This window comes from Akebia trifoliata, chromosome 16 (genome assembly GCF_017979445.1).
Source record: "Akebia trifoliata isolate Shusen 1 chromosome 16, ASM1797944v1, whole genome shotgun sequence".
Classification (NCBI taxonomy): Eukaryota; Viridiplantae; Streptophyta; class Magnoliopsida; order Ranunculales; family Lardizabalaceae; genus Akebia; species Akebia trifoliata.
The window spans coordinates 9,445,807-9,517,895 of record NC_141390.1 but is presented as its reverse complement, the minus strand read 5'-3'; the positions used below and the strand labels follow the sequence as shown (position 1 = coordinate 9,517,895).

At 33.1% G+C, this 72,089-nt stretch overlaps 3 protein-coding genes across 3 annotated transcripts; 1 reads left to right on the top strand and 2 right to left on the bottom strand.

The window, feature by feature from the left end:
• Positions 1–10,642: 10,642 nt before the first annotated feature.
• LOC147382530 (cysteine-rich repeat secretory protein 55-like) lies at positions 10,643–14,640 on the top strand. The gene is made up of 2 exons (XM_086428647.1): positions 10,643–11,010; positions 13,916–14,640. Exons 1-2 carry the CDS (start codon positions 10,664–10,666, stop codon positions 14,334–14,336), a joined length of 768 nt encoding a protein of 255 aa, XP_086284773.1. The 5' UTR covers positions 10,643–10,663; the 3' UTR covers positions 14,337–14,640.
• Positions 14,641–17,401: 2,761 nt separating this feature from the next.
• Positions 17,402–23,599, bottom strand: LOC147382529 (galactokinase-like). Its single transcript, XM_086429324.1, has 8 exons — positions 23,562–23,599; positions 21,570–21,609; positions 20,150–20,284; positions 19,643–19,777; positions 19,183–19,253; positions 18,689–18,782; positions 18,518–18,625; positions 17,402–17,539 (listed from the first exon to the last, which is right to left on the bottom strand). Exons 3-8 carry the CDS (start codon positions 20,258–20,260, stop codon positions 17,492–17,494), a joined length of 567 nt encoding a protein of 188 aa, XP_086285450.1. The 5' UTR covers positions 20,261–20,284; positions 21,570–21,609; positions 23,562–23,599; the 3' UTR covers positions 17,402–17,491.
• Positions 23,600–35,859: 12,260 nt separating this feature from the next.
• On the bottom strand, positions 35,860–43,300 carry LOC147382528 (asparagine--tRNA ligase, cytoplasmic 2-like). The gene is made up of 9 exons (XM_086428843.1): positions 42,581–43,300; positions 41,170–41,406; positions 39,737–39,942; positions 39,176–39,566; positions 38,297–38,482; positions 38,148–38,212; positions 37,222–37,351; positions 37,081–37,139; positions 35,860–36,298 (listed from the first exon to the last, which is right to left on the bottom strand). Exons 1-9 carry the CDS (start codon positions 42,977–42,979, stop codon positions 36,115–36,117), a joined length of 1,857 nt encoding a protein of 618 aa, XP_086284969.1. The 5' UTR covers positions 42,980–43,300; the 3' UTR covers positions 35,860–36,114.
• Between the last annotated feature and the right edge of the window lie 28,789 nt (positions 43,301–72,089).

The following is a 72,089-nucleotide window of genomic DNA, read 5'->3' as shown; positions in this document are numbered from 1 at the left end:
CCTCTCTCTTATCTTCATATTCTTCTCCTATCTCTAATTTTCACTTCTTTTTTTTTGTGTAGGTTTTGGAAGTTTATTTATATTAAAAATGTAAGTCGTGTAGGCATAGCCACAATGGGGTCTCTCTCATAATGAGGTGACCCTGTGATTTAAGCCAGAAAAAAAATCCCTTTAAGTTAGAGGGTAAAAAATTTTTCATCTCTACCATTTTTCTCTATTAGAATTTATAAAAATGAAAAATGACCATTTTTAAAGGTTACCACTTATGGTAAAAGGAATATGATATCTAACACCTTCCCTATCCCTTATAATATGAACCTTTTTACCTAGATCTTAGGTGGACTAACACTTTTATTTGTACAGGAGTCAATAGAAATAAAAATAAATTTTTGAAACTATTTTTCAGGTGTCCATTCATACTCTTTTCTAAAAATAAATAGTGACAATTCCAAATCAAAGTAGTAAAGATTTTTTGAAATGAAAATCCCATGTCTACAATTCTCACTATAGATTTTAGATTTTTATTTTTGATGAACTCATAGATTTTAGATTTTCATTTTGATATCATACTCATAGATTTTAGATTTTCATTTTGATATCAAACCCATGCACTTTTAGATTTTTTGATTTTGCGTGGATTTTTTCAAACCCATATATTTTCAAATTTTTTATTTTGTTTGAGTTTTATCAAACCCATATATAATTTAGGTTTTCGATTTTACTTGAATTTTATCAAATCCATATATTTTAGATTTTAGGTTTTGTTTGAAATTATCGATAACTTTGTTTGAATCATTAAGTAGCAAGATTATCAATTATTGTTAATTACCTTATTAACATTATTAGAATGTTTCTTGCTCATTAAGTTTTTATAATAATAAATTTATACTATAAAAAATTTGTGCAATATTGTTGTTGAAATATTTTGAAGAGTAACCTAAAAGTTTAGTAAATATTATTGGTCAATTAAGATATACATAAATTTTATTAATTTTGTAGTTGTCAAAATAACCTAAATTAGTAAAATTTATGAAATTTCTAATTGCATTAAATTTTGATCATCGAGGTGACATTAAAGAATAATAATATTTACGATTGTAGACTCAATTAGATAAATGTGATTAGACGAAATGAGAATTTCATTTAACTAATTGAAATCTGAATAAGGTAATATAATGTACATGAATTTAACAGAATTATGATTGGATACCTAAAGATAACAAAATTGACTGAATAAATTACGTAAATTATATTGGTCTTATAAAGTAACCTAATTAAATTATTATCGTAAAAAATAAGTGAATAATAAATATACTTAATTTAGTCCAATGGATAAATTTAAGTGATATTAATAAATTCATCATTATCAAATAAAACTCAATGCACTTATTAAAGCATTATCCTTATTTAATTTCAATTCTCAATTCATTACACTCTTATGCTTCTACCATCCTGATCCTTATAGGATCAAATTTTTTGAAATGGTATAATCATAGGTAATTCACTTTAGGTGTTTTGAATTTTGACCTAGCACTTATTTCTATGAAACCTATGAGCCTTACTGAGGATAGTATGGTAGAGCAAGATAATTTCCTTTATGTTTGGGAAAGATTAAATATGCTTAGTTTGATGTTTATGAGGATGACAATCGCTAACAACATCAAGATATCCCTACCTCTGATTGATAGTGCACAGGAGTTCTAAAAAGTGTGAAAGGAAAGTTTAAATCTGTTAATAAATCGCTTACGAGTACTTTAATGGTTGAGTTGACGACAATGAAATACAATGGGATGCAATGAATTCAAGATCATATCCTTAATATGATTGACAAGGTTGCCAAACTTAGAACATTAGGAATAAGCATGAATGATTCCTTCATAATACAATTTATTCTCAATTCTCTCATATCTTAGTTTAGTCCCTTTAAGATTCATTACAACACTAGTAAGGATAAGTGGAATATGAACGAACTGACTAATATGTGCATTCAAGTGAAAATGAGATTGACATAGAAAGGGAAATAGTCTATTTTTATGATGACTCAAGGAGTAACAAAGAAAGAAAACAAGTCAAAGAAATGAAAGAACTCATCACAAAAAGGTAAATGACTTAGGAATGCCATTCAATTTGAAAGAAAAAATATCAATAGTGTCAATTGCTGCTTTTGTGGCAAAGCTGGACACATAAAGAAATATGGGGCAAAACGCAAAACCTAGTTCGAAAAGAAAAGAATATTTTTATTTCTTTTGTATGTTATGAATTATACCTAGCTAAAATTCCTTTAAATATCTGATGAATTGATTTAGGAGCCACAACTCATATTTTAATTTTATACAAAGATTCCTTTCAAGTAAGAAATCAATACAAAGTGAAAAGTCCATCTTCATGGGAAATCGTTTTGAAGCATAAGTGTTAACTGTATGAACATATTATTTGATATTGGAGACTAGTCATCAGATGGATTTGGAAAGCACTTTTCATGTTCTTATTTTTTTTATTTGAATAAAATAAATTTGAATTATGATTATGCCCAATCTTTAGTTATTTGAATAATAGTTTGAAACATAGTTTGATAAATGAAAATTCCTCCATTTTGTGACACAAACTTCTAGGGTACATCTCTAGAGTTAGGATAGAGAGTTGGTAAAGGACATAGTTTTGAGCAATTTAGATTTCACAGATTTCTCAATATACGTAGATTGTATTAAAGATAAGTAAACCTAACATACCAAAAAAAGAGCTAGAAGAAGTAAAGAAGTTCTTGAGATCATATACACTGATATTTGTATATCATTTTTCACTACATGTCTTAAGTGAAAAATACTTCACCACCTTTAAATATGACTTCTCTAAGTATGGTTATGTCTATCTGATACATGAGACATTGCAGTCTGTAGATATCCTTTAGATATTTATAACAAAGGTAGAAAGATAGTTAAACAAGAATGTTAAAATAGTTAAATCATAAACAAGAAGTGAATATTATGATAGATTAAATTAATCAAACCAGAATCCTGGCCCCTTTGCTAAACTCTTAGAAAAATTAAGTATTTGTACGTAGTACACAATGTCTAACATGCCTCAATAGAATGGTGTGGCTGAAACATATAATCGTACACTTATGGATATGGTTAGAAATATGTTAATTCATTCAATAACTCCAAAATTCTTGTGGGGAGAAAAAGCATTAACAACCATTATGTATATCTTAAACAAGGTTCCTATTAAGGAAGTTCCCAAAACTCCTTTAAGTTATGGATAGGTTGAAAACCTACTTTAAGACATTTACATGTTCGAGGCTATCCAAAGGAAGCAATGATCCACAATTCATAAGAAAGGAATTAGATTCCAAGACCATTTTTGGATATTTCATTGGTTATCAAAAAAAGTTTAAAGGATGCAAATTTTATTGCCCTAACTATAGTATGAGAATAGTTGAAACAAAATGCTAGATTCTTAAAAAATGGTGAGATCAATGGGGGTGTAGAACCACGTAAAATAACTTTTGAATAAATAATAGTGGACATCCTACCACCTCTTAATTTTCAAAATATTGTTGATTCTCAGGTTTCTTAACAACCTAAAGAGAACGGACAACAATTAGAACAAATTGGTTCATCACTCCATTAAGACTCAACTATGATTAGAGATTCACCATCTCTTAGAGAAATGATACCTACCATTATAGATGATTACGTGGTGTATCTATAGAAATCTGATTATGATATTGGGATAAATAAAGATCTAGCTACATTTTCACAAGCAATGAAAAGTAATGATTCTTTTAAGTTGATGGATGCCATGAAAGAAGACTTCAAATTTATAGATCAGAATCACATTTGGTATCTCGTTTAATTACCTCCTACAAGTAAAAAAGTCAACTATAAAAGGGTCTTCAAAATCAAATGCAATGCAAAAGGCAATGTCAAATGATTTAAAACCAGATTTATAACAAACAATTTTACTAAAAAATAAAATATCGACTACACTGAAATTTTCTCTCCAGTTTCAAAGAACGACTCTTTAATAATCATTATGACATTTGGTGGCTCATTATGATTTGGAGTTACAAAAATTATGTGAAAATGACTTTCTTAAATGGGAGTTTGGATGAAAAAATCTACATGGACCAATCTAAAGGATTTACAGAAAAAAAAAAAAAAAATAGCCTGCAGACTTAAGAGATCCATCTACGGACTTAAACAAGCTTCAAGACAATGATATGTAAAGTTTCATAATATCATTATATCCTTTAGATCTAAGGAAAATACTATTGCTCAGTATATATATCTGAAGGTTAGGGGAAGTAAGTTTATTATGTTGGTCCTATACGTGGATGATATTTTATTAACTAGTAATGATTTTGGTTTGTTATATGAAACCAAAAATTATCTCACTAAGAATTTCAAGATGGTTGATATGGGTGAGACAACATATATCATTAGCATAGAAATCCTTAGGAATAAATCTAAAGGATTATTAGGATCATCTTAGAAATGATATATCAATCGAGTCTTGAAGAGATATAACATGTAGTCTTGTTCTATTAGTGATACGCTTATCGAGAAAAAAGATAAATTCAATGTGATGAAATATCAGCAGAATAATTTGAAAATGGAACAAATGAATGATATTCCATATGCCTCAACTATTGGGAGTTTGATGTATACTCAAACTAGTACCATATTGAATATCAATTTTACAGTTGGGATGTTAGGAAGATATTAAAATAACTAAGGATAAACCATTGAAAAATTGCAAAGAAGGTTATGAAATATTTACAAGGGATGAAGGACTATATGCTTACTTAAAAGTGAAAGTACCCTCGATCTATATATGTGGATCCATTTTTCTGGTGTTTGGGAGTCGTCACCTAGTTTTCTAATCGAAGAACTGAAACATGACTCAAAATAGATAAAGAAGTACTGATCTACAAAAAGAATGGGTCCAGGGATCATGTTACAGGATTGGAAGGTGTTAGGTACCAATCCTGTCCGACGAACGTCGGTCTCTACTTTCCTAAAAAAATTTACATTGCAAAAATAACAAGCTAAAAATCAAAACAAAAATATTACATTTGTTACCTGGGTGATTATGATAGTTGATTCCCTCAAAAACTAGCGGAGAGTGTTCCTCGTTTGAGTATTCCTACTTTCGTCTTCGTCACTAAATCCCCTTTCGATATCCAAGATAAGGTATTCTCCTCCCATATCTGAATATTTTCTAATTTTTATGGGTGTTTTGAGTGTTTTTGGGTATTTTTTTTAGGATTTCTGGGTGTTTTTAAGTAAAAAATGGGGTTTGGGTACGTAACACCCCGTGTTTTTAACTCGTATCTCGAAGAAATCAAATAGTGTTAATTCGAGAAATATTTTGAAAATATAACTTAGAGTAAATTACCCGGATTAGGCTATGTTCATTTTTGTTAAAAATCGACTTCGCCATTAGTTTCAAAATGATCGAAATATATACTTTAGCTTATAAGCAAGTTTGAATTCAAGTTCGGGTGGAAAAGTTAACCAATCCTCAAATTTCGTGTTGAACGGGACCCACTGACAGAATAGAGCTTCTGCCACCGACGAAATCAAGATAAAATTTTATACTGTCGGCAGGAGGCGTCGGTCCCACCGACATTATTGTGGTTCTGCTATCGACCATCTGCTGACAGAAACAGTTTTCTTCAGAACTGAGTTCTGACTTTTACCTTGACCTCCCCATTGCCTATACTTGATTTCCCACCATTCATTTCATTAAAAATATTAAAGTAAATGTCCTCTTTAATTTTTACTTTCCATTTACTTTAAGTTCTTTAATGAAATTAAGGTTTTACCCCCCATTTTGGAATAATGGGAATGGTTTCGAGATCCGAATCTCAAATGATCAAAATCCCAATTTTGATTTCAAGAACAAAACGTAGTTTTCGATGTTTTCGGCAAATTTTCAAAATGTAATAACTTTCACATTATTTTGAATTAGATTACAAAAATTATATGGTGTCGAATATCGTGATCGAGACTTTCATTTTAAAAAACCCATTTACAATTTCGAGAACTTTGAAAAATTAAATTTCCGACACTTAGCCAAATTTTCACCAGTTTTCATTATTTTTAACAACTTTGGTCCCGTGCGTTGCCGAGACCTCGTTTTGAATAAACATTAATAGTTTTCGATGGAAATACCAAAAATGACTTTGAAAGATTGAAAATGAATGGTTTGACTTGAAGAGACGAAAAGTGAGAATGTCGAGAGAAGAAAAAGGAAATGAATGGTAAAATGTCAGAATCACACCTAAGGGGTGATGTCTGCATTTTACATTGTATGTTGTATGTAGGTTGGTGAAAGAATATTCAGGTTATTAATGAAAGGACTGCATGTTTATTTACGATTATGTTAGTGCGTGCGCTGAGTACTGTTATTTATTTTTAGGCCGGGTGGCCACAGTTGCATGGTAGGAACTGGATATCTATTCTCAACCCTGTTCTGTTAATTTCTCTTTTGTTTTAAATAAAAAATCATATACATATGTAGCTATTTTGTGAGCTGTTAAAGGGTTTATAAACGCCTGAAGGGATAGTGCGTCACATCATCCGGAGGGTACACTATCCTGGGATGTACGGTAGGGACCACCAAGCTCATTCGTGGTATGGGACGCGTATGAGAGTAGAGTCACAACTGGAATCCGGGTCCATTCCTTTCTTATCTTTACCAGTGAACGTGTATTGTAAAGGTGGTCGTATATGAATGGAGTGTTATTTTGGGAATCACATGCACGCTTGATAGGCATAGAAGAAGACGATTGGTCAGTGATCACTAACAATCTAGTAGTAGTCGAGCGTTCTGACACATCGAAAAGAGACCCATTGCTTACGATCACTTCAAACGGCCCGCCTGAGCTGGATAAATGGTCACCAGTGTGGTAAGCGTAGCGATCGACCATAAAATCAGGAATTAAAAGTCAGATTTACGTGGTAACATCATGTCCCGACTGGGAGCGATCCAGTCGTGAATCCCAATGCTCAAATTCCATTGCTCCACCATTTGTACTATATATCTGTGTTATATTTCGAATTATAAATTGAAAAGTATGTCTATTATTTCAATGTTGTCAACTGTATTTGCATAAAATGAAAAATGTATAATGAGTATGGATGATTGATGTTATGTGTAATTTTTAAACTGTTTAGTTGCTCATCCTTGGCTATATGTATCAGTTATTCGTAGTCTCAATTGTAAAACTTGCATGTTTTGAAATAATGCAGTATGATTATTCTATCACGTTAGGTGAGGTATTTAGTAGGAATTGTTTGTGGACCTACTGAGTAACTATTGTTATTCACCCTTTCCTTCCATCTTTTTAGTTGTAGAGCCTGTGCTTGGGGAGGTGAGTGTTGAGTCATCGGTCGATGAGCATTTGGTTGGTCAGATCGACGACCAGTGTCCGTTACCCAGTGAGTATTGGGATTATTTCTCCTAGGATTTAGTTCGTCCCAGGAGGTGTACATAGTGTTTTGGGCCGAGTGATAGGGCTATGTTAGAGCGAGGAAAATTTTGTAATCCTGTATATTTTATTATTTTGCGTCACTCTGATCTCACCTTACGCCATTCGTCACTCATTCTCTTCCATACCTTGTATGTTTTTGTCACATGTTATATACAGGATTTGTTCGGTTATTATTTTATCAGGTTTGAGTTCCGTAGAACGCTAACATAAACAGAGGAGACCATGCCGAATTTCGAGGCGCCATCTAGTGCCTCGAGGTGGCCTTGGGATTTGTGGTAGCGTTTGGCGGGACGTCACAGGGTACTAGGTAAGGACTTAGGATTCTAGATTTAAGGTTTTGGGAAGGTTGGGGAGAATTTTTGACCTCTTTTTTCCTATGATTTTTCTTAACCTGTGAATTTAAGTTGTAGATGTTCCTTTTTATAGAGCTTTTTGGGAGTTTTTCAGTTTGAACAGGCTTCTTTAAGTTGTTTAATTAGGGTTTTGAATTAAGGTTTTAATTCTTACGTACAATAAATATTTTTAAGTTTTTGGAGAACCCCCTAATTATATTTTTAATTCTTTGGGACCCCAAATAGAAGGGTCTTTTATAAATATCATATAAAGTCCACTTAAATAAATAGGACACCACTTAAAAGTTGGTCCATGGGTTTAATTAATTGGTTTAATTTGTTTAAAAATTTTAATTTGTTAATATTTTACTTTATGTTAATTAATGTTTTCAAAATTTAAAATTTTTAAGGTTGAAAAATTATCGTTTTGCCCTCAAAGATGACTTTTGGGTTGAAAGGTTGTTTTTTGATATTTTTGGATATTTTGAAATCAGTTTTTTGTAAGGAATTCAATAAGAGTATTGGTTTTGTCGCTTATGGATTTTTAGCATGAAATGATTGTGTGTTTTATGAGGACATTTTCGTAATTTTGTTGAATTTTGTGAAAATTGGTGAAACAGTTTATTTGATTTTCAGTTGTTGTTTTATGTGTTCGAAAATATTTTTTTAATTGTAATATAGACTTTAAGGATGTTTTGATGTTAGGGGTATTTTGGTAATTTGACATTTTTTTGATGATTTTTCTCGTAAGGCTTCTTTTTATCTCAAAATGATGATTTCTATGTTTTTGGGTCATATTTTTCTAGCGTAGTGTGATTTCTAAAATTTTTCTTACTTGAGATACTTCATTTGAATTTCTGAAACATATCTAGCAACAACAAAAATATTGGAATATTCATCTTTCATTGGGAACCGTCACAATTGGGTTGACGAGTTGATTAATCAGGCGAGTACGAAAATGGGTTGTCTACAACAAGAGATCGTATCAGATCATCTAAAGGTGATCAGGTACTCATATAAGATTTTGCCAGATGATTTGATAGCAACAAGTCTACATCTGGTTTTGGATTTCTGCTAACTAATGGAACTATCTCGTGGAGGAGCATGAAACAAAGTATTATTGTTTCATCTACTATGGAGGATAAATTCGTGGCATGCTTTGAGGCCACGAGTCATTCTCTGTGGTTGCAGAATTTTATCTCAAGCTACTAAAAATATATTATGATAATACTGCAACTATGTTCTTCTCTAAGAATGAAAAATAGTCAAACTGTATGAAATACATAGAGGTCAAGCACTTGGTGGTTAAAGAGAGAGTCCAAAAATAATTAGTACCAATAGAGAACATTAGTACCACTAAAATGATAGCTGATCCATTGACAAATGGGTTATCACCAAAGATTTACAAAGAACATGTTATCAAGATGGGTCTTTTGGAGAAATCTCTTATGTATTTGGAATAGATAATTTTGAAGTGGTTATGCAATTGACATTAAAATCATTACTAAATAGAGTTTTGTTACTATTTATTTCTTGTTTCCATTTATGTTATGATCATATTTTATTTTAGATTCAAGTAATACAAAAAATGTCTTGCTAAGACAAATAACAATAAAACAATTAAAATTTATATTAGAAATGATATTAATAGTGTAGTACATGAAATAAAGTATGACATAGAAGACATACAATCACCATGACCCACATTAGTATCAAATCAAAATATGATATTATAGAGTTTAATTGAATATTGGGATTATTAACAAGATTTCAAGATTTATGATTGCATGTAAAATGTTTTTATGTATAGAATCCTAAATTAAGTCTTTTTCAAAAGAAAATTATTTTGTAAAAGAAAATTCACTTTAACACTATCGTTCTGATGGGCCAAGTGGGAGAATGTTAGAACCAAATTTCATGTGGTCTGATTGACTTACACGTTTTAAATATTTAATTTACACAAGGATTCTATATATTAAATACGTCAATAATACATGTTAAATCCCAATGTAATTAGAATTTGAAACACTCTTTATGTTTTAGTAGGAAACCTTGATGGATAGGAATCTTACTAAAAGAAGATATCTAGGCTCTTTATTTTCATCTATTTAAGTGGATCAACACCCCATAATAGAGAGACGTACGCATACACTCATAAGGTTCTAAAATGTTATGATCTCCATCAATTACTAGAACTCTAGCCAATCCAAATAGAGAGGAGAGAACATGTGAATCTGAAAATTGAAGAATACGATTAGCACGTGGATTACGAAATGCACATTTCCAACATAATCTTGGATCATCGATTTGACTTATGGCACAAGATAAGTATTATAAACTTTAATTCTTAGGAACATGAATAAATTTTTTGAGATATATGAATGATTCTTATTTTTGAAAATTATAGACTAATAATTTTGCGAATAAGATTTTGTATGTTATAAATCTCAGATGGTAGGGTAGAAGAATTGGGGATTTTTAGGGGAAAAAAATTAAAGATTTTGTAAGAGATTGAAGACAATGTTATGTGGAGGCGCATGTCATTACTTGGAACATGGAAAACCCATATCTCAATTCTCAGATACATAACAAAACAAAGAGGGGCATGTGAAAATTACTCCGAAAAAAAAAAAAAAAGAGAGATTATCCATCAAAAATAAAATAAAATATCTATTTTCATCCACTAAGTATAGTGGAGGCAACCAGCTGGAGCAATAGTCAAGAAAGTCTGCATGTGGTAGTCCCACTACCTCTCCTCAACCCTAATAAAGGAGACTGGCTACCTGTGAAGTAATTAATACAAAACTAACTAAAAGAAGGAAACCCAACAATGGCATTGTTCTTCTATCATCTTATTTTACTTTCTCTCCTTTTACTTAGCTGCAAAGCAGACCGTTTAGGGGAGTTCTGCAATAAAGACAAGAACATTAGTGGGAGACAAACATCAGCCAACATTGATCACTTGTTGGCCAAGTTGGTCTCAAAAACTTCATCAAATGGCTTCATTGCAACCTCATACGGAGTAGGCAACGATGTTGTCTACGGCCTCGCTCAGTGCAGAGGAGATGTTAGCGTTGACGATTGCTCGAGTTGCACCAAGGATGCAGCGAAGCAGATCCGCCAGCTTTGTCCAAACCAAGCTGATGCCAGGATATGGTTCGACTTCTGCTTCCTAAGGTATTGTTGTTATAAATTTATATGATCACAGCTTTATGCATGGTTTTAAAAATCGTCCTAGATCTAATCAGGAGACATCAAAATTGAGATTTAATTTCTACAGTTCTTTTATTGTCAATATTTTTTTTTGTTCATAGATCTGAAATTTGAGACCGAGCAAGTCATCTTGGTATAATTCATGAACGAGATGAGACGTCAAAGCCAGAATTTAATTTCTTCTTCATCTCAATCCTTGTTTTTTTTTTTTTTTTTTTGTTTTTGACCTTATTTTTTCTGGTTCACAGACCTGAAATGGACTTAAAACTTGTTCAAGACCGTAAAACTTGTTCAAGACCGAGATGACTTGCCCGAGTAATTAATCTGTGTCATTAGAGAATTAGTTTCTATGTATAATTACATATTATCTGGAATTTCTCTAACCTCAAAAGATGGGAGAAAGAACACAGGTTTCCAATAGCTAGGGATCTATTTTCTTTGGAATCCCAAGGAGTATGAGATTAGAACCTTTTTTATTATTTGTTTTCTAGTATTGAAGAATAGAAAAAATAATCACGGAGTTAATTATAATAACAGTCATAGGGATAAGATCAAGAGAAAATTCTGAAAACATGCACAACTTTTGTTAAAATTCTTGTTCCAGTACATTATTCATTTTAATTCCAAAAACATGCATAGCAAGATCGTATAGATTTTAAAGTGATGATCTCGCTGATATTCATTCGAAAAGTGACAATCACGTTGGTTTATAAAAGTGAGAATCTCTCTGAAAGGTTGCAAGATCGTTGTTATTTATTCTAAAAGTGACTATCTTGCTAAAGAGCATGTTTTGGGAGTTAAAATAAATAATGTACTGAAATGGGAATTTTCTCATATTGAGCTCACCAAATGGTATTTTTCCCTAAGATCAATCTAAGCAAATGATAAAAAAATAAAAAAATAAAAAATAAAAAAATAAAAATAAAAAACAATAAAATAACTGACTATTAATGTCAACACGAAAGAGCAAAGTGTGGATCCATACCTCTCATAATCAATGCTAACATTTGCAAAGCCACCACCTTAGTACATTTCTAGTCCCCATATTTGAACAAAAATATGAGATCTAATTATTATTAGGGTTGTGTTCTGTTGACTCAAGAAGTACATTCAATAGTGTAAGTTCAACATCCGGCAGTTGGGATTTATTCTAGAGATAGTTATCTTCAAAATATATAGTATTGGAATATACATTATCCTTATATGGTTGAGATCACTTGTTACTTTTTAAGTCAACGGGGCCCATACCATTTATTATTTACGACTTAGAACTAGAAGGAAACTCTAACATAAGTATGAAAAGTAGATGTAAAGTTTTTTATTCTTTAATTGTAAACTTTCAAAGTTTGACGACTTTCGTTTGGAATGAAGAGGTTGTGGATTCAAGACTTTACAAAAGTGATGAATCAATTCACCATACAGCCACAGTTATACCGCGTCAATAAGTTGTTCTTATCTTTAGTTTGAGTTTCACATCTCCATATGTTATTGCTGGAGCATATTTACTTTTTAAATTATTAAAATATTAAATAATAAGTATATGCTTCTGATTCAATTTTATGTTATACTAGATATTTACTTTTAATTTATTGGGGAATTAATGCCACTTTTAAATTTTGAAAAATCCATTCAAATTTCCATTGATACAAGTCAAGTTGAAAACTAGTGAGCTGACATGGTGGAGTCAAATAAAAATACAATTTTTACATTGACTCGTTCAAGTTCATAATTTGACATAACAATTTGTGGAATTGACTTGACGAGTTGATTCTGTTGAGGGTTGGGGTTGAGTTCACCTAAAAATCCATTGAAGTCGTCGGACAAGTTTTTAATCGACTCAACTAATTTTAAGAATATGATTATTAGTTTGGATTGAATTGGAGCAAATTGGTACCAATTGATAAGACACTTATTAGAACCCAAATCTGATTAAATGTGTCATATTAACTTTCATTTTAAGTTCCGGAGATGATCTGATATACGTTATTCTAGATCGGATCAAATCCAAACAATCAATGTTTTCACATTGAAATTATTCCAATCCAAGTATATATAAATGGGTCAGGATTCGTTGACTCCTAAGAATGACTCATGAAAAAAACACACGATCCTAACACTTAAATGCAAAATCTAATTGTTGAGATTTATCCTTAGGATAAGTATATCCGAGATTTGTGTTATCAAGATATTCATAAATCTCGACCATTGGATTTTTGTTTAAAGGGTTGGGATCATGTGTTGTTGTTATGAGTCATTTTTAGGAGTTAGAGGATCCCAGCCCTATATAAAATAATTTTTTAATAAAATATATATAGTGTAAATACATGTATCATTTATATATTTTCAAACACGTGCATTGTTGGAATGAGTACTAATTAGAACCCAAATCCTTGATCCGGGCCCACACATTTCATATCAGAACTGATCATATTTTGAGTCTGATCCGATCCATTGACAGTCCTAATTATTATTACTAAGTACTGCTAATTTTGCTAACATTTATCGAGGAATTTTCCTAGCTAGAAGTGTTAATTGAAAGAAAAAATGCTATAGTGACTCGAGTGCAGAAAATCATATATGTGTTTTCTTGATTGGAAAATCAATGGCTCTCTGCAGACACAGAGCTAATTCGAGTCACTGGAGTAAGGCCTAATTGAAAGAGCCATGCAACAATGACTCGAAGTAGCATGCACTCGAGTGAGCATAGAACCATCAAGTGTCGTCCTCACTTGCCACAAAGTAAATAAAAACATCTATGGTTTTCTGTAGACTTCGTCCTTCTTCGAGTAATGCTACTTCGAGTGTTATTTCAAATTACTTTAGTATTTTTTCTAATTGAAAATTTTCTAAACTGAAATTTGATCTACAGATATGATGTGGATGATTTCATAGGCAAACTAGACACCTCGTTCGGTATATTCTATTGGAACGTAGAGAACGTGACGGATCGTGAAACCTTCGAAAAGGATCTAGGAACTCTAATTGATAAAGTGAAAGCTGACGCAATTGTCCCTAAAAATGGAGGATTGGGTAAAGGTGAGACTAAGTTGTCACCTTTCATAACTCTCTATGCCTTGGTGCAATGTACAAGGGACCTGTCTCAGCTCTCATGTGCTCAGTGCTTGGCAACTGCCATTTCCAATTTCCCCAAATTTTGCCAATATAAGAAGGGGTGTCGAGTATTGTATAGTAGTTGTTATGTTCGATATGAGATCTACCCCTTTTTCTTCCCTCTCGCCCCGAGCAAAACTACAGCATATACTTACTCAAGGTCGACGGTATATCCTTAACTTAATTTACAGGAAGGCTATCCAAGGATTATGATGTAGTTGTCGAGGAGAATCTTTCCGTTGGTAGTCTAACCCATTGCATGCATGCTCTCATGCACCATGGCCAGAACATGACGGAACTCCACCAATAAAGGCTTCGGCCCTTGGCATGATTATAAAGAGGCCTTAGGTTTAGTTTTTATTGTTTGTTTATGGTTCCAAATTATGATTTTGAATATTGTTAAAACATTTTATGGAAACTTGTTTTCAGAATTCAGAATCTAGCTAGTTTGAATTTACTGTTTCTTGAAATTGCTTTTAGGATACTTTATTATGATATGAAATATTATTGGGCGTTCTGAGGTGAAAAGATGGCAACGAATGAAACTTTTTTGTCATAATTGAATAGTTTTAAAATATTTACATACTCAAATAAATTTAGAGAGCTGCTATTGGCACCTCAATTTTTACTTATTACACCCAGTCAAATATTAGAACACACTCTTCAAACATTACCAAGGTTTGGCTAAAATTATAATCTCTACATTGCAAAACATTATAACTCATTCAAAAAAATTCAACTTGATTTTATGGTTATGATTGGGCTCATATAAAATCCTAAACCCAAAAAATGGAGATTTAACAACAACAAAAAAAATATATATATATATTACAAGAGAGCTTCTATTACCACCCCAACTTTACTTATTCTCCACCATTCACTAATTTTCTTTAGCGCAAATTACCATTTCATGCACTGAAGTGATAATCTCGATAGTAAAAAGTGACAAAATCAGTGGTAATTACCAGCAATCTCACCATTAAAAAATAAAGATATTTGTCTTTAAATTTATCAGTATGATCATCACTTAAAACTAAGGATATTTGTTCATTAAATTCACCATTGAGTTTGTCACTTTTTTTTAATCAGCGAGATCATCACTTTAAATTATAATACCTACCAGTGAACTTGCCCGAATACTTGTTTTGGGAATTAAAATGACCAATGTACTAGAATCGAAATTTTTGCAAAAGTTGTGTACGTTTGGGAAAATCTATTTTCTTTATTTTGAGGGAGCCAATAATAGCTCTCTAAATTTATCTCTCTTACACAGATAAATAAATTATCTGGACATGTAAATATTTTAAAATCGCATCCAATTAAGTAAATTTGGAAAAAAATATTATCCATCTAGATAAAATAGTTATGTTCTGATCTTTAAAAAAATGCCACTAGTTTGTTATATATATATATATATATGACATTTACAGAGCAGATCGACCTAGCTGTTGAAATTTTATTATAAAAACTCCCTTACTTTATCAAGTTGGTTGTTGAACCAAACCTTACTTTATGAATCAAGCTAGCAGGACTAACTTAGTAAGATTTGAAATCTTACTAAGGATCTTTTAACCCCACAGATTATCAAATTAGCAATCTAACAACAAAGTACTTTAGATTTCTTGGAAAAAACTCAGATTCAAAAAAAAAATTGAGAAAGAAAAAATCTTTTTGAGCTTGATTATAGATATTGAAAATAAATGGCTATCAAGCTACCAAATTTAAAACTAAAATTCAATGGTAAAAATTAACTCTTTTTGTAAAATACTTAGAATTTCGTCCTTTATAATCCTGATCATATTTTTAGATGTAACAAATTGATGTGGTTAGAATCCACTCCAAGGCATGTTAAGTAACAAATTAACTGTACAAATTTGAAATTATGACGTGGATCCCAATCCATGGTTTGCTTGGTAACGAACTTGATAAAGTGAGGTTTAGTAGGTAACAAACTTCATAAAGCAAGGTTCTCTTGGAGTTGTCAAAATTCCAAAGGAGTTTTTATAATAAAAGTGCAAGTGGGTCTACCAAGTAAATCTTTAAAATGTATATATGAGAAAATTAAAAAAAAAAAAAAAACAAAGCAAAGGGCTGCAAGAGCCAAAAGTACTTAGAACATAAGTACTGTCAGAAGTACTTTTTGAAGTACTGTCTGAAGTAGTTGGATACATGTTATGCGTTTGAATGAAGGTTCTGAGAAGTACTTCTGACAGAGTTTTGTGTTTGGGAACTATTCAGGATTTTGTCAAAATGACCAAAATGCCCTTATATGTATCAATTACTATTTTTAATATTATGACTCAACAAATTATGCTCCAAAAGTAATAAATATTGTTTTCATCCATAAAACATTATACTATTATTTTAAAATTAAAATATACTCTTTTTTTTTTTAAAGTAATTCAATAGAACCTCCCATAAATAATGGACATGTGAAAAATAAAACCTGTATCATCATACATAAAACTATATAAAGAGTTCTTGCATCCATAACTGGTCATAAATAGTTGTACACTACGTCATAATTCGCCAAAAACGACTGCCCCTACAGTCGTAAATGGAGTCATTTTAAAAGGAGTGGTTTTTAAATTGCGACAGCTTAAAACAGTCGGAAAAAACGACTGTCTTCGACAGTCGGAAAGAACGACTGTCGCTACAGTAAAAAAAAGAGGATATAGCGACGGTCAGTGACCGTCGCTATAGAGTATTTTTTTTTAAAAAAAATTTATTTTACACCTACCCCCCTCACATGTTGCTGAATATTGGAGATACCCCTATATTTTGAAATTTATGACCTAGACCCCAACTAACAACATGAAAAGACCCAAATGCCCCTCGTCTTCAACTTTCATAACACTAACCATTTTTCTAACTACCAATTATGCAAATCAAACTAGCAATCTAAATTCTAGTCTACAAAGCAATAAATCTAGAAACATTAGCAATCTCACATGCCGTTGCGACTCATAAGGCTCTTCTAGGGCTTGAGGGAAAGCGACCATTTGTGCTAACACGTTCAACCAATCACAATGAACAAAATAATAAAAATAAAAAATCAGAAAAATAAAAAAACAAAAGAAAAATCATAAAACAAGAATATAATGGGCATCCATATTCTTGGGATGATTATCTTGCTTCAAAATCTTTGCAATTACAAAAGCATATTTCGGAGCCTCGGACAAAGACAGCACAACTGAATAAGCCTGTTTCGTGAAGGCGGAAGAGATAAAGCACGCAATTTAAGTCAAATAATAAGAATAGTAAATAAGCTTACAGTTTTCTCACCTGTCGCTGGATGCACCATGCTAGCTGCAGCTCCAAATGCAAGGTTCTTTTATTCTGTGTTTGGTAACGAACCACAAACAGGAATATAAGACCACTCCTGTACAAAAGAAGAAACATAACTAAAGAAATCAGTTAGGCGTCACGAATGCTAAATGTGACTACTAAAATGTCAAAAATCCTCATAAAGGTCAAATTAATTTAAAGTAAAATAGGTGCCCCTCAATAAATTAAATGGTTCACATTACATAGATTGATATTGATAACCCCAAAATGTGAGTTCTCAAAGATTAAAACATGAAAGCTTTTAGTAGTGAAATCTAGGCATGAACCATTAATTTTTTTCTAGAAGTAATTGAAACAATTTCCATTAGGCATCTCAAGGGTGAAGCCTGAGACTGTTAACCAACCAACTGCTCCAAAAGACCGATCTGTAGGAGAGGGGGAGAGCTATGGATATAAGAGGGTCACAGGGCTTAGTTGGGGTATAACACACTAGAGAGTGGAGTAAACTATACATTCAACACTTCCCCTCACCCATAAGGGTGGAAAGAATCGAACCCATGACATATACGAACCTGGCGCTCTAATACCATGTTAAGCAACCAACTACTCCAAAAGACTGATCTGTCGGAGTGGGTGAGAACTATGAGTATAAGAGGGTCATGGGGCTTAACTGGGGTATACCACACCCGAGAGTGGAGGAAAATATACACTCAACAGAGACAACCACCAAAAACCGTATAAAACCCAATTGAGAAGAGGATAAAACACTTTCCAATAATAGATTACTATCCAATTTCATTACAGTTGTTTTGGCATATGCCTAACTTCTTTTATATTGCAGATATAATGTACCTCCCTAACTCTTGAACAATGCTATCTCCAAGAATACGTAAAATAGACATGCCAAGTGTTGATTTATCCTTCTAGTTTATATGAGATCATAATTTAGGTGAGCAGATAACCTCTTCATAAACCTTCGATACTCTGATACAAGCATACGTACAATAGACATGCCAAGTGTTGATTTATCCTTCTAGTTTATATGAGATCATAGTTTAGGTGAGCAGATTACCTCTTCATAAACCTTCGATACTCTGATACCCGTAGTCTCCAATCGTAACATCAACTTTTTCTTCAATAGATCAAAGGGAATGGGATCTCTAGAAGCCAAACAAGTTTCCTGCAATTAGATTCTCTATGCATTCAGGTACATAACTGAAAAAAGAAAATAAACCCAGCAAACCTCAAAGAAAACTCTTGTTGGTGACATGGGCATGACATAAAGAAATGTTGGATATTCAGGATCCGAGCATCGAGCTTTTGGTTTCATGTAATCTCTGTGGTCCATGAAAACCATTAGACTGGGATCATATGGATTGTACAGATAGTATGTAGCAAAAATAAAAAAAAATCAAAAAAAATCAAAAAAAAGAAGGAAAGAAAAAGACATGTTAACACTATAATATATTCCATAGAATATATTATTTCATTTATGTACAAAGATAAATAGATAAAGTTATTGCATTACATCCATAACTAGTCAAAATAATTGCACACTCAACATTTAAGAATAGAGAAGAAATAGATTTCTAAAAATGATGGAAGAACTTCATTTTCAGTTCAACCATGCCCAACAGAACCCATCATGATACATGTGTGGATGTGCATCACTTTGAGCACATGCATTAAGCATACATAGATTACACAAGTGATCTTTCGTTTGCAAATGAGACGCACCTTAGTTTTGATAAAACGGTGTCCTTGAAAGCATGAACGCGCTTGGCTTCCAAGTATACATGTGCAGCCCTCTGGGCAAACAAAACAACACCAAAAAAGCTCAATCAGAAAAGACATAGTCATCATCATTGTCTAAAAGCAGCAACGACAAAGACTATTATGCTTAGTTCACATAGCATTAAATGCTCGAGGGAAAATTCAGATATATGATGCAACTCGATGTTACTCGGATCTATTTCTGGTTATCAGGATTTGTGAGTGATTTCTTATTACAGATACCTCAACATGAATCATGATTACAATCAAACTAATCTTGTGCGAACAAAAACTGGAGTTATGGTAGAATATATTACACTGATATGTAGAGTAAGAGCAAGCAAGTTGAAGAAATCAATGCATCCATCATAAGATATGATATAGAACCATCTTTGCAAAACAGAACCCAAAACTAAGGAATTACCTGGAATAACTTAAAATGTTTGGCAGCCTTTAGAACTTCCAACGAAGATGGAGAATTACCCAAGACTGATGGGAGATTTTCCTCTATAATTTTCTCAATATCTTCAGCTGTATATGGTTCCTCCTTCAAAAATTCCTGTAACATACAGAAAAGTGATAACTTGATGTATGGTGTAATGCCATATAGATTTAAAATATATGCATACACTAAATGGTCAAAAAGTGTGAAGTTCTTGTTTTTTCTTCTTCCCTTTTAACACAAATTTATCGAACATGATCACACTAATAAAAAAAATTTAAGCAGCATAATCAATTAGTTAAAAAACTAACAACATGCCATCATAGAATCCCGATTCCTGACTATGTAATGACTGGTGCCTTATAAGGTAACTCGTTGGAAGTAAAAATTTATGAATGGTCACTTACAGTGTCATTGAACCGTGATATGGAACTCTTTAAGTTGAAAAAAAAATACAAGAGAAATATTCAAGTTCTGCAAGAGAAATACCTTGACAGCCAGGACAGGATCAGAAGAGCCACGATTACTCGCAAAAGATACACATAAACCCTCAACATCAGAGAGAGTTTTCACTTTGGAAATTGCCTCCTCTGGTTTCATTCCCAGCTTTATACCAAGCACAATCTGCAGAAATGTTCAGGAACCACATTGTAACTGGAACCAGAACACGGTACAAGTAACTTTATTAACAGGATATTCTGTAGACACAAGTAACTTTTTTTAATTATTATTAATAATTCTCTAAATATCGATTTTCACATAAAACTGAACTAACTGATAAGACAAAAACACTTTTTATCAGTCGTGCGTGTGGTACATATGCTATGTCGTCACTGGCTACTTGAACGAGCATTATACTCACTAGTCCAATTGAAGTGCTTGTTAGTTATTACATTTTGAACTAAGATTATTTTAATGGGGTTTTCATCACTTATCATTTATTTCGAAAGTGAAACTAGCTTCCCACTTTTTTAATGCCATGATTTGGTTGCTCTGCCACTCCATCGCTGCTCTTAAAAAAGTTTGAATCTTTTTTACATAAGAAAACTCCTTTAATTATGCTATAGAAGTTCGAAACAAACAACTCAAAACTCAGCAAAAATCACCCCTGTACTTTTCTGTTAGGAAAGCAAAGGATTAATGGTTAGTTGAGGTAAAGGTGGGTTCAATAGGATTTGAACCTAGGTGGGACAACACTCCTCAAGCCTTACCAACTTAGCTAAGTTGGCACCTTCTGCATACAAGGTAGGCTCCATTATTTGACATATCCCTCTAAGAGATTTTCTCCTCCTTGAGCCAACTTGAATGGATTCATAGGAAAGTTGAAAATTTTCAACCCTAAAAAAGAATGTGATAGAATGAGTACTACTGTTACCAAATTCAGTCACTTTTGCCACAATCAATTGTCTGAATAAAACACTAAATTGTACCTTTTAAGAACTCAAACAATATTCTCACCTTTTCATATGCTAGTCAAGGAACACCAGTTAGAACTGTTATATTGTAAACAGTTGGTACTCCCAGTTAGATCCTCATCCAACAATGCATAACAGAACTTTGAATCATTAAAATATTTCAATTAAGTCATTAACTTTTCTAAGTTACAAGAATTTTTCTGTATTTGAAAACATAATTTTTCTTGCCGGAACAAGGCCAATCTTGAGATTATAATAGCAATTCTGTAGAAAAAGGTGAAATTTGCAAAACCTTACCTACAAAGTATAAAATGGATCTTGATTCTATCAGAGGTAGCAAGATCTTGATTCTATCAAAGAAAAAAAGTGGCCCTTTCCTTGAAGAAAAGATGGTTTAGATTAATATACTTTCTATCAAATGTATCATATATCCATGAATATATCGGGTTAAGTTCATGCAATTGAAACACGTCATGAATGATAGAATCGCATACCTGAGCTTGTTTTAAAAGAATGGGATCCAAACTGGATTGACTGTAAAACAGAGTTTTAGAACAGTCAATTAAAAATATTTCTTTCAATTCCAAAGGTGATCTTCAAATTCTAATATAGATGTGTGGAGTTGAGAACTAGAGAATCAGTTATCCAAGCTTCACAACTAGCTATCTTATAGCAGACAACTAACACAAACCTACCAAACTAATCTCCAGCTGCACTATGCAAAAATTGGATATGCATTTGAAATAGATATCTGAGTGCTTTTTAATATACTTCTCGATACATAAATGGATCGAGTCATTTGTTCCTTTACCCAAGAAAAGGTATTTCCATTTTGCATGTTTCACGTATTTGAATTCTTACCAGAACACTGCAATTGTAATAAAAGTAAACAATGATGCATTATAAATCAAGTATTATCAAATAGAAGGGCAAATTTGCAAAACCTTGACTACATGATTTACAAGAGATCATGATTTTAGCAGAGGTAGGCAGATCTAGAAAAATTGCACATATGCTCATTGACAACTTTAACAATGGAAATGGGGGAAAAGGCAAACATGTACATTCATGAGCCCATGGTAAATTTTCTATCAATTCCTGCCAATAATCACCATGTCAAGCGGGCATGCACACGTACATACACAAGGCAGAAAAAAAAATGTGACAATATGGAAACTTCCATATCTACCAGTTCAAACTGCAAAAAGTATAAATATGCTCTTTTTATGTAGACCAAGTGACCATAACTATCTCTACCTAGGCACTAGAGACTCTTTGCAAGAGCAACCCCAGTCTCCATGATTGCGGATTCTTGTCCAGCAATGAGGCCAATGGGCTTCATAAATTGGTTTATTGTGGGAGAAATTGTTGTAGTACAGGTTGGTGTTTTCAGTTCTGTCAACATGTTAAATAGCTCACATGGGAGAAATTGGTTTTGAGAACACAAAGCTAGTGTTATTTGGAGGATTGATCATCTCGAAATGATCAAGTTTGATCTTGATAAATCATCTTTATTAGAAGTACGCACGTTCTGTACATGAACGTTACATATCCCTTTAGAAGGATACACCTCCAACTAGGGTACCCAAATTAAAACCTCTAAAATACACCACCTTGAAAAGGTCAAAATATTACTAGTAAAACTCACTTAAAACTAAATATTTCCAATTTGTTGCTCTATCATATTTTGTTTCTTAACACGTGAAGAGTTTCGAAGGATCCCCATGAAATAGAAATGACTCGGAAAATGAGGATTGTTCGTGTCAACAACACAAAAATCCCTCAAATTAGCTCACATTGATGACTAAAAAATAAAAATCATATAAGGAAAGAGAACAACACAGTATTTATGTGGCTCTGCTAGATTGCCAACTTCAACAGGCTGTGATAAAGATCCTTTTACTATATCGGTTAAAACCAGGTTTACAATCTCTCAATCTCAGTCTCTTAATCCTATGATCTACACTTGGCGTGTACGATGGGACCCAACAGACCTATCCTTGGGCATGTAGTGCAAGCTTTCGTCAACAGCATATATGCAGGTAATTTTTCAATTATCTTTTACTAATTTTGATCAGATCAATCTAAAGCAGAACATCAAAACCCAAATAAAAATAAAATTGATTAGAGCAAACAAAAAAAGAAATTAAATAAGGCAAGTAATATGTTATAGTGATGTAGATCAAAGCAGCATTTCAAATGGACTAATATAAATCAGAGGAAAGGGGACATAAACAAATAGTACATGTTAGTTCCTCTTCTACTACCTACATTTGATTACTTGTAATTAGTATTCTTGTACACCGAATTTTGCACTTGTTGATTAATTTTAATTGCACATAGACATAGTAAGAACACCAACATTTATAAGTTGAGGTTTTCTTCTCAAGAATATATAGCATTTTGATAAATAAAATTAAAATTAGAATCTGAAACCCTAAAATAATTGAGAACAATCTGAGTTTGGATCAAAAACCTTAACATACCTTAAGAGAAATCGAAACTTAGCTGCTGAAATGCGATCTTATATGGATTTCCCCTGCAATAGAAGGTAATTCAAAATGATTAGGGAAGGAGGGATCAAACAAAATCCTAAAATCTGTTTTAACAATGAAAAAAACATTTGAAACCCTAAATTAATTATGGAAAATCTAAGATTCAATAAAAAACCTTAACAAACCTGAAGATTCGATCACAAACCAAGCAAAGGGAGGGAGATCGAACAAAGCCCTAAAACTTTCGATCAAACGCCGATCGATTCTACCCTAAAAATTGTAAATCAAATCTGATTGCCTCTTCAAAATCACAGAATATTTGAGTGAGAGATCGAGCGAAGATCTATAGATCAAACTCCGATCGATTTGTTTCTAAAAAAAAAATTCCGATCGATTTGTTTCTAGAAAAAAAAAAAAGAGCAAGAGCGAGAAGAACGACGGAATAGAGTGAGAGCGACGGAATATAAAGGGAAGATCAGTCGAGTGAGAGTGAGAGTGAGAGAAGAACTTCGATCCTGTCGAAGACGAGTTCTGTAAACGAAGAAGGTTTTGAATTTTTTTTTTATTTTTAGTGGCTATTAGCACCCCAACTTTTACTTATTACAATCAGTGCGTGGAAACGACGCTTAAACGACGGTTGAAAACTGTCGTAATAAACGACTACCTTTAGCAGTCGTTTTTAGCGCGGTTGTGACGTCGCCAAAACCGCAATATGACGTAGTGGTATGTCATGATCAATTATATACTAGTAAGAATAACATGTTTCATAATACATACAATTACTTAATAAAAAAATATTACAACTATCATAGATAAACAGACCAATATCACAATAAATTGTAATATATTGCATCCTACTCATACATATAAGACCTAGTTTTGTCTCCAAAGATTTATTTTTTGTCTTTTTCTTCTCAAACTTATTATCATCATGATCAATATTCTCGGATTCATTAAACCATAAGAAACCATTTTTATGCTCTTGTAAATGAAAAAAATATATGCATTTTATTTAAAATATGTAATTTCATATTTATGACTGATACAAATTAATGCAAATTATTCATTACCTTCTATGATGAATACCTATGGAATTATCTACCATTGTTACTTTTTATGTTGGAAGTATGCAACCTCATCTTTCGTTCACAAGAGCGACAAAAATTTATGATAAACTATAATAATCATGCGAACAAACTTAAAATGTAAAGAAAACATTCAGTAATAAAATATACATGTGATCATCATACCAGTAAACATAGATGTTCATTTAGTAGAAACATAATGAATTCATTTAAATATGTAAATTATTTAGATAATAGTAACTTCTAAGTCTTAAAATTATATAACTATATCATATCGATCATAAGTTTCTTTTATAACTTTAGCCATGACTTCTCTCTTGTATTCTATTTCTTTATGTCTTTCTTGTTATGAATGTCTCGAGAGTTTAGGTTCATCTATACTCTTAGGAACCACTATAGTAAAGAAGGGATATACTGATGACCGTGATCATCGTTATAGAGAAAAAATCCGTCGCAAATTTATAAAGCAACGGTCACCCTGGTTGTTGGTGGTTGTCACTAAACATTCCATTGCTGTATGTATTATCAACGGCCAACTATTCCCGAACCTATCGTTATATGTATGACTTATAGTGACAACCGTTGTTGACCATCACTATAGGGTATTTAAAAAAATTAAATCTTTAGCTACGGTCACGACCGTCGTTGTAAGAGTAATTTAAAAAAAACGTGATTTCATACATGCACCTCATATTTTGCTGAATATTAATAATACCCATGTTTTGAAATTGCTGACATGCCCCCCTTGAACCTAGTATTCTAAGTAGACTACAAGGAAAATACCCAAAATGCCCTCTTCATCATTTTCAACCTAAATTTTTACATATATATATGTAAAAAATTTAGTATCATTCCTCACTTGATACACCATTTTAGCCTTCTTGGTACAACAAAAAAACACACAAATAAAACCATTTTTCTACATATTGATCTTTTACTTGTTTGATTGATTCTTGTAACTTCCTCACTCCTACATTGCCCTGTCCAACTTCATCTCCTCTTACATGTTCTTCCCTTCCTACTTGCACCAAGAAAATAGTTGCACCATTATAGATCTTAAAACTAATAAAATACAACATACAGTAATATACATGCCAATCTCTAACATGTAAATCTTAACTTAATTAAACAACCAGAAAAGTAAACAAAGGAATTGAGAAATAAAAGAAAATAACACAAAATAAGCACATAATGAAAATTTCCTCATAGACACCCAGTTGAACCACAGAATGAGGTTCAACTCTACTTTATAGAAATCTTTAACAAACTAAGTCTACAACACAAAAAAAAAAATCAACCTAAAACATGAGACTAATCATCTATTCTACTGATATTTTTAGAACTGGCCATGTTGGAAGGACACATTAAGTGATGGATTCCAGAACTTGCATGTAACCCCTGCATATGTGCATAAATACATGTGTACGATTGCAAAGACATACATGTAGAAGTTCTAAAAGCATTCTTAACCTTTCATAAATAACATTGAACAAGAAATTTTTCATAAATAGCAACAAAATTGCCCAAGCATTCAAGCAAATTATAGAAGAGGGAAAATGGTACAAACTTGACTCGGAGTCAAAAGTTGGTGCTCCCAATTTTGTTTCCATTTCATCTTGTTCAAACTAGCACCCAACACAAAAATTGTCCTCGTGGTTAGATATGAATTGCTAAATTGGCAGTTAAAATCGAAAACATCTACTTAAATCACTTGTCCAAAGAAGAAATATTGTTGTATGTTTCTTCCTCAAAAAGCCCAGAACTTACGTGATGTTTTTTCATCACTAATCCAATTAAGTAGGTAAAATAAAAGAAAATCACAAGTGATTGCCATAATAAAATAATAAAATAGGATTTAGGTGTGCTGGAGGGATTGGTAGTAGGAGAATAGACATCTTAAATTACCTTGGCAAGCCTAGAGAGAGCACATCTACATTCTTTGAGCACATTTTGAATGTCAAGTAACATTTCATAGTATTTGAAACACTCAAACTCTCTATAAGAATGAGACAACTGCTTTAAATCACATTGGAAACTATATCCTACAAGATTTAGCAACCACAAAGAAATCATTATTTAATTGATTGTTACTACATCTATGACAATAAGAGAAACCTTGGGGGTCTAATACAATCACGAGAAAATCTGATTTGCAATGGTAGGCATAGATATGTGATTCTCAATTACAAGTGTCACATCTACTAAAGTTTGGAGTCACCACCATTCATATTGTAAGAGGGTGTGAATGGTCATCCGATATACATTTTAGAAAAATTGTCACTTTTGACATTTAGTGACTTTCAATGGAAAATACCATTCTAATCTTGAGATCGGATTAAGGGATTCAATTGGAGAAAAGGGAAGGTGTTAAGCACCCTTTTCTCCCATCCAAGTGGTGGTAACTTCAACTCAACTCGGTCATTTTTTATTAAAAATTGTAGATGGGATAAAGTGCCACATGTCGGTAGCTTGTACCGTAAGTAGGGACTCAATGTCGGCTTAGACTATTGGGAATATTTTATTGAAGGAGATGACCCCTATAGAAGTTTAGCCTTCACATGACATACTTTTGAAAAGTGTTGCCTAATGGATAGTGGTCCATTCTCATGGATTGAAATAGATCCAAATTCCAATTCCCTCAAAACAATCTAGGGATTAAAATTGATTTTATTTTAAAAGGGATTATAACCCCTATACTTTCAATCGACCGAAAGTCCGATCTATCGGAGATAGGGGAAGGGGAGCTTTACATCCTAAGTCCTTCTAAAATAAAAATTAAAAAAAGGAAAGGGATAGTAGAAGAAGGATATGGAGAAGGTAAAGAGAAAGGGGGTATTGATTCTATAACCCACCTTGAAGCTTCAAAGATTTATTTTCTTTCCTTCCTCCTTTTTTTTTTTATGTTTTCTTGAGTCCTTAGTAGGATATAGGAGTAGATATATATATATATTTTTGAAGATTAATTATGAGAGTAGGAGAGTGAAAATAGAAGTTAATTGAGAGAGGATTTTTTTGTATCAAACTTGATACCCATTTTGGAAGAGGAAGGGGGTATTTATAGGTCTTTTGACGATACTTTAGGGATATAATAAGGTGAAGTGTTGGGAGAGTAGAGAATGGCATAGGTCTTGAAGGTGAGGATATGAAATTTACAGTGAAGAAGAGGGTAATTGTATAATGAGGGTAAATGGGTAGTATTTGAATCAAAATGGTTTAGATCTTATCCAACCCACTTGGGTGGAGTATTTGGTGAGATGAGATAAGTGATGTGTGATGGAGAGAATGGGGGGTGTAAGGGAGTGATTTATTAATTGAGTATTAGGTAGGTTGAAGAGGTAAGGTGTTTAGATTAAGAGAATGAGTTGTGTAAGAGATTGGTTAATTGGATTTTGGGAGAGTTGAGGGGATAATGACATATGTCAAAAAGGATGGGAAGGTAAAGTGATTAGATGAGTTGATTAGATAGAAGGAGTGTTAGATTGGTGATGAAGGGTGTGGGTTTGGTTTGTGAGAATGATTTTGTAAGAAATGATGAGGGGATGTGTGGGTTGTGATGTGAGTTGATAGAGTATTTTAGAGAAAAGTGATGGGTTAGGGTGTAGGGGATATGGGTTGTGATGTGGGTGGTTGATTGTATTAGAGAAGGGTGAGGTGGATAGGTTAAGGAAGGGTATGGATTGAGATGATTTTTAGAGAGAGATGATGTGGGTAGATGGATTGTTAGAGAAAAGTAATGGGGGTTGGTAGTTAGATGAGGGAGGTAAATTGAGGTAATGACATGTATCATATTTAGTGATCAAGATGGTGATTGATTGATAGGGATAGTGGTTCATGGGTTAGGGTTATAGGTTGGATATGATATGAATTTGATATGGATTGGGTTTGTGGGCTTTAGTGTGTTAAGCTTGGGTTTTGGGAAGGTTATAGGTTGTTTATGGACTGGTTAGAGTCATTTTAGAATGAATTTTTTAGGATGGGTAGGTTTTAGGGTTTAGGTTGATGTGGGATTAAATTTAGGTTAGGAGGTAAGGTGAGAAAATTTTACTTTTGAAAGTTGAGGATCCGCGAGCTTTGAACGGGCTTAAGATTTTTTCAGATTCGGAGGTGGAGTGGTGAAAGGTAGTGAGAAAGTGGTGGGTATCCCAAGTCTCATTTTAAATTTATTCGTCTTTTTAGGGGTTTTAAAAATCATTGGATTGGTCAAAATGCCAAGTGTTGACAAATTAGGTTTTCTAGGCATGTTGGTGAATTTTATTGAAAATCGGGTATTTTTTATTTCGGGAGCAGAACGGTAAAGGTGGGAAGGTGGTCGGTACCACAAGTCTTTTTAGGTGGGCCCACCAGACCTAGGGGGTCTTAGGGACCTCGATTCAATCAAAATGTCATTTTTCAATGATTTGTGCCCTTGAGGCCCGTTAGCACATTTTGTTGAAAAATCGGTATTTTTGGGTTCTTTCGAGTAGGGGCCCGTTCAAATTGGGGTGTCTACAGCTGTCCTTCTTTACAGGAATTATGTGCAAAAAATTACAAAGAATAGAGTAAACTCCTATTTGTACGGGCTAGAAAAATTCTGCAAAACACGACTTCGAATTACCAATTGAATTGATAATCTTTATAGAAAATGGCTACTCAAGCACGGGATCTGATAGAGTTTTGCCTTATTGATTTCTCAATCTCAATGGCGTAGAGCTCATATGAGATCTCGGATTTGATGAGAATTTAATGAGTTTTGAAATTTAGTAGTTTTTTCAATCGTGTTTTGGCAGATCGGAGTTGAGTGCAACTCAAAAGGGTTTTTGAAATTCTTTTGATTTTGGATAGATTTCTTGATTTTTTTTATTTGATTTTTGATTTTTTGTATTTTCTTGATATTTATGGGTTTTCATATTTTCTTGATTTTTGATTTTTTTGATTTTTTTTTTTTTGACTTTTTTGGATTTGTTTGAATTTTTTATTGATTGATCCGTGCCTAAAGCACAGATGGCGTTTGGTCCTATTTCATCCATATTTGAGAAACCGATAGCACTTTGTTTCTTCCATCCGTGCTTGAGACACGAATGTAACGAGATTTTCCTTACCCGTACTGGTAATACAGACTAGTACAAATTTTAAAAGCTTAAGGCCTGCACGCCTCTCCATTTCTCATTTCTTCTCCGTTTTCCTTCGATTTCTCTTCTTCTCTCTGGCGATTTTTGGCGATTCTCTTCAATTTTCTTGATCTTTCTCTCTCTTTTGAGTTTCTCTTTGTTTTTCACCTCGTAGAGGTCAATCTTGTTGTCGGGGTGACTCGGATCCTTCCAGAGCATTGAGGTGAGTTTCCTTAACAAATTTCCCTTTGATTTTCTTTGATTCTCTTTCCTTTTATTTTCAAGGACCCTTATCTTAGTTTTGATTCAGACTTGCTGTCACTTTTTTGGATTGGTTTTTGAGTGTTTTTGTGGTGCACTCAAAATTTTTCGATATTTTGATCAACTAAGGTAAGTGCCTTACCCTTTTTATTTCGGTTGTCTCCTGTAATTTTATCATGCTAATTGCCCTCTTTTTTATTTTTACTTTATTATTTATTTATTTATTAATTATTATTATTATTTTTCTTGTCAATCTTTTTCTCTCGTAATGTTGCCATGTAAACCATTAGGAACTTATCTTGTTCATTATGTGCAACTTTGAATTGTTGGTTGATGGAATTTTGGAGATTGGTAGGTGGATTTGCAGATGATTGAGGTTGTTGAACCATTGGAGGGGTTTATAGCTGATTTTTTATTGGTCATTATAGCTGATGGATTTGTCACATTGGTTGGGTGATCCGTGATTTTATTTGGATAATTGGCCGTTGGGGCTGGGAACATGTGGGTGTTTGGATTGGATTGATGTGAATGGGGTAAAGCAGTATTGTTTTGTTGGGCTGTGATGAGTGTGGAATTTGGGGGTGGCAGGGTGTAGTGGGACTGATTTGCAAGTTTGGGGTACGGCGGGTGAAGTTCGAAGCTTTTGAGATTGGGATATTTCGGAATGTAGTCGAGGTCGTGCATAGTAATTGAATGATGACGGGGGTGATCTTGAATGGTTTTTGGTTCATTATGTGTGTGGATTCGTGGTTGTTTTGCCTGGGACCGGGACTGCTAGCGAGTTCATTGAAGGTTTGAGATTGTTGAGCATGGGAATGTTTTAGATGAGAGATTAGAATGGTGAGTGAGACATTAAGGTATGGTTTTGGGGATTGTTTTGAACGAGGGATTGGGTGGTCTTGAGTTATGGATTAAGGAATGGTTTAAGGATTGTTTAGGTGGTTTAAGGGACTGAAATTGGACTATTTAATGGACTGCATAAGGATTGTTTGGTCTATTAAATTGAATCCTCACATGTTTGAGTGATCAAGAGAGAGAGACCTTAATTTGAAGTTTTGTTTCAAAGGAGATCTTAAGTTCAAGTATGAGATGAGAGAGAGACAAAGAGACTTCGTTTTCTAACTTGAAATAAGAAACAAAGATATTAGCGTCAACGTCGAGTTTAAGGATGAGAGACAGAGAGATCAACGTTGACTTTGAGGGTGAGAGACAGATTATTTTCGTTTGAGACGAAAGATAAAGAGAGTGAGTGAGTTGTGTTTTAAATAACTCTATAGCGACAGTCAAAATCTGACTGTCACTAAAAATCGTTACTATAAGCCATTTTTCCTGTAGTAAATGGTTTTATCTGTATTATTTACTTCATTGTATAGGGAAAATTCAACATCTATTAAAACTTTCTTTCGAATGAAGTTATACAATCTCATGCAAGCAATAATAATATCCCTCTATTTATTAATGGAATATTTGTGCATGTCCCTAACAATTGTCCATATTGACTTTAACACCTCAAAACACATCTTTAATGGATATTTCACTCTCATCCAATCAATTTAGACTTTCAAAACTAGTCAGATGTGTAGTGAATTTTTCAGAGATGTAATTCTTTCAAAGATTTATTGAGCGAATGATAATGAAATTGCTTAAGTCTCAAGGTTCATTATTGAAATTCTAATTTTTCTAATTTTAATAAAATGTCTAAAAACATCTAATTTTAATACTCATTATTTCAAGAAAATATCCCACACCCTAAACCTAAATGATGCATTGTTCTCAATGTAAGCATGACATGCAATAAAATGTAAAGCAAAGACAAAATTAAAATTTCTTAACAATTGACGAGAATGTGAAAGAAGAACTTGTAAAAAAAATGAGAAGTCACAAGGTCACCTTCCAATAGTGCTAAGTTTAACGTTTTTAACCAGACAAAAGGTAAAAAGAATGACTAAACCTGATAATTAGGGTCCTCCAAGAAAGTTTTCTCATCTTCTAAGACAAAGTACTCAAGATAGGACTTAAGTTTTTGTCTATTGACTTGAAAAATGAACCCATTATTGGGGATCTTGAACCTCAATTGCACCATGTGGGTGAATAATGTGAACTATGAAAAGTCCGAGTCATTTGGTTTTAAGCTTTCTAGGGAATAGATGGAGTCTAGTGTCATATAGTACACTATTTAACCCGGGTTCGATCCCCGGTAGCAGTGTCATTTGTTCATCGCGTAAAAATGTTTCTGAAAAGAACAAGAACAAATAAAAAATTAAAAACCTGTTTTAGACTAACAAGTAGGGTTGTTCCACTAAGGATTGAGGAACTAATATTTTAGATTTTAGTAAATCAAAAGGAAAAAAGATTGATTTTGAGAGAAAAATTAAATTTTATTGGAAATAATTAAAACTAAAAAAAAAAAAACTTATAATTTAAGAAAAAATTAGAGAGAATGAATCCACCAAAATAACCTAAGTAAATATAATCCTAATGTTCAAGTTCTTGATAAATAACTCAAATCAAGAATACAACAAAAGATCTAGACTCAAAATATTTTTTCTTAAAAATCCTTGTAAAATAAATCTAATTAATTAGCTAAAATTTTCTTCACTTAAAATTTATTTTATTGTCCAACGATCCTCCATCAAGGCGAGTATCCAATATAATGAATTTATTTTTCAATAGTAATGGTCACACTAAGCGTGATGGATAAGAAGAAATAGTTGAAGAATACTTAGGATCAAAGGTTATTGAAGATAAATTTATTAAAAATCTTTAAAAATACATTCAACAACAAAAATATTAGAAATAAATTTACCTAGTTTAATATGGCTTCATCAATCTTCCTAGAATGGGAGATTAGAAAAACATTGTCACGGCCTTGCTGGTGCGCCACTGGATAAACGTGGAAAAGAATATGAAAACCAAAGGGTCAAAGTGGAGCCGTCATATGGCAAAGTGGAATGTTAGGGAGGAGTAAGATTAGTCTCATATTTGATTAGAGAACATTCAGAACCTAGTCTATAAGGATAAATAAACCTTACATAGTACAATGTTTTTTAAAGTCTTGCAGGCTTCAGTCCAAAACGAACAATATTATATTATTGTGAAAGTGGGCATTACAAATTATATTAGAATCGATGACAGCTTTTCCTATTTGGTGGGAAGATTGTCACATCATCACTAGTGGGCTACTAGCATGAAATGGAAAGGCTATAGAAACCAAAAGGTCGAAATGGAGCTATCACATAGCAAGGTGGAATGACAGGGAATGGTGCAATTAATCCTATATCGGACAAGAGAACATTCATATCCCAATCTATAAGGACAAAGCAGACCCTACATAGTATAACACATTTTAAAGTCGTATGGGCTTCGACACAAAACGGCTAATATTGTACTATTGTAGGCTTGGGATGTTACAAGCATGATTATGAACACCATAGAGAAAATAAACAAAATACTTTATTATTGAAGAACTCCATAAAATCTTTGAACAAAATCTTCATTGTCTTCCAAAATTATAACAAAAATAAAATTAAAATTAAACCTAAAGTTAAAAGATGAAGAGAGAGAGACTAGGAAAGGAGAGGGGATCGAAGAAAGAGAAAAGAAAACCCGAAAACTAGAAAGATAAGGTCTTTTTATAGAAAAAAAAACTAAAGTTACTTTGATAACAAATTTTTACATTTTTTCATCTGAACTCCTTCATGAAATAGAAATATCTCCCTCTATCAATTAGAGCTCTAACTCCACTAACCTTGCACCATTTTAACAATTGAGTCAATAAGTACGTCCAAAATGGTAAAATATGATAGATTTGGAGTTTTTGATTTGTCACATGTTTTTTACCATTCAAAATCCAAATTAGCCTTTTTTGTGAATACTAATTTGTTTTCCTTTGAATCAATTTTCTAACTTCACTGATATCACCTTATTTTGATAAATGAGTTAAAATTTATGGGCAAAACATGTATAACATGACAGATTTAGAGTGAAGGAAAACTTGATTCTATTAATCCAAGACCATTAAATCTCTTTGACTTTAATCTTTGAATTTGACTTTGATAGTTTTTTCACTCTTTGATTATTTAATTTCCATTTGTTTTGCCTATAAGAAATTGACACATGCAATTTAATCAATAAAATGTAACTTATGATGATGTAACTATTATGCATAATTTCATAAAAAAATTTTACTTCTATATTAGAAAATACGGTTAAGTGCTCTATAAAATAAAATAAAAAATACATATTTTTAAACACTTAACAAAAACATAGGAGTGACTTATAGAAATATTCTTAGAGAAAATTATGGAGTTAAGTAGTGACATGTGTTATGGTGTGAGGGATAGTGATGATGATGATGAGATTTATTTTTTTAGAAGGTTGATTATTGTGGTGACATGTGGCAAAGTGGTTGGACAAGGCCTTGACATTGGTCAATGGACTTTGAAGTTAAAAAAGGCTTATGGACATGGATATGGGGCTTAGTCATGGGCTTTGGTATGGCTTTAGGGGTGATCCATGGGTGATGTGGCTTAGGTTTCTAAATATTTGGCCTTTTTGTAAGTTGAGTTTTGAGATTGGTTTATAGTGGAATTAGTTATGGGTTGGGATGGATTTGATTAGGCTAGGGTATTTTAGAAGAAAGGGCAGGCTTTGGAAGTGGTTTAGAAGTGATGGGCTTAGAATCAGATGTGGTGGGAAGAGATGTATCTCAAATTTAAAAAAAAATATATATATTTGTAAAACCATGGGCCAATTTATTATGACAAAAAGTGAGAAATTTCAACCATTAGATCTTTAAGCCTTCAATCGATAAATTGGTAAAAAGTTTATTTTTATGGACCATCTTAAGGTGGCCTGTGCAAATTGGGGTGTTTGCACCATGCTATATTTGTGCATATGCTCTATGGATAAAGTTTTGCTTAGGAATACATATTCATGAGGTATGCTTAGGATAGATACATTTGGGCAATGCATTGTTTAGCGTTTATTCTAATAGGATGGTGATAGTTTTCACATGATTGTTATGTCGTAATATATCAAAATAACACACTAAAAGTATGAAGTATGAAGGACACAAAACATGTACACGTATGATTGCATGAGGTGAGTACATGATTATATGAAGCTTTGAGATCATGAAATTGTCTTGAAGTCAATATAAGGAACTTCAAAACATTCATGATCCATTGTTAATATCATTTTTAAAATTAGGTTAAAGTTAAAGTGATCCCTAAAAGAATTTTTAACAATGGTTTTTCTAAAACTGAGAGAGACCATTTGACTTTAAAATAACTTTTTTAGTTCTTGAGTCTTTTCCAAAATCAAAATCATTTGTATGTACCAAGTGGAAAATTGTTAGAAATTTGGTCCATACAAAGTTTGGTAAGCTCCCACAATTAAGCCTATCATTTTCAAAGGGTGAGGTGGTCTACCCATAATCATCAGAGAGACTCACTCCATTTTTGTGTGCTGCGATTTCGGCTATGGGTCAAAATCGTGAGCCATTGCAACTATTTAAGTGGAGGATGAGTTCCTTCTCACATGCTCAAGATCATAATCCCATCACTTTAACTATGAGAAGGGAAAGTGTTGAGCGCCACTGTTGTTGGACTGAATTCTCTAAAGGTTTGGATCGATTTGAATTAAACTCTATATGCAGATCAGTTCTGCATTATTTGTTTAAGCATCACAGGTATTTTTCATGAACCCATGATCTAGGTTCTTGTAGAAATTGATTTTGTTTGATCTTGAGAGCTAAGATTTGTTTCTAAAGGGTTGAAAACCCTACATTTCAAAAAAAATTAAAATTAAAAAATCAACCATCTTCGTCTTTAAGTTCTTCATTTTATTTCATTTATGATCTAACGACCCAACAAGAATGTTACAGAACTGGCATATGCATAAAAGCAACAACATGATTGAATTGTTGGATATTTCCATTTGTTTTTCATATAAAAATCTATACACAATTACAAGTGAATCGATTTTCAACATTCAACACCATAAGAATTCTAAGGAAGGTTAGAATTCTTAAATAATAGATCACAAGGCATCACCATTGGGTGTCACTATCTTTAATCTTTATTTTCCTTCCACCCTTAGAACCAAGTTTTAGTATTTTGTGTCACTGCAACTTCTAGGGAAAGGGATGGCATCTTTAATATTGGTTAGGCCAGTAGCAAAGAGAACCATATGATCGAACGCAAGATTGAAGCCAGAGTGTTTCACAGTTCCATGCCTCCGTAGATCTAAATACCACTCGTACTGCTCTCTTGGCAAATCAAACTCCTTTATCCTGCAAACATTCAACATGAATAGGCTTATATATAAGTTGATAAATAACGTTGATCCTGAAACATTGAATGTTCAAATTGTCTCATATGTTCGACAATGAGTTGGAATTTATTGGTTAAGAATTAAGATCATATTTTGCATATGGAAGAGATTTATAATAGCACCCTTTTAGTGTAAAATTTATATTGCAGTCATCTTTCCTCTTACTTAATAAAATTAGGGGTAATTTTGTGGCATCGCTAAGGTTTGGTGAAATCCTAGTCATTGTCATCAATATAAAATACTTATCACAAAAATTTGGGCTCGGCTTCAACCTTAGGGGAAATTTTTTTACACGGTCTTTAACCTCAAAAGTATATTCCCTCTAACCTTCAATCCTCAAGAACGAGTCTGTCTTTGAAGTGGGCAGGCCACTTCAAAATTTTAGAGGAACCCTCCTCGTTACAAGACAAGTGGTTTTTTGGTTTATTTAACAACCCTACTTTTTCATTAATATTAGGGATACCTCCTTAAAACGCCACGTGTAATTCAAAGGAGAGGGTTCTACCGAAATTTTGAAGTGGGATGGTCGCTTCGAAGTCTTTTTCCCTCGAGAACAGTCTAGGTTTGGGGGAAAGTTGAAAATGATGAATTTTTGGAAGAAAAATTATTCATGGCAAGAGGTTGAAGACAATGGGTTTTTCCTTCCTTTCTTTTGGTTTTTGTTTGTTTGTTGGTGTGTTTGTGTGTGCATGTGAGATCATTTAGAAGTGAAAGGATAGATGTAGATGAGAATGACATTACCTTTTGATGAGCATTTCTAGGCGCTCCTCCTTTTGACTACCTCTAATCAAAGTTCCAACCTTGACAACAATAAGTCATTCATGTTATAGGGATAAATATTATTATTTTTAAATAGAAATATACAAACATTTCAAAATTTACCTTTGGTACAATTACATCGATTGTGGCAACAGTTTTCCCATCATCGTTAAGGCGTGCAAAAAAGGGCTTGATTTCTTTTGGATAATTGTATATAATTACAGGCCTTCCATACATCTTGTCAGCTAAGTAACTGTCATTTTTATAAAGAGCAAGTAAATACCTAAACAAGAATGATGGTAGTTCACAATTTCAATGTATAGCAAATAAAAACAATTTCGTGGAAAGATAAAAGTAAAGTGGAACGACTCATATTGTGTCATGTACGGAACGATATGCAGTATAGTAGTAAGATTAGTTTATGAGATTAGGATTAGGATTAAGATTAGGAATTGATTTGGATTTTTTAATTCGGTTGGTTTAGGGTTTGCGCTAGAAATAAGGAAATCTATGGGATTTAAAAAATCAATTAGAAATATTAAAAGAATCCTCTGGATTTAGGAGATCAATAATCTCGAACTGGTCTAGGAGACCTGGCTAGCTTAAACCAACCTGTTGAGTGTATATTTTCCTCCCCTCTAGGGTGTGTCATACCGCAGTTAATCCTCGTGACCCTCTTATTATATTCATAGTCCTCCCCCTCTCCAACAGATCGGTCTTTCGGAGTAGTTGGTTAGTTAACATGGTATCAGAGCACTAGGTTCGTATAGGTCACAATTTTTCCACCCTTATGGGTGAGGGGTAGTGTTGAATGTATATTTTCCTCCACTCTCGGGTGTGTGAGACATTCCCTACTTAAGCCTCGTGACCCTCTCATTCATCGTTCTCCCCCTCTCCAAAAGATCGGTCCTTTGGAGTGGTTGGTGGTTAACATAACCATCTTCTTCTCTATTTCTTTCTATCATTTTTTTTTTGTTTATTAATATAATGTCTTTCAAATGCCACAGATTGCAAGAATGCATACTAAATGTCACTATGGACATACATACCTTTCATGTTCTTCACTCAAAGCTATACCCCATTCAAGTTTTGCTTCAAATGTCTTATCTGTAACCTGTTTGAGCAATTTTTCACAGTTGTGAGTTACAATTGGATTAAAATTATTTTATCTTGGAAACTTGATTTGCTACTTTTTTACCTTATTCAAAAGCTCTACTGCTTCTGTATAGGTTATCTTTTCAAATGAGCTTGATGTCATTGATTGAAGACGATCAATAGCTGTGTTGTCTATTCTTTTTGACACAAATTTCATATCTTCCAAACAATTTTCTAAAACCCATGGACACAGAAATTTCAAGTAGTCCACCGCACAGCTCACGACATCCTATAAGTGTGACAAGCAACAATATTTCAATAAGTGCCATAAACCTTCATCTTTACTATTATAATGAGAGAAGGTGGAGTAGAAGTGGTTCAACACGAAAATTTGGATTCCAAAAATGCTCCCACCTTATCATTTAAACTTATTATAGTCAGAGTCATTTTGGCCAAAAGCAAAGAAAATTGCAATCCCACGGCCCTAAAATCGTGTTGGTTAGTTTTTAAAGAACATCCTTTTTACTATGTAATCTTCAAAACTACCCTTTAAGTAATATTTTAAATTACAAAATAAGGATATCATGCCTTTTTGCTTGTTACATAACTTTTTTTTTTTTTTTTTTGTCTATAACTCTATCCTAATTTGGTGTACTATATAATTTTATTAATTGGTGTCTAACAATAAAAAAATGATGTGACAAAGCAAGATCTCTTAAGTTAACAAATCAATTATTTGGAGAAAATTTCAGAAACTTTGCAAGTATGTTCAACAAATTTGTAAGCATTGTCAAGCCATTAAAAAAACAACAAAAAACGAGAAAAATGAGATGTAATCGATCTCTTTGAATTCCTTATCCATTTTCTTCAGATCTTCTATAATCCCTCAACGTGTTGTGGAGAAGAATATAAGCAAAAGGATTGAGTAACATACAAGAAATTAAGAATGAAGAAACCACACAAACTAAAAGCACATACATACCTCTAAGTCCGCAAAAGCTATTTCGAGCTCAACCATCCACAACTCTGCCAAATTCTTTGTAGACTTAGATTTCTCTGCTCGAAATGTCGGTCCAAATGTGTAAACACTTCCAAGAGCAGAAGCATAGCTCTCAAGGTGAAGCTGACCCGAAACCGTTAGATACATTTGGTGAGAAAAGAAATCTTTAGAAGGGTCCACATTTCCAGACTTGGACAAAATTCCAGAATTCAATGTTTCTCTTGCTTCCAACTGTAAGGCTAGCTCATTTGCCTTCTGGAGATCCTGAAGTGCGAGAACCAAAGATTGCTTATTACTATCACTTCGCTTCAACTCTTCAATTTTACTACTTTTCTCCTCAATGGCAGCCTTAACAACTGCAAGGTTGATATCTCTATTATCATCCATTGAATTTGATGTTTCTCTTGCTTCCAACTGTAAGGCTAGCTCATTTGCCTTCTGGAGATCCTGAAGTGCGAGATCCACAGCCTCCTTATTACTATCACTTCGCTTTAACTCTTCAATTTTACTACTTTTCTCCTTAATGGCAGCCTTAACAACTGCAAGCTTGATAGCTCTATTATCCTCATTGAATTTGATTCCTCTTTCTCATCTTTTCCAATAAGAGTTGTGACTTGGAACTTCTCACTAGAACCTTTAGCATCGGTGCTAGTAATAATGGGTGTGTGCACGTAAAGGAACTCATGGCTTTGGAAGAATGCGTGAGTAGCCTGAGTCAAGGAACTTCGGATACGAGTAACAGATCCTACCTACAATATGACAAAGCACGTTAAAGATAATTTTCATTTTATTATAGAACACATACGCGGTTTACAATATCGGAATGCATCTGTTGATATGTATTGCTATCGGCCAAGACCTATACGAAACATTGAATGTTTCAATAATATATCAGCTACAAGGGTGGCGTCAGGATTTTCTTGTAAATTGGGTAACATATAGTTGCCCGGTAAGATTGAAGAACATGAAGATGAGTGGTTTTGAGGAGAAAATTCAAAGATTTTTCATCAAAAGGTTGAAGACAAAGACATTTAGGCCACTTCTAATTAGTCTATGACAGAAGACCTAAGTCAAGGGGCAATGTCATCGATGGGGGTGGGGGTGGGGGCAACTACCTAATATTAATCAAATAGAGGGTGTTCTAATAAACCCAAAAGTTTGAGTGGGGTGTGGGAACGGGGGCAACTGCCAAAAGTTTCCTAGGGCAAACTCAAAATATATCAAATTAGCAGAAGGACAATGTGATTTTTACGAATTTTTGTGAGGGGAAAGTGCCCACACTGTAAATCTGCACCTAATCGGGTATCTATCGTAATGTATCAAATATATCAGCCAATACGATATCAATTTTTTCATTAACCAAAACATTCAATCGATGCTATTTAAGCCTTGATTGAACATATACATATTAAGGACTCAACATTACCCCAGAATTATCCCATAATATCAGGATTACAGGTAAAGTTAATGGAAGTAAATAACATAAAAACAAGAAATATCAGTCTTTAACGATTGCTTTTCCATTAGAAAATCAGGGTCTTCTCAAGAAATAAAAAGGAAAAAAATTGATTTTTCTCTAGAAATCGGCATAATAGAGAAGAAGAGGTTATTGAGAATCTGGAATTCCATCATTAAAGGTAATAACCGATCCATAAAGAATAGATCAAGGATGAGAAGGTGAGTCTAAAAATTAAAAATTCCAATCACATTAATAGTTATGGCTAATGTTCCTTGTAATGATTACCCATAATTCTCTAATAGTTAAATGTTTGTTAATAGTAATCAATCCTAAATAGATCCTGGATTCATTCATGGTTAGAATAACGATTAATTCTGCTTAAACTAGGAACATCATCTAACTCTACAAAAATAAAAATTTCTATTACCCAAAATGTTATTAAAATTTACAATTTCAAAATACTTAATAGTGGTAATAAAAATGCGAACAATTAAATCAAAATTGGATAAGAAATTACCGTAGTTGTTCGTGGACGAAGATGTGAATAATTCCTTAGATCTTCCAAAGGTAATCTTGTCTTTGATAATGGATACTCTGCATAATCAACTGTCCCCAAATGTAAAATTTTCTCCACTTTAAGTTCTATAACACACTTACCTGGTATTGATGGTTGCTTCAGAACACCTTCTACTAAGATTGAAGTTCCAGTAGGAGTCAATTGACTGAGAGGAGAAATAGAGACATGTACCACAACCTGAAACAAGTTACAAGCACAAAAGTTAGGATAATTTTTTAATTGGGTGATTTACCAAAACATGCACTGGAAATTGAAAAATTACCAAAATGGCACATTGCTCATTTTAATTTCCCAAATCGATAATTTACCATTTTTTGAATTAAAATATTTTTGTTAAAGTGGGGAAAAAATTCACTGTTTTATAAAACAAAACTTTTTTAACTGTTTTACTGAAATTAAAACAAAGAAAGTATTTACTGTTTTATAGAATAGGAATTTTTTTTTCCCACTTTGACGAAAAATATTTTAATTTCAAAGATGGTAATTAATCTTTGTCAGAATCAAAATGTTTTTAGAATTTTTCAATTTTTTTCTAGCATTTTAGGTATTTTCCCTTTTTAGTTTGGGTTTAACTTAACATCTAAAAAATTCGCAAAAAATAAAAATAAAAGTTTGCTTTGTTCTTCTTATCTGTCTTTGTTTCTTATGTTATACTGATTTAAACCATTATTTTTGGGAATTTTGAATTTCCCCAAACTGCATCCAATCATGGTGAAATTCCTTTAGGGTCTATATGATTGGATGGGAATTTTGTAGGAAAAATAATTTTCTCAGAAAAATGAGAAATGCTAGTAGTATTATGATTGATGCATTTTTCGTGGGAAAACCAAGTTCATTGAAAAATAGTTTTCTTATCTTTCCAGGAAAATATTCTCTGACTGTACCACCTAGGAAAATGATTTTCTTGTCAAAAGACAGGAAAATCTTAATGTTATTCTCTAGCAATTACCTCCACACCTAAAATGCTAGAAAAAAACCGACTTCCTTTTTTACTTGACATTTTCCTTTGGGGTAGTCAAACACAAACAAACATTTTCTCCAAAATCCTTTTTCTCAAGAAATTGATTTTCTTGATAAAATGTTTTCTCCATAATTATACACACCCAACATGTAAAGTAAGGATTACAACAAACAAGAAGAGGTGGTTAATCACTTGCAGGGCTCAAAAATAGCTAATAAAACCCACTTCAACAGAAGACCTACACTTAATTTTCATGAAATTAATCATAATTTCTATAAATAAACATTCTTCCATACCAAAAATAAAATAAAAATTCAAATCATCCCACTAAGCAGAGTCATTAATTTGGAAAAAAAAAATTCTAAGAAGTTTGATTAAATTGAATTGTACCTGAAGATTTGGAACACAAGACCCATCATTGACTTGCAAGTAAGCAATTTCAGGTAAAGAAGGCTTAGTAGCAGGAACAGAATCCAACTTGGGTGGAAGAGGACGACCACCGCTTCCACTCAAAACATTAAAAATCGAACGAAAGAGAGGGATTCGAGACTGAAGAATTTCAACACAGCTAACATCTTTTTCGGTAGACATTCTTTTGGGTGGTTGAGGAAGATCTTTTGTTTGTTCTTTAGAGGATTTCACCCATCCTCCAATCACAATTGTCTCCCCAATCAAACCCAAACCACCATCGCTTCGACCCAATATCGTTTTCAAAACAACTCGTTTCGAGTATTTCGATTGAGTTATTACTACACGATTTTCAACTCCAAGTCCTTCTTCTGTGGCCATTTTTGGATTTGAAAAAAAACAAAGTAACAAACAAGAAGAAAAAAGTTTGGGTATTTGTTGTTGTTATTGTGTTTAGGTTTTGGATTAAATGGAGAGGAGAATTGGAGATTGAATTTAAAGAGATTTAGGTTAGGATGGATGCTTTGCTTGGGAAGTATTTCTAAGGGATTGAAGAGAGAGAAAGAAGAAGATGATGAGATGGAGGGAAGGTTTGGTGAAGAAGGAAAAGGATTGTCTTTGAGTTGGGTCATCTCTAGTTGTGGGATTGGAGATGAGGTTTGGAAAAAAGAAGAAGAGAGAGAGAGGTAAGGTTTGGAATTCTTGAACGTTGGGGCATTTGAAAAAGGAATTTATTTAAACTTTCAAAAATAAAAAAGGACTTTCTGCCTTGCAACGTCGGCAGCCGTCACCGGGTCACTCCAAGGTTTCAAAACTCGTCTTAAACCGAGTTGGACAAAAAATAACAAAAACTCGGCCGAGTCAACTAAGTTTAATTTTTTAAGATATAAAACAAAGAATTTTCTTAAGTTATTATGGAAGTTTTTGAAAATTCGCTGTGTTACATTTCTTGATAAACGTATCTTATAGTGGTGCTATAACAAAATGCCTTATCTTAGTCAACACTCGTAACATTTTCGATATAAGCATCATTGCTACTTCCAATACTTGGGGGGCCAGGTGTTTATGTTTTTTAAATAAATATTTGCAACAAATACTTATTTATTGAATTTTTTTTTTCAAAAATTCCCTTACTTCATCAAGTTTACTAGTTAATGAATCTTGGAACAGAATACACATCTTTTAAAAAGATAAAATACCTATAATACCCTTAATTCTTTAAATTAATACATGTTCTATTATCTCTCCTCTCACCACCGAAAAACATGAAGAAGATATAATCAATATTTAATTGAAAAAATTGAGTGTATTATAAGTATTTATGCATTTACAATGATGTGATTCCCGCTACGAGGTTTGTTAAGTAAGAAAATCTCTTTCCATAGTAAGTTTGTAAGGAAAGTTTGGTGACAGCGTCAATTTGTAGCATCTAAAAACATGATCCGATGGCAAATTGTTGTAGAGGATAAAATTTTAAGAATTTTAAAAATTAATATTTTTTTAAAGTAAATTTTCATCATTATGCTTTGTTTTAAATTTTGGAATTTGGTAGCTGTCGTTCTCAGCACCTTGCATCAAGTTCCAAAAAGATGTTTGTTTTTTTTTCTCAGAAATTAAGTTTTGGTGTTGGATTGCCAAGGGGATGATCCATGTGGGCCTCCTTAGTAAGATTTGAAATCTTACTAACTTATCCAGGCTAGCTAGATTCTCCCTCCTTGGTTTGTTCTGTAACAACTTTGGTAAAGTAAGGAATTTTTTATAATAAAAATGCAACAAATAAGTCCGTCAATTAAATATCTCTTTTCTAAAAGACTTTTGGACACGCTTATGAGTTGATTGACCAGCTTGGGACTTGGGAGGTGCTTTAATCTTTTGGAAGTCTTTTAGATTGGTTTAAAGTATTTTAATTTTAAAATTAATTGAATGGGCTAGGGCCCACATGGATGGTTCGACAATAGATTTGAGTGTTTTGATTTTTTTTAAACTCTTTAGACTAGTTTTGACTAAGAGTCCAGGGTTGGGATGTTGACTATGGTCAAAGATTGTTGACTTTGGATTTGAAGATCTCCTAGAATCAGCTCTAGATGCAATTTTCGATGAAAATAAGTGTTTCAAAATGTTTAGGGTATTATAGAGCTGCAACCTGGTCTGGCTGGCCGGAACACAATCTGGGCTTAACATGATTAATGAGTGAGTCTAGGCTGAGTTGTGTAGAAAATGAGTTGAGCATGGGTTGGAATATCTCAAAATTAGGGTTGAGGGATCGAACGACCCAACTTAACCTGAACCCGACGCATGTATACTAACATACAAATAATTTTATAATTATTATAAGTTTTTTGTTTAACATTTTAATTCCATCTTATATTATTTTTAAGATATAAAATTTATTTATTGATTAAAATGAAATTAGTAATATTTAACTAGTCAACCGTTTCAAAATTACCTAATTCATACTAACCCAAATTTAACCCGATATTAGAAGATCAAACTTGGGTTGAGCTCAGGTTAGCGAACTCAGACCTGATGGTTGGATTGAGTTGAACTCAGGTTAATGGTTTTACCACTTGGGTTAAGCTTGGGTTTACCCTCCAACCTGCCCAAGTTGCAGTCCTAAGCATTATAAGCACGAGGGCAATGTTATCAAAGGGCATTTCAGTTATTTTCAAGATAATTTGACCAAAATGATAGTTTTTATGTCCAGGACTATTCCTAAGTGAAGATTATGACTCACTAGGGGCATTTTGGATGTTTTTTTTTTTTTTTTTTTAAAAAAAAACTTGGACAATATTTTAGAAATTGTTCGGTTTGACTCTAAGCGGTCCTTTCCAATTCTTGGGAAGTGTTTTGAATGGATTTAAAGTTAAAAGATGGTGGTAAAAGGGCACCAAAGGAATGTTGGTTAAAAGTGTTAAACAATCCAAAAACACACAGAAAAAAGAAAAAGGCTCATGTTTTATTGATTCTACACAAAAGCAATTGAATACAAAAAGAATGATTTAACCTAAATACAAAGAGACTATATATAGGTTAAGTCAAAGAAAATTGAAAAGACTATTCTACCCTTAAATAAACAATAAATAAAAAATAACCCTATATTTCTTAACATCTCCCCTCAAACTCACGACGCGGCAGCTACAAGCATCGAGAGTTTGCCAACTAGAAAACGAAAACGAGAAATAGAATGTGACTTGGTAAAGAAATCTGCGAGCTGCAAAGAAGAAGAAACAAATGGCAAAGTAATGGTGTCATGCTTGAGATGATGACGAGTGAGGTGACAATCAATCTCAATGTGTTTAGTTCGTTCATGAAAAACCGAGTTGTGAGCAATCTGAATAGAACTCTGGTTGTCACAATACATAGGAGTGGGATGGGAAAGAGAAACTCCCATATCTGCAAGTAACCAACGTAACCAAACAATCTCTTTGGTAGTAGATGCCATAGCACGGTATTCTGCTTCGGTTGAAGATTGAGAAACAATAGATTGTTTCTTGCTTTTCCACGAAATAAGAGAATCACCCAAAAAGATACAGAAACCAGTAACAGACTTGCGATCTGTGGGATCGCTGCCATGATCAGCATCAGAGTATGCACGCAATTCAAGGGAAGAGGTGGATGAAAGTAAAAGACTCTGAAAGATTGTACCCCGAAGATACCGCAAAATACGAAGAACAGCTGCCCAATGAACTGTAGTAGGAGAAGCAACAAACTGACTAACAACATGAACAGCATATGCAATATCTGGACGAGTAATAGTGAGATATACCAAGCTCCCAACAATAGTACGGTATAAAGTAGGATCTGACAAAGGTAAACCATCAGAAAAAGAATACTTTGCGTTAACCTCAATGGGAGTATCAACAGTCTTATTATCCGTAAGTCTAGCTCGCTCAAGAATATCTGCAACATATTTTGACTGAGAAAGAAGATAACCTCTGGGTGAGCAAGCTACCTCAATACCCAAGAAATATCGTAGAGAACCCAAATCTTTCATTTCAAACTGTCTAGCTAACTCTGTCTTCAAAACTGAAATACCATCAATATCATCACCAGTAATAATCATGTCATCAACATATAAAGACAGAATGATACGACCTGCATCAGTGCACTTAACAAAAAGAGCAGAATCATGACTACTAGAAGTAAATCCAAGGGAAGAGATCACAACAGAAAATTTCTCAAACCAAGCACGAGGTGCTTGTTTGAGACCATATAATGCTTTCTTGAGCTTGCAAACAAACCCAGAATCATGTGGAACACCAGGAGGGGGCGCCATATAAACTTCTTCTTGAAGATCTCCATTCAAGAAGGCATTTTTAACATCAAGTTGAGAGATATGCCACTGACGAACTGAAGCTACTGCAATAAGAGTACGAATAGTAGTCATTTTTGCAACAGGAGCAAATGTCTCCTCATAATCCATACCATACTGTTGAGAGTACCCTTTTGCAACCAACCTAGCTTTGTATCGCGCAATAGATCCATCAGAATTAGTCTTGATCTTATATACCCAACGACAACCAATAACACTCTTACCAGGAGGTAGAGGAACCAAATCCCAAGTACCTGTCTTATGCAAAGCAGAAAGTTCCTCATCCATAGCTTGTTGCCAAAGAGGATCAATAATTGCCTCTTTATAGGAAGAGGGCTCAGAGATACAATGAATAGAAGCTAAAAAGGAAGTAAAAGATGAAGAATAACAAGAATAAGCAAAATCTGGTAACTTTGTAGACTTACGAGTGCGTATGGATTGGCGTAGAGGTGGATCCACAATCTCAGACGGAGCTTGAGAGACCATAGGAGAAGAGGAAGCTTCAGGTGTACCGGAAAGCAAAGTGTCAGTACCAGCAGAATGATCAATACAAATTGGTTGTAAAGATAACAGTATAAGAACATGAGAAGGGGTATTTGAAGTACTAGGAACCTGAGATGACAAACTATCAGAATCCTCAGAAAAAGGATCTATACGAATAAGATCAGATCTATTCAAGTTAAGAGTAGTGGATGGAATAGAAAAGTTAGGTATATGCTCGAGAAAGACAACATGACGAGATACATAAAGTTTCTGAGTTATTGGATCAAAACAACGATACCCCTTTTTACCTTCACCATAACCAAGAAAAACACAAATAGCAGATCGAGAGGACAACTTGCTACGTTCTACATGAGGACGAAGAATGAAACAAGTACAACCAAAAACTCTAAAGAAAGAATAATCGGGAGCATACCCATACAACTTTTCAAAAGGAGAAAAACCTGAAGTATGAGAAGATGGAATTGTATTAATCAAACTTACAGCAGTAAGAACAGCTTCACCCCAAAACACATTAGGAACATAAGCAGACAACAAGAGAGAACGAGCAGTTTCAACAATGTGCCTATGTTTTCTTTCAGCAACACCATTTTGCTCAGGAGTATCTGTACAAGAAGTTTGATGAGTAGTTCCATCTAAGGCAAGCAACTCACAAAATTTATCAGAAGTATATTCCCCACCCAAATCACACCTAAAACATTTGATAATAGCAGAATGTTGAGTTTTAACAAGAGCACGGAAGGCTGTGTATATCTCAAAGAATTCAGAACGATGTTTCATTAAATAAACCCAACAATAACGAGTATGATCATCAATAAAAGAAACATAATATCGAGACCCTCCTTTTGTGGCAACAGGAGAAGGTCCCCATACATTAGAATGAATCAAGTCAAATGGATAAGAAGAAATAGAAATACTTCGATTAAAAGGTAAAGCTGAAAATTTTGCCAGTTTACATCCACTACAATCAGAACTATCAGAAGTTTGCAAATTTCCTAAAGCCCCTGTAGAAACCAAAAATCTCAAACGAGAAGACGAAACATGACCTAGGCGAGAATGCCATAAATAAAAACTAGAAGAAGAAAGACTCAAACGAAAAGAAGACAAATCAACACTAGTAGCAGCAGCAACTGACACTTTTAACTCATCCAAAATATATAATCCTCCCTTCCTACAGCCTATCCCAATCAGCTTCTGAGACTGCAGATCCTGCACATAACAAGAAGAAGAGGAAAACGTGACTAAATTACCAGAATCATATAACTGACCAACAGAAGCAAGATTTAATGTGAGTTTAGGAATATGATAAACATTAGGGAGAGACAAGTGCGGTGTGACAACAAAACCAACACCTGCTAAAGGCATAGGAGTGCCATCAGCAGTCATGACAGGAATAGAATTCGAAGGAGACACATAAGTAAAAGATGAAAAATCTAGAGACATATGATGTGAAGCACCAGAATCCAAGACCCATACGGAATGTGACATACTTGAAGAACTATGAGGCAACTGACCTACTGAAGAAGAAGCAGACATAGCTTGTGGTTGTAAGGAGAGAAACTTCTGAAATTGCTCAGCCAAAGTACTAGGATCAGTGAAGGGATCTGATGAAACTATTGCTACAGTATTAGACTGTGGTGATTTATAACCCTGAGATGGTCTATGAGCATTAGATTGTGACTGGTTGCCAGGCTTCCAAGCTTGAAATTGCTGCTGCGATTGATTCTGCTGTCTCAACTTAGGACACTGAGCCTTCCAATGTCCTTTCTGCTTACAGAAACTACACTCATCGAAGGCAACTCGTGTGTAAGGCTTATTCTGATTATTAGAAGGGGACTTAGAAGGTACTGCTAACACAGAAGGACTAGAAGTAGAAAGAATTTCCTTTTCAGAATAAGACTTAAGACGTATTTCTTCAGCCAATAACTCACTAACTACTGAGTCAATAGAAGGAAGTGGAGAACGATGCAAAATTGAACCTCTAAGTCCTTCAAAATCACTGCGAAGAGCCGTTAAAAATTATACCAACCGTTGCTGGTCTCTCCGAGAAATATAGGCACCACATGCCTTTAATTCTGACGATTCTGTAAGAGCCAATTGATCCCAAAGATCTGTCATAGCAGAATAAAACTCCTGAATACTCATGTTCTTCTGCTGAAAAGCTCGTATGGCATTCTCCAATTGATACTGCTTTGCAAAATTGGACTGAGTGAATAACCTTTGCAGATGATCCCAAACCTCCTTTGTTATCTCATACTTCGCCAACTGTGTACCTATGGAATGCTCAACAGAATTGTTAATCCAAGTAATAATTTTTGCATTGTTTGCTTCCCAGGTATCTATCAAAGCAACGTAACCCTCATCAGTATTCCTAGGTTTCACAGAAGTTCCACTAACATATCCCCACATCTTTTTACCCTTAAGAAAATTTCTCATCACGTAACTCCAATACGAATAATTCTTTCCATCCAACCTCACACTCACAGATTGAAGCGAATCGTCTCTTTCAGTAGCCATAATAAAAAGAAACAAAGATAACCAGATCGTAAAAGAAAGGAAAACCAAATACCAGATTGTAGAAACTGAATGAAAATCCTATCGAAATCGTCTCTTTTCAGATTGCAGAAACTGAACGAAAACCCTATCGAAATCGTCTCTTTTCAGATTACAGAAACTGAATGAAAACCCTTTCAAAATTGTCTCAAAAAAAAAATTGGATCCGCGAAAACTTTGTGTAAGATCAAACCTCGTTCCATGAACGCTCTGATACCATGTTAAACAATCCAAAAACACATAGAAAAAAGAAAAAGGCTCCTGTTTTATTGATTCTACACAAAAGCAATTGAATACAAAAAGAATGAGTTAACCTAAATACAAAGAGACTATATATAGGTTAAGTCAAAGAAAATTGAAAAGACTATTCTACCCTTAAATAAAAAATAACCCTATATTTCTTAACAAAAAGATATTTATCTATCTAATGGATGATTATTGTTTAGAAGATGATTCCCAAGGAAATTGGACCTTTGGAACTATTTTGTCATATATTTATTGGTAATTGAGAAACATTTTTCTTACTAACGTAGTTAAGATCTTAAGTCTTACTAAGGGTCATTTTTTTCTCAAATAGATTACTATATTGGCAATAAGGCACCACAACCCTCTAGGTTTCATGGAAAAACTCATATTCAATTTATTTTTATTTTTAAATAATTTCCTTGGACTTGATCTAAGGTTTTGAAAATGAATGGCTACCGAACTTCTATATAACTTTCAAATTACCAAAGATTTCACAGAGTATTTTTAGTCAAAAAATCAATCTGATTTATTTCGTACCATTCACTCAATGAAAAATTGGGTCAAATTCTGCATGATCAAATCTATGGGACTCAACGAATGATGGAAGGAAATAAAAAGAAAAGAAATGAAAAGAAAATAGAATTACAAAATAAATAAAAATTAAAAAATTCAATATAAAATTAAGTAGAAAAAAAGAATCTAGATTCCAAATAAAAAAAATTAAAACTCAAAAAGGATCTTTCTACTTCTCAAAGAATGAAGGGAAAATGGATTGATTGAGGAAGATCTCTCGTTCAAAGAATTAAAATTCAATGGTAAAAAATAAAATTTTTTTTTTTTCAAAATTCATTGAATTTTGTCCTCTACAACCCTGAAGCATTGTATCATGGTTTTGGATGCCACAAGTTGAGCCCAATGTAGCGAGGGTAATCCTTATTAACTTAGTAAGGCTAGTTGAACAATTCGTAATTTTATGAAAAAGTGATTTTTATTTTTTTTTTTATTTAGAAATTTTGTGGGTCATCCTAGGGATTGTTTCAAATTTAAAAAAAGTGACTCATAGACATAAAATGTCTTATCATCTCAAAAAGATTTAGAAAAGTGACGATATAACTCTCAAATCAATTCCCATCATTGGGAAACTAGTACGTCAAGGTGACAAGTTGATAAATAAAGTAAGTACGAAAATGAAATGTTTATAGGCACTAATTGGTTATAAAACTAAGTATGTAAAACAAGGACACTCCAATCTAACCCTAGAGCCCAAAAAAAAAAAAAATTTCAAAATTTGACTCAAGAATCCCTATCGAGAGGAAGAATATCAATCTCATTGGGATCAAGGCTCCTACAATTATCAGCAAGAATATATATTGATGTTTTATATTGAGTTACTAGATTGACATACCACATATCCCTAAGTATTAATACATGTTAGGGAAATTACTTAAAGGACCCACCCTCATGGAGGAACTTCTTTCTAAATAGTCCCTAAGTTTTGGGTGGTATCTTAATAATCCATTTAATAAATTTTTTTTTTCTTAACACTCTTTGCACCTCATCCCTCACATTTCTCATGATTGAATGTCTGAACTATTTAACTCATTTTTCATCCAAAAAATAAAAATTTTGACATCTCAATCGAGTTTCAAAGATTCTATTCTGTTGGAAAGAATTTAAGAAAGAATAAGTCATTTTCAAGGATGTTTTCAAATATTTTGAAGATGTATGTAAAAAAATTAGAATTTTTTATTTTTATTTTTTTATCTTAGTTTTTGGATGAAAATTGATCAAGAAGAGTTCTTTTGAGTTGAAATCATTTAAACAAGTCGTTATCTCAAGTTTTTAGTCAATATTTCTATGTATTTTAGTCAAAAATAAAAAATGAGTGGGTTTTACCAGTGTCTAGTTCACCACTTTTTATTTAAAAAGTGGTGAAATCTGTTAGACAAAGTAGAAAGAAAAGAGAGTTTCATTTGCATTAGAAAATCCTAAGCAATTACAAGAAGAGAATAGGCTTATATAAGAATATCCAAAAGAAAGGAAAAGATAGAAATACCCTTAACCTCTTAACATATACAATAACATCCTTCCTCAAACTCATGATGTGACAGTAAGAAGAATCTAGAGTTTGTCAAGAAGAAAACAAAAACATTGAATGGTGTGAGATTTCATAAAGAAATTAGCTAACTACAAGGATGAGAGATGAAAGACAAGGTGATGGTGTGATGTTGAAGATGATGACAGGTAAGATGACAGTCAATCTCTATATATTTGATGCGTTCATGAAACATAGAGTTGTGGACCATTTGGATCGCATTCCTATGATCACAATACGTAGGAGTAGGTTCAAATAGAGTTATATTTGTAACAATCAGATTCTTGAGATAGTATCGATTGCCATGTGATTTGGAGTCTCTACAATTCATTGAGTTAACTAGGTGTGAATGGTCACCCGATTTGAATTTTGATTTTAAAGTTATTTTTTTTCTTGATGAGTTGACTCCAAGGAAGATATAAGAATTAAAGTTTCGAGTTCAAATGTTCAATTATGACTCAGGGAAGGTTTTAGACACCTCTACTCACCTGTTAAACGATTACCTGCTTAACGTTACTCACTTTTTAGACTTACGTGATTTTTACTATTTTTTTTATTTTTTCGATATTTACCTTTATGTACAGTAGATTGGGTCAGACTTAGGTGAACCAAAAGTATTTGATCCACTTGTGGTTTGAGGACTTCTAGCACATGCTCCGACACTATTTTCAGTCACTCGCCCAGTTAGCGAATCGAATCCATGATTCAACTGAGTTTAACTCAATCATGTGTGTACAATTGTGATTTGAAAGTTTATTGAGATTTGGAAATATGAGGTGAGTTGACTCATGATTATTCCAAAGAATTGAGTTGAGAGAACTTAACAAAAATCAGATTCATGAAATTTGATATTTTAATACAACATGTGAAAGAGTTGACTCAATTACTAGAAATTTCACAATCAGAACCATAGGCTCAAAATTTAACTCACGAACTGTGCACTGGAATTCAATGATTCACCACAATTAATGATTCAATTCAATGAGTCAGAAACTCACTTCAAAGGCTAAGACCTTCATGCAATTGGGTCTCACTAGTTTAACTAACTTGATAGATTTTTCAAAACCTTCCTAAGGGTTAAGGGCTCACATGGGTTCCACATTAGCAATCCAATATTATAGACATCTAGACTTTATGAAAAATAGTAACAAAAATAGAAAAAAAAAAAAAAAAAAAAAGGAAAATGTTGAAATGACAAAAAGAATTGACTGTGATTCTCACAAGTCTGACGTGGGATGTGCATATAGCCATAGATGTGTTTCCTCGCGATATGAGTAAAAACCATCTACGGTTATGTATGCATGTCCATGTCAGAATTGTGAGAATCACAGTAAATCCTGTGTCACCCTAGCACGACTCAAAAAAAAAAAAAAAAAGCAGCTACATTTGCTTTTAAAGATGGATGGCTATTGAACTTCCCCCACAAAACTCCCAAATTAAAGTTTATTTCAATGGTAAAAAATATAGGAATTTAATCTTTTACCACCTGGTTATGACAGAGAATCCTTTTGGCGCATCAATGTAACTCAAAGATTGATAGTGACTTGGAATCTTTCCTAGTTAGTAGGACTAGTCCGACTGCATGCGCACGTATAATAGCCATTGAAAAAATCAATTTCTTTAACTTCATGTACACTCTTAGTCCATGTGAAATTATATGTTTTCCATTCCATATCAAATTCGTGTCAGATTTTCACAGTCACTAGTTTAACACAAATCATACAACTTAACTACTACTAACCATAATTTTGTTTGTTTTGTTGGTTTTTTTTTTTTTTTCAATTTTGAGAGTATTTTAGGAAAAATACAACTTGGAGTTTGGACGCATACTTACAATCATTCTTAGGATTTTTCGACCTTCTAAGTTCATTTTTGAAGTTATTTTCAATAAAAAGTGATTATTTGATATCAAATGTCACGTGCTCTCTTCAAATAATTATTTTTGTATCATTCTCTTTCCTCAATCATCAGCTCTCTTTCTTATCTCTCGGGACCTCAGACTCTTTAGTCATGCAATTTTGGGGTCTCTATAGTTGTCCTTTGCAAGAGTTGCTTGCAATGAATTGCAAAGACTGTATACAGCTCAAAATTGCATAACTCTCTCCTTTAAACCCAAGACTTGCTTAGATGTTACATGTAGATTAAACTCATTTCAGAGTATGTAATAGTTTATACTCTTTTCGGAGTGTATAATAGTTTCAAATCATCTCAGAGTATGTACAATAGTTTATACTCTTTTCAGATCTTTCAGTCGTTTAAATTCATTACGGAGTCATCTCACATTAGAATCTTGAGATTCTTGTATTTTGAAGAAGACAATTAATCATAACCTGATAAAGTGCTTGATTATTTGAGAAACATGAAGGCTTCTGTGAAGATACTCTTTTTCAAAGTACACTAATGGCAAAATTTTAAAGGATAGTTTATACTGGTTATGAAGTGCTCTGGACTACTCGTACAATTCAAACTTTTCTTTGCAATATCTCACAACTCATTCTCAAAGACTATGTATTCTTAAAAAAATTGATCAAATAGGATTTTGCATGGGTTAGTAATTGTCCAAAATATCATGTTATTTTGAGAATGTTAAAAAGAAAAATGAATAAAACTTGAAAAAAAAAAAAACTTTTTTGTTTATTTTTGAAAAACTAATTTTCTCTAAGATCACAATTTTAAGTGTTTTAGCCATTTAATGAGGTATTTTTCCCATGATATCTTTTAGGATTTTTTAGAATCATTCCCGATCTATAGAGAAATCTCGAGTATAGCTTAAGACCTTTTTTCTTCTCACATTTTTTCGAGAGTTTCAAAAACCTTTGCCCAGACCGCCCTTTCAGGTTTTCAACCTAACAAACTCATTTCTTTATTTAACTTTTTCCTAAGCCACTTTTTTGGATTTTAAATTTAGTAGGTTTTTTATTTTTTCTTAAGCCACTATTTTGAATTTTCAACCTAGCAGGTATTTTTTTTTTCTTAATTTTTATCTAAGCTGCCCTTTCAACTTTTTTACCTAGCAGGTTATTATTATTATTTTTGTATTAACTTTTGCTTAGGCCGTCCTTTCAGGTTTTCAACCTAGCAAGCTTTTCATTTTCTACTTCAAGTAACGGGATCTCACCATCATTATTGCACTGGACATTGATCAAGATTATTGAGGAAACATTGTTGAGAAAATATCCTTAAAACTATTCTTCGATCAGAAATGACTTAAAACATGGTAGAAACGTGGCTTGGGTTAGACTTGAAATAATGGTAATAAGGCTCAATACTTGGTGTTAAACATGGTCAAATGGGTTGGACTAGGGATATATTTTATTTTGCTTTAAAGGATTTTCAATTTTTTTCTTTATTTTGCCGTTCACAGTTTATACTCGTGCAGGCCAGGAGTTACAACTTTTTTTTTTTTTTTTTTGTCGTTCATGATTTATATACTCTTGCTGGTGAGGAGTTACAACTTTTATTTTTTAGTTTGTTCTAGTTTTTTTGTTATTCATAGTTTATACTCTTGCGGGTCAAGAGTTGCAACTTTTTTTTCTTCATTGTTAACAGTTTATACTCGGTACGGGCTAGAAATATTATAGATATGTCCCAATTGAAAGTAACATGCTCCAGTTAGTGGTAATGAATAAAATTTAAGGCTCAGACTGGGTAAACTAGTGGTAAAAGAGTATCAGAGTAGTGGAAAGATGGTCTCTCATCCTTTCCAAGTTTGGTACTTAAGAATAATATCTCTTAATTGTTACTGCACTGATTGGCTGTGTAGACACTTCATTTTTTCATCCGCTTAATTTAACAATCTTTCACCTAATTTGCGTGGATTTTTAATGATGAGCATAAAATATGCGAAAAGTTGAAAGTTTGTGAGAGGCATTTTCCTAATTTTCTCCAACTCTTTTCCAATCCTCATGATTTTATTTTCCTTATCTTGGCATGCTTGATATAGAAATTACGTAAGCTATCGCTACATTCTACACTCGATTTAGAAAATACATATGTCTAAACCTAGAATGTCTTATCATCTCTTAACATATATAATAACATCCCTCCTCAAACTCATGATATGATGGTAGGAAGAATCGAGAGTTTGTTAAGAAGAAAACGAAAACTTTGAATGGTATGAGATTTCATAAAGAAATCAGTCAACTACAAGGATGACGAGATGAAAGACAAGGTGATGGTGCGATGTTGAAGATGATAACGGGTAAGATGACAGCCAATCTCTATATATTTAGTGCGTTCATAAAACACAGAGTTGTGGACAATCTAGATCGTATTTCTATGATCACAATACATAGGAGTAGGGTTCATGAGAGTTATATTTGTAACAATTAGATTCTTGAGATAAAATCGATTGCCATATGATTTGGAGTCTCTACAATTCATTAACTGGGTGTGAATGGTCACCCGATTTGAATTTTGATTTTAAAGCTATTTTTTTTCCAGATGAGTTAACTCCAAAGAAGATGTACAAATTAAAGTTACGAGTTCAGAGGTTCAATTGTAACTCAGAGAAGGTTTTAGACTCCTCGACTCACCCGTTAAACGGTTACCTACTTGACGTCACTCACTGTTTAGACTTACATGATTTTTACTATTTTTTAGTTCTTCAATATTTACCTTTTATGTATAGTGGATTGGGTCGAACTTAGGTGAACCAAAAGTATTTGATCCACTTGTGATTTCTAGCACATGGTCCGGTACTACTTTCAGTCACTCGCCTAGTTAGCGAATTGAATCCATGATTCGATTGAATTTAATTCAATCATGTGTGTACAATTGTGATTTGAAAGTTTAGTGAAATTTTACAATATGAGGTGAGTTGACTCATGATTATTCCAAAGAATTGAGTTGACATAATTTAACAAAAATTAGATCTATGAAATTTGAGATTTTAATACAACATGTGAAAGAGTTGACTCAATTAGTAGAAATTTTACAATCAGAACCATAGGCTCGGAATTTAACTCATGAACTATGATTCACCACAATTAATGGTTCAATTCAATGAGTTAGAAACTCATTTCAAAGGCTAAGACCTTCATGCAATTGGGTCTAATTAGTCTAACTAACTTAATAGATTTTTCAAAACCTTCCTAAGGGGTAAAGGCTCACATGGGTTCCACATTAGCAATCCAATATCACAGCCATCTAAACTTTGTGAAAATAGGAAAAAAAAAAAAAAAAAAAAACCACTTTTGCTTTTAAAGATGTACGGCTACAGAACTTCCCCACAAAACTCCCAAATTAAAATTAATTTCAATTGTAAAAAATATAAGAATTTAATCCTTTACTAGCTAGTTATGACAGATCATGTTTTTGGTGTGTCAATGTAACTCAATAACCCTTAGTCGCTTGGAATCTTTCCTAGTTAGTAGGACTAGTCTGACTGCATGCGCATGTATAATAGCCATTGAAAAAATCAATTTCTTTAACTTCTTGTACACTCTCAGTGCATATGAGATTATATGTTTTCCATTCCATATCAAATTCAGGTAAGATTTTTCACAGTCATTGGTCTAACACAAATTACACAACTTAACTACTAATGACCATAATTATTTTATTTTTTTTAATTATTAATTTTTTAATTTTGAGAATATTTTAAGAATAATACAATGTGGAGTTTGGACACATACTTATAATTGTTCATAGGGTTTTTCGACCTTCAGAGTTCATTTTTGAAGTTATTTTCAATGAAAAATGACTATTTGAGATTAAATGTCATATGCTCTCTTCAAATTGTTATTTTTGCATCATTTTCTCTTTTCTCAATCATCATCTCTTTTTTTTTTATCTCTGATAACCTCAGACTCTTTAGTTGTGCAATTCAGTTGCCCCTATTTGTAAAAGTTGCTTGCAATAAATTGTAAAGACTGTATACAACTCAAAATTGCACAACTCTCTCCTTTAGACCCAAGACTTGCTTAGATGGTACATGTAGATTAAACTCATTTTGGAGTATGTAGTAGTTTATACTCTTTTTGAAGTGTACAGTAGTTTCAATTCATCTCGGAGCATGTACAATAGTTTAGACTCTTTTCAGAGATTTCAGTAGTTTAAATTCATTACGGAGTCATCTCACGTTGGAATTTTGAGATTCTTGTATTCTGAAGAAAACAATCAATCGTAACCTGATAAAGTGCTTGATTATTTAAGAATAATGAAGGCTTTTGTGAAGATACTCTTTTTCAAAGTACACTAATGGCAAAATTTTAAAGGATAGTTCATACTCGTTATGGAGTGCTCTGGACTACTCATGCAACTCATTATCAAAGACTATGCACGCTAAAAAAATTGATCAACTAATATTCTGCATGGGTTAGTACTTGTCTAAAATATCATGTTATTTTTAGAATGTAAAAAAGAAAAATGAAGAAAATTTTAAAAAAAAAAGTTTTTTGTTTATTTTTGAAAAACTAATTTTCTCTAAAATCACAAGTTTAAGTGGTTTAGTCATTTAATGAGATTTTTTCCCATGATATCTTTTAGGATTTTTTAGAATCATTCTCGATCTATAATGAAATTCCGAGTATAACTTAAGACCTTTTTGCTTCTCACATTTTTCGGGGGCTTCAAAAACCTTTGCCTAGGTTGCCCTTTCAAGTTTTTGACTTAGTAAACTCATATTTTTTTCCTTAACTTTTGCCTAGACCGTCCTTTCAGGTTTTCAATTTAGTAAGCTTTTCATTTTCTACTTCAAGTAACGGGATCTCATCATTATTATTGCATTGAACATTGATCAAGATTGCTGAGCAAACATGTTGAGGAAATATCCTTAAAACTATCCTTTGATCAGATATGACTTAAAACAAGGAGGAAATGTGACCTGGGTTGGGCTTGAAACAATGGTAATAAGGCTCGATAATTATTGTTAAACATGGTCAAATGGGTTGGACTAGCGATGTTCTTTATTTCGTTTTAAGGGACTTTCAATTTTTTCTTTATTTTTTTGTTCACAGTTTATACTCATGCAGGCTAAGAGTTACAAATTTTTTATTTTATTTTGTTTTGTTGTTCATGATTTATTACAATTATTTTGTTTTTGTTTTTATTTTTATTTTTTTGTCATTCATAATTTATACTCTTGCAGGTCAGGAGTTGCAACTTTTTTTTTCTTCGTCGTTAATAATTTATACTTGGTACAAGCCAAAAATATTATAGATATGTCCAAATTGGAAGTAAAATGCCTCAATTAGAAGTGATAAAGAAAATTTAAGGCTCAAAATAGGTAAACTAGTGGTAAAAGAGTATCAGGGTAATGGAAAGATGGTCTCTTATCCTTTTCAAGTTTAGTACTTAAGAATAATACCACTTTATTATTACTGCATTGATTGGTTGTGTAAACACCTCCTTTTTGCATCCGCTTGATTCAACAATCTTTCACCTAATTGATATGGATTTCTAATTATGAACGTAAAATATGTGAAAAGTCAAAATTTTGTAAGATGCATTTTCCCAATTTTCTCCAACCCCTTCCCAATCTTCGTGATTTTATTTTCCCTATCTTGGCATGCTCGAAAGAGAAATTATACATGCTTAGGATTGCTACATTCTACACTTGATTTAGAAAGCACATACGTCTAGGTTCGTCAAAAATTTCAATGACCTAGAAACCTTATCACGTTAAGAAAATGGGACCTCAGGATTTAGAAACAATCACATTGGAACACAAAGAAGCTGTTCACCAAAATTCATGAAAATTGACAAAATGGTCCTGACGATCGATCCACATTTAAAAATCTCATTACATAAGGAGAATACCCCTAAAATTTGGAATATACCAAGAAACTCATACTCTTAGGAAAACTATAATTTTCATATGAAATGATAAAGTTTCACATAAAATGACAAGATTTTTTGCATAAAATGATGACCTCCAACCACGTGAAATAATTAAATTTAGGAAGTTCAAATATTAATTCGAATATTAAAGTCTTAAAATGAAATTTAAAAAAAAAATCAAAATTTACTCATTACACTAGGAGAATACCCCTGGAATTTGGAACAACCCCTATTCTTAGGAAAACTGTAATTTTCATATGAAATGATGAATTTTCACATAAAATGATAAAAAAAATTCGCATAAAATGACGACTTCCAACCACGTGAAATAATTAAATTTAAGAAATTCAAATATTAATTCGAATATTAAAGCCTCAAAATAAAATTTAAAATTTACTCATTACACTAGGAGAATACCCTTGGAATTTGGAACAACCCATACTCGTAGAAAAACTGTAATTCTCACGTGAAATGATAAATTTCCACGTGAAATGATAAATTTCCACATGAAATGACAAGATTTTTTGCCTAAAATGAGAACCTCCTAGCATGTGTAATAATTAAATCTAAGAAATTCAAATATTAATTTGAATATTAAAGCCTCAAAACGAAATTTAAAAAAATTCAAAATTTATAATGAAACCCTCCTCAGTTAATTTTAAGTTTTTACTTAATGCATCCCAATTTAACAAAACATTAAACAAAAGTCGGAATACTAATAGCACTTCTTTAAATTAGATGGTCGGAATTCATTATCGACAAATTATAGAATTACAGCCTCCCATTAATTTAAAACTCAAATGAATCGCTAGAAAAAAAAATCAACCCATCAATGCAAAATTAAGGACTATCAAACTAATAAATCCCATAAAAAATGATTATCCATTCAATTCAATTAATCTTAAATTTTTTATCAATCAAACCAATCAAGGTTGATAAATTGCTCATATAAAAAATAAATCGAACAAATCTAATCTTTAAATTTTGAAATCAAACTAATCATCAATTCAAAAACTCACATGAACTACCAATCGATTTTAATATGTCATTACTTAAGAGCAAATTTGAATCAATTAATACAAAATTAAGTTAATCAAATCGATCAAATTAAAATTTTAACTAAGCTGGCTAATCTAACTAATTAAACTCTAATTGATCAATCTCATATGATCATAAAATCTCGAAGTCATCTAATAGACAAATTAAAATTAATTTCTGATTAATTACATCAATCAAATCTCTCATCGATCGAGACAACAAATAAACTCCAAACTGATCAAGACTATTTTATCCTTCAAATATTTAATGGTCAAACCAATTAACAAATCAAACCGGGATCAAGAAGAAAACGCGAGGTGTGTGGGATCATACCCCCATTCACACACGTGAATAAGAAAAATGAGAACAAAATAAACTCTCTAATATCTTAGTTCTCCAAAAAATGAAGGTGCAAGCAAAACAATTGTGGAAAGATCCAACATAAGATCACATTTTTAGAATGTGAAAAATAGAAAGAAAATAATCTCTTGCGCATGAAATTTTTTTTAAATTTTGAAAACTTAAGTTGCATTTAACCAGGACCAAACTTAGGAAAAGGAACACAAATAATGATCAAGAAAAAAAGAGAAAAAATGATCAAACAAAAGAAAAAAATAAAAGGGAGGAAAAAGACGATGCACTTACCTCCTTCAAGGGCAGTAGTTGAACAATCCTATCTTCTCTTGATCAACTTTATCGCACTCTCCTCTCTTTTCTCCAACACCATTAAGAAACCTCCCAGCCATCACCATTAACATCTTTATCTTCATCCTCTTAGCTTTTCAATCTCCCTCTTTCACTTTTTCTCTCCATTTGATGTTTTCTTATTAATAGTAGCCGAATAGACACACGTACTCACAACAAGTTCCCATTAACGCCCCCCATTTATTTTTTATCACAACAATCCTCTCTCAACCATACATACTTTTATTAACTCATTAACAATAACTACATTTTCTAACTTTATCTTTCAGATATTCAATCACAGCAATCACGTTCACGACCTCCCATTTTAAGCATTCATCTTTGTTTCACGACCTCACCTTCTACATGATTTTCCTCCAACAACCTCACAGACCATGCTATAACCTACTTCTCTCAATCACTCTCTCTTTTAGCCACGAGTATAATCACTCTCAATTTTTTTTTCATACTAAATTTCTATTTACACCTACATGAAATGATAGTTGTAGGCTCATGTTTCAAACTTTCAAATTTAATATAAAAGATATTCACAACAACCTCCTTCCCTCAACATTGCATAAAGATCAAAATTGATAACTTTAATAGGTTAGTTTTTCATTTTATTTTTTTAGAATAATCCTACTAATCATGTGTTCATTTTAGGTATAACGAAAAATAATGAATAATGAATCGACTTAATAAAGAAAGAATGATTTGGGTTAAAGGACATGGATGCATAAGTATCTTTTATTATCTTTCTGAATGTATTCATGAACTTTTGATGTACATTATCGCTTAAGCATCCATGTTCGAAGAAGATGAAAGGGGAGATCACGTTTATCAAATCTTAGCTCTCCTATTTGTCTCTTTTATTCCTTTCTTTGGTTACGTTTTGTTTGGTTTTATTTATTTAATTGTCTTTGCGGATCCTGAATTGTTGAAAATACCATTGCTTTTGTCATCGGACGATAAGAACTTACCTATGCATGTGTAGACATCCCATTTTTGCATTCGCTTGATTAATCAACTCGTCAACCCGATTGCAACGGTTCCCAATTATGGATGTTTATTCCAATGCTTTATTTTGTTACTAGATATGTTTTAGAAATCCGGATGAGGTATCTCGAACTGACAAAATTATAGAAACCATGCCACGCTAGAAAATATAACCCCAAAAACGTAGAAATCATCATTTTTCAGACAAAAAGAAGCTTTACAATAAAAATCACTAAAAATGACCAAATTACCAAAATACCCATAATCTCAAAATATCCCTAAAACTTACATTACGCTTAGGAAAACCCATTCAAATACATAAAATAATAAATCGAAATCAAATAAATTATTTTGTCAATTTTCATAAAATTTGATAAAATTACAAAAATGCCCCTCATAAGGTTCACGACCATTTCGCACAAAAAAATTTCATAAATGACACAAACCAATATTCTCATTGAATTCCATATGAAAAATCGATTCTAAAACATCCTAAAACATAAAAAATCGACTTAAAATGCAAAAAGTCCTCTCCGATGGTAAAATAGTAATTTTATAATTTTTATAATTAAAAATTCTAAAATTAATAATTAAAACATTAATTAATGTATAGTGAAATCCTAATTAAAATTAAAGTTAATCAAGTAAGACTAAATTCAAAATCTTAAAAGTCAATCAAGTAAGACTAAAGTCAAAATTAAAGTCAATCAAGTAAGACTAAAGTCAATCTTAAAGTCAATCAAGTAAGACTAAAGTCAAGATCTTAAAGTCAATCATATAAGATTAAAGTCAAGATATTAAAGTCAATCAAGTAAGATTAAAGTCAAAATCTTAAAGTCCATCATGTAAGACTAAATTCAAAATCTTAAAGTCAATCAAGTGAGACTAAAAGTCAAAACCCTAACAGAGTTCTAATTAAATAATAATTCTATTTAAAATATTCTAATTAAATAATAACTCTAGTTAAAACAATTCTAATTAAAATATAACTCTACCTAAAAGAATTATAATTAAACATTAACTCTATCTAAAAGAATTATAATTAAACATTAACTCTATCAAAACAAGCTTTAAAAAAAATCTATAAATAGGGGTACCTATAACCTATTTTCAGATCTAAAAATAAACCCTAAGAGAAGTAGGTCAAAAAGCTCCCCTAACCACCCATAAACCTTGATTTTGAAGTCCCAACTCCTTACCTAACATCCATATCCCAACTTTAGCTCAAAAAACACCTAGAAACCCTTCCAAAACACCCTAGAAATCTATAAAAAAAATTAAAAAAACTCATAAGGAGATATTTTACTTTGGAGATCCGAAACGAATCTGATGACAAAACGAAGCGAGGAGTGCTGTACGAAGAACTATTCTACCAAATCTGAGGAAACAAGACCGTTGTCTTCGTAAAGGTAAATGTTTAATTTTTTTTAATATTTATTAGGTCTTTTTAGAAATGTAATTCTATTTGGGAATAAGTAGAGACCGGCATTTGTCGGGCAGGATAGGTGCCTAACACCTTCCAACCCTGTAATGTGATCCCCGGACTTAGTATTTTTTAGTAGATTAGTTATTTTTTATCCGTTTAGAGTCAAGTTCGGTTCCTAGACTATAATAACTAGGTGGCGACTCCCAAACCTCAAAGGTCAAAAGTGGATCTACACACCCCGTGGATCGAGGACGCTTTCAGCATACTCTTCGATTTCACCCAATATGGTCACACGTTATTTCACTACGATCATAAATTGATGAAAATTGAATTCTTTGAATTAATACTCAAATTAGCCAATTCATTGATTTTTAAGACTCATTACTCTTTACAGGAAAATTGTTAATTTAACATGTGAGCTAACTTACTGATTTTGTGTGTTAAACTCTAAATCAAATTTTCTTCTCTCAAAACTTAACATGCAAATAGATTCGTTTATTTTTTTGTGTGTGCGAGGAGTCAAAGTTGATTTTTTATATACAAAATATGGCCAAGTCAACTCTTCGATTATCTTTAGGGATATAATCTAATTAAATTTCTTACTAAAATTGGGATTGAGTTGATTCATTTTTTTTTTATACATAATCTGATTAGAATTCTTTTAGTGGGTTGACTCATTGATTTTGGGTGCTATGCGGGTTGATCAAAATTTACTTATGTTGGTAAATTAGGTTTTTGATTAAATCGATTTAATTTTGGGTGAATTAAGAAAATTTCATTTTAAGGGATGCACATCATTTTGTCGTATGAGCCTTAGTAAATTGAATATGAATTAAACCCTTTTTATTTCCCTTTGTACATGGTTAGAGAAAATTATATAGAATCTATCGTATAATTATGACCATATGATTCGGTTGACTCATATAGATAAAAAATAATGATGATGATTGGACATTAATTTAGCCCGAGTCTTCTCCTCTCAACCTTTGGATTTACTTAGATCATAATAAAGGCCAATCACCTCGATTGGATAGATTCGATGCTAACACCTTCTGAAACCCGTAGCTCGACCCTCACCTATTTCTCTTACTCATGGACTGTTTCGAATCCATTTGGAGTCAATTTTTTGTTCTTAGACCAAAACTAGGTGGCGATTACCTTTTTTCTAAAATCCCCCAATCTATTTGTAAAACCCAAAATTTTAATTCGTATGTCGAGGAAAAAAATAAATAGTGGAATTTTAAGAAAATCTTGAAAGTGGGACTTAGGGTAAAACTGTAGGATCTTGTTCTGATCATTTTTAATGGAATTTGACCTCACCATTGGATTCAAAATGATCGAAAAATATACTTTAGCCTGTAAGCATGCTTAAATGCGAGTCCGAATATAAAAGTTACAAAATCCTCGATTACCAGGTCGGACCAGGCTAAAACAGTGACTTTTTGTTAGAGGAATAATTTTTAAAATTCGAACATACCATTAGGTTTATAACGAAAAATTATTCAACATAGACTATTTATTTGTCATTTTTGGAGATCAGGAAGTCGAATTATCGCCAAAAACGAAAACGACATCAAGTTTAGGGGTCACCTCAGGCCAAAAAATGTAAATTTTTGTTAGAGATAAAATTTGTAAAAATTGACTACACCATTAGATCTGGAACGAAAAATTAGGCGAAATAGAGTATTCATTCGTCAGTTTTGGAGTCCGGATGATCAAGTTATCATCGATCGAACAATTGACAAAATACCGAATTCGTCCCACATTTTATTTAAATAATAATTTTAATTTTTTTTATATGTCATCTTCCCCAACGCGTCCATACGGCTGAGACATAAAAAAAAAAAAAACGAATTTTTTTTCTCTTCGATCTTCAATCTCAGATCTCTCACAAACGGCTCGCCGTCGACGATCGACGTAGAAGGGAGAAATGTCCGCAGCTACGTTCTCTACAAAATCCACCAAACCTTTCTTCGTTTCACTTTCTATTTCACCCGATATCGTCAAAAATCAGTCGTATTTGGATACGGAAATTTCGAAACTTTGACCTCGGATTTCGTTCGTTTTGGGGTCAAATAGCTTTTCGACGCAGAAGGGAGAAACGTCCGCCGTCTCATTCTCTACATAACCCACCTAAATTCCTTTCGTTTTCTCGTGTTTTTCACCCCGTATAGTCAAAAATCAGCCGTATTTTATACGGAGATTTCGTAACTTTGACCTCGGTTTTCATCGATTTCGGGGTCAAACCGTCTTTCGTCGTAGAAGGGAGAAGAGACGAGCACATCGAGATCTTCAAAACCACCAAGCCAGTTTTGAAAATCAGCCACTTCGAAGTTCAATCCATCTCGATTTCCGCGCCAATCACCTCGATTTCCGCGCACACGCTTTGATCTTTTCGCCTAGACATAGTAAGGAACTCTCAATTTCTATTAGTAATCGTAGATTGTGAAAATTGCATTTAGGATTTTATTAAAAATTTGTGGTGAGTTTCCAAAATATAGAATTCTTATGTTATTTAACAATTCACGTTAGAAATTGCATGTTTGATATGTTTAATTGTATTTTTAACAAATTATACGTGGGTAGGATATTTTATCGGGTTGTTTCTGCCAGTTCGGTCCTGTGCACCGCTTGGACCCTGTTTTAATATAAGTTTTATATTTTTTTCGAGATTTTTGATAGAAATGAATTTCATAGTTAGAAAAACGATTTACTATTCAATTAACTCATGTTGAGTTGATGAATATCAGAAAATGGATGTTGAAGAGATTGAAAATTGTAAAAATCGGAAAAAGGGAAAAAGGGTATGAAACGGTAAAATGTCAGAGTCACACCCGAGGGGTGATATCTGCATTTTACGTTGTTGTGCTGTGTGTAGGTTGGTTAACAGATATCCAGGGATAATATTATTGGTTGCATGTTTATTTTCTTTCTGTTAGCGCGAGGCGCTGTTTACGTTTTCGTTATGTTATTTATTTTAGGCCGGGTGGCCACACTTGCATGGTAGGAAACTGGATATCTATTCTCAACCTTGTATTGTTAATTTCTCTTTTGTTTTCAAATGAAAATAATATATATATGTACCTATTTTGTGAGCTGTTAAAGAGTTTGTGAATGCCTGAAGGGATAGTGCGTCATATCATCCGGAGTGGTGTACTATCCTGGGATGTACGGTAGGGACCACCAAGCTCATACGTGGTATGGGACGCGTATAAGAGTGGAGTCACAACTGGAATCCGGGTTTATTCCTCTCTATCTTTACCAGTGAACTTGTAATGTAAAGGTGGTCGTATACGAATGGTTTGTATATTTGGGAATCACATGTACGCCTGATAGGCATAGACGAAGATGATTGGTCAGTGATCACTAACAATCTATAGTAGTTGAACGTTCTGACACATCGAAAAGAGACCCATTGCTTACGGTCACGTCAAACGGCCAGTCTGAGCCGGATAAATGGTCAACCAAACGTGGTAAACAACGACCAGCCACAAAATCAGGAACTAAAAACCAGAGAGAAATTGTAACATCATGTCCCGACTGGGAGCGATCCAGTCGTGAATCCCAACTCTCTAATTCCAATACTCCACCATTGTGTATTATGTATCTGTTGCTTATTTTGATATATAAAATGAAATGCATGTTTAATGTTTCCATTTGATCAATTAGATTTGTATAAAAATAGAATGTTATAGTGAGTAATGTTGATTGATGTAATGTCAGTTTTAAAATATTTAGTTGCTCATCCCTGGCTATATGTACCAGTTAATCGTAGTTTATTCTGTAAAATTTTGTTTATTTTAAAATGATTCAGTATGTTTATTCGTTCATGTTAGGAGAGGTTATTGGCAGAAATTGTTGTTTCCTTACTGGGTAACCATTGTTACTCACCTTTTCCTTTTCCATTTTTTAGTCTCAGATTCAGAGCTTGGCGAGACAGGTATAGAGCACGAGTGAAGATCATCTGGTCGGTCAGATAGACAACCAGAGTTCGTCACCTGGTGAGTATTGGGGCTACACCCCCTAGTGGGTCGATTTGTCTAGGAGTATTATAGATTTGTATTGAGTGTTAGGACTCCTGTTAGAGTGAGAAATTTTTGTATAATCCCGTAAATTTCTTCTTCCGCACTCTGATATACCGTATATTATTTGATGTATATAGGTTTCCGCTCGTATTCTATTTTGTTTGTTTATATGCAGGATTGTATGTCGTTTATCAGGTACAGGTTGAACGCCTTGGAATGCTAACATAAACAGAGGAGACCATGCCGAAATTTCGAGGTGTTACATAATACCTCGAGATCTGACATGGGGATTTGTGTTAGCGTCCGGCGGGGCGCCACACTTTTGATATTTCTTTATTACTTCATTGTAAAAAGTATATAGAGGCACTTTCAGTAGCGACTCCATTGGGATTTTAGGGTCAAACTTGACCCAATCCGAGACCATCCTTAGGTTCACATTTACTTGAGTCAACTTGGTTGACTCAAAAAGACCTTTAGACTACGTTAGATTTTGCCCTTTCTTTTGTGGGTATGTAATTGAATATTGGATGCTTATGTTGATATTTATATGGATGCTTGTGTGATTGGAATATGTGGCTTGTGCACTTGATCATTCTCAAAAAATGCCCCAAGCACCCGCTATCTTATTTGCACACACCACTAATATGATTAATTCATGATGCATTACAAGTTTGCATGTCCTTATAGCCAACGTGGTACTAGCGTATAGCCCGGTCTCCTCATGGGATGCGATGTAATTTATGAAAATCACAATTCCAGTCACATACCTATATAGTATATAAAATTGAGATATTAGTGCCATTTGATCGAGTGACCTTGAAAGGTATATCGATGCACCAACATTAGACCAACCTGAACCTTTGTCCTATTGTAAGTTGCAAAACCACATGTTCCTGAATGCCAACGTAATGCTAGCATGTGGTCGGTCTCCTCATGGGATATTAAACCAGTTACGAAAACTACAACCCTAGCCACATACCATTGCGGTATATAAAATCAAGTCATCATGTACTATCTGATTGGGTACGCCCAAAAGGTATATAGGTGTATTTGGGAAAAATTGTTAGAGATATTATACTGTACTTAGTAAATCTAGAGTCTAAGAACTTTCTTATAAGTAACGACCTAAATCGACTATGGGTGTTCCCTAGTTGCTCTATTGAATCCAACCAAGGTAAGTAGGTAGACTGGTCCACACCACTTAAATAGAACTCACAATACCAATCCAACCTAATGGACCTAATTGATGATACATACCAGTCAATACCACTTAAACCAATTTGCCCAATTAGTAAATGGATATCATGGATCGACACATCAATGGTTGGACCAATTGGCTTAAAACATACTAGAGGAAATAATCCAAGTAAATTATTCTGATCAATTGGGCCGAATCGGCCCAAATTCAACTTAATTGAGTACATAGTTTCAATCGCTTTATATTGGCTAATTTAATTCAATGGATCGAATCATTCATTATTTTTGCAAAAGGTTTTCGATCGACCCTTAGATTATTTTCATCTAGTATCTATTGATCGAAATGTTTCATTAATTGGTATCTCTGAATCTAGGGGTTAACTTAAAAAATGCTATCAAGAGGAACCTTTAGTTATAAAATTGTTAAATATTATTATCGGATTTGCACTCAATAATCCACTTTTGATGGGGTTTTAGGGTTATCATTACGCCTAAACTTAAACGTCCGCCACTTAGTTAAGGTCGTGAGTTAAGTCGATTAAGATGAACGTCAACATTGAGTCAACAATCAGAGATGGCCTCAGAATCTGAATTTGCAGACATCCGCAAGGTTATGGCACTCTTTGTCATAGACATAAACAGTATAAAAAGTAAGGTCGAGGAATTAAAATGCGCCTTTAAATCAATGGAAACCCACTCTAATGAATTGAAGGGTAATGAAACACAAAACAGGACAGCTAAACACCCTCAAGAAGTATTTTAGCTTAAAGGATTTGAAGAACTCGTCATTGAAAGCCCTATGCTGACCAACAAAATGACTCAATTGGAGACAGCCTTGAAGAGCATAAAAAGGACTAATAAAATCACTACATGCATCGAGGCTTTGAACTACATCCTTAGGACAAATTTGTAATGCAAGAGATAAAAATTTTCAATGGAGTTGGTTGTGCAAGAACACACTTCATGGTGTATGTCACTAACATGTGCACTTTAAGCCTTGATGACGAACATATGACATTACCCTTTCAGTGTACCGTATCGAGATCGATATTGTCATGGTTTAAGTCTCAAAACCTATCTACGGTTGAAACATGGAAGAATATGTCGAATTTTTTTTTGGCATCAATGCCAATATAATAGTGGGATTGAAATCCCTTGGAGGGATTAGGTAGCAACTAAACAGAAGAACGGTGAAATATTTATTGATTTCATTAGTCGTTGGAGAACTAAGGCAGCACAAAGGTGGGGCAGGCCATCAAGAAAGGAATAGGTGGCGATCATCCTATAAAATCTAACTCATGGGTATACTCAGCACCTCTATTATAAGTCGGGAGTCAACTTGAGGACACCTTTGCCTTTAGAGTCATTTCCAACCTTATTGACAACAAGTTCAAGAAACCTTTTACCAATTCCAAGCCCAACGACAATCATGTCTACATAATCAATACGTCTTGTATCCCTGTCCAATCTACTATCTAGCCTACTAGTAAAGTTGGTTGAAAACCAACTTTGACTTCCTTGATAATTTACTAATCTTGGGATGACTCTTAGCATAGCTTTTCTAAAATTATTGAAAAATGACTCCTTACACCTTGACCGTTATCAAACCGATTCCCTACTTCTCACAACTCCAACTTATTTTGTAAGTTTCAACAAAACCACGGTCACCTTATTAATCTCTACATTGCTCTTCATCATGCAATTCAAAACCTCATTGACATGAAGAAAGTCAAAATCCTCGTCCCTGCATAGCTAAATGTTATCACAAACCCTTTACCTACTTACCAACCTCCTCAAACCTTGAACATGGTATCCAATACCCAATTCTCGTTTGACCTAGTCCTCCTCATTCGCCCAGTCAACTCTAAACCACTTAGTCCCCCTCTTAGCAGAATTATAATCCATACTGAAGTTCTTACCACTAACTATGAGCCCTTCGACTTGACTTCAAACGAAATTGATTGTTTATTCTCACGTCATTATGTTAGCCTTACTTTCATCAATTACCTCTCAACTTAGATGAACCAAAAGATTTTTCTCCTTAGAAAATGAAGATCCTTACTTATTGATTAAGGAATATGAGCCTTTCTTTCGCTCTCTCTCTCTCTTTCTCTCTCTCTCTTTTGTAATAAATTTAGACATGTGACCTGGGAAGAAAGAGCCTTTAAAATATTTGAAGTCAACATTGATAATTACACAGCTTTGGCTAAGGGAAAAAAATCAGGACTGATCAAGAAAATCATGAAAGAAGACAAAGGATTTGAAGGAAAAGTTCAAGACTAGAAAGTCATCGTAAAATCACCCAATATTGTCCAAATGTCCTTTGAAGATCACAATATCTTACTCCTACTGATTGAAAATAATGTCCTGAGTCCTCAACTTGTAATCAAACCAGTTGGCGTTCATCTCTAGTTTTTATGAGTCATTTGGTTTAGATTGAGTCTATTCAGTCTACAATGTTTCATCTTTTCTAGATCGAGTTTACTCCTTTTATTTTCGTTAAGTCGAGTCAGTTTGTTGAGTCTATAATGGCTTATGTCACCCCATCCAAATTTAATTGAATAAAATAAATTTTTGAATACCCTTAGTGCAATAACGAATTAACTAATAATCTACCTTCGAGAGAGAATTCTCTA

Excerpts from the sequence above, each read along its gene's own strand:
- LOC147382530 (XM_086428647.1), top strand. The coding sequence starts at position 10,664 with ATGGCATTGTTCTTCTATCATCTTATTTTACTTTCTCTCCTTTTACTT. Across the intron at positions 11,011-13,915 it reads TTCGACTTCTGCTTCCTAAG|ATATGATGTGGATGATTTCA; the intron begins GTATTGTTGTTA and ends TTTGATCTACAG.
- LOC147382528 (XM_086428843.1), bottom strand. The coding sequence starts at position 42,979 with ATGGCCACAGAAGAAGGACTTGGAGTTGAAAATCGTGTAGTAATAACT. Across the intron at positions 41,407-42,580 it reads CTTGTGTTCCAAATCTTCAG|GTTGTGGTACATGTCTCTAT; the intron begins GTACAATTCAAT and ends AACTTGTTTCAG. Across the intron at positions 37,140-37,221 it reads TCGATGTAATTGTACCAAAG|GTTGGAACTTTGATTAGAGG; the intron begins GTAAATTTTGAA and ends ATTGTTGTCAAG.
- LOC147382529 (XM_086429324.1), bottom strand. The coding sequence starts at position 20,260 with ATGAAACCAGAGGAGGCAATTTCCAAAGTGAAAACTCTCTCTGATGTT. Across the intron at positions 18,783-19,182 it reads ACCGTTTTATCAAAACTAAG|AGATTACATGAAACCAAAAG; the intron begins GTGCGTCTCATT and ends CATGGACCACAG. Across the intron at positions 17,540-18,517 it reads TATCGAAGGTTTATGAAGAG|GAGTGGTCTTATATTCCTGT; the intron begins GTAATCTGCTCA and ends TCTTTTGTACAG.